This window comes from Bos indicus x Bos taurus, chromosome 16 (assembly GCF_003369695.1).
Source record: "Bos indicus x Bos taurus breed Angus x Brahman F1 hybrid chromosome 16, Bos_hybrid_MaternalHap_v2.0, whole genome shotgun sequence".
NCBI lineage: Eukaryota > Metazoa > Chordata > Mammalia > Artiodactyla > Bovidae > Bos > Bos indicus x Bos taurus.
The window spans coordinates 70,092,079-70,146,127 of record NC_040091.1 but is presented as its reverse complement, the minus strand read 5'-3'; the positions used below and the strand labels follow the sequence as shown (position 1 = coordinate 70,146,127).

At 45.2% G+C, this 54,049-nt stretch overlaps 1 protein-coding gene across 1 annotated transcript; it reads right to left on the bottom strand.

Moving 5' to 3' along the window:
- Nucleotides 1-20,513: 20,513 nt before the first annotated feature.
- Nucleotides 20,514-33,860, bottom strand: BATF3 (basic leucine zipper ATF-like transcription factor 3). Its single transcript, XM_027565649.1, has 3 exons — nucleotides 33,745-33,860; nucleotides 30,882-30,986; nucleotides 20,514-21,163 (listed from the first exon to the last, which is right to left on the bottom strand). Exons 1-3 carry the CDS (start codon nucleotides 33,820-33,822, stop codon nucleotides 20,978-20,980), a joined length of 369 nt encoding a protein of 122 aa, XP_027421450.1. The 5' UTR covers nucleotides 33,823-33,860; the 3' UTR covers nucleotides 20,514-20,977.
- Between the last annotated feature and the right edge of the window lie 20,189 nt (nucleotides 33,861-54,049).

Sequence of the window (54,049 nt, the reverse complement as noted above, 5' to 3'; positions counted from 1 at the left end):
GTAAGGGGCCTTAAAGGTCAGAGTTGGGGGAAAGACTGAGTTGTTACTGTGCAGGGTGTTTCTCAATTTTTTTGGTAAGCGTATACTACATATTCAATTCCCAAAGGATTACAGAGTCATTTAAAATGGTGATTATGAAAATTAATGGAGCATTTTGTGGGAAAATTTTATGATGTAATGTTAAGTGAAAAAAGCAATATTCAGAGTCATTATGTGCATTCTGATTTCAATCATGTTAAGGTAAGCAAATGAATAAAGAATTGACAGACATGAACAACATTTAAGTTAGTTTTGTTATGGCTTCTGGGATTTTCCAGACTTATAAAAATTAACTTTACTGAGGTATAGTTTACATACACAAGCACATCCATCTTAAGTATACACTTGGATGAATTTTGACAAATTTATACACTCATGTAATCAAGTTACGGAACACTTCCCTCATTCCCCGAAGTTTCCTTTTACTTCATCCTATTCAATCCTGGCCTGCAATCAAAAATGTCACTAGAAATTAGATCTGACTTCACCAGAGTTTCATACAAATAGGATCGTACAGTGTGTACTCTTTTTGTATCCTAGCTTTTTTGGCTCAGGGTAATGTTTGTATCCTTCTTCTTCTTTCTCAGTAAATCCTAGGCAAGCTAAAAGATTATACCTCCCACCCTTCCTGGCAACCAGTTGTCAGTTCAGTTCAGTCACTTAGTCATGTCTGACTCTTCGTGACCCCATGGACAGCAGCGCACCAGGCTTCCCTGTCCATCACCAACTCCCTCAGCTTGCTCAAACTCATGTCTGAGTCGGTGATGCCATCCAACCATCTCGTCCTCTGTCGTCTCCTTCTTCCGTCTTCAATCTTTCCCAGCATCAGGGTCTTTTCTAATGAGTCAGCTCTTTGCATCAGGTGCCCAAAGCATTGGAGCTTCAGCTTCAGGATCAGTCCTTCCAATAAATATTCAGGACTTATTTCCCTTAGGATGGACAGGTTGGATCTCCTTGCAGTCCAAGGGACTCTCAAGAGTTTCTCCAACACCACAGCTCAAAAGCATCAATTCTTCCATGCTCAGCTTTCTTTATGGTCCAACTCTCACATCCATACATGACTACTGGAAAAACCATAGCTTTAACTAGATGGACCTTTGTTGGCAAAGTAATGTCTCTGCTTTTTAATACGCTGTCTAGGTTTGTCATAGATTTTCTTCCAAGGAGCAAGCATCTTTTAATTTCATGGCTGCAGTCCCCCTCTGCAGTGATTTTGGAGCCCAAGAAAATAAAGTCTGTCACTGTTTCCACTGTTTCCCCATTTTTTGCCATGAAGTGATGGGACTGGCTGCCATGATCTTAGTTTTCTGAATGTTGAGTTTTAAGCCAGCTTTTTCACTCTCCTCTTTCACGTTCATCAAGAAGCTCTTTAGTCCTCTTCACTTTCTGCTGGAAGGGTTGTGTCATCTGCATATCAATGGCAACCCACTCCAGTACTCTTGCCTGGAAAATCCCATGGGCAGAGGAGCCTGGTGGGCGGCAGTCCATCGGGTTGCACAGAGTCGGACACGACTGAGCAACTTCACTTTCACTTTTCACTTTCATGCATTGGAGAAGGAAATGGCAACCCACTCCAGTGTTCTTGCCTGGAGAATCCCAGGGACGGGGGAGCCTAGTGGGCTACTGTCTATGGGGTCGCACAGAGTCGGACACGACTGAAGTGACTTAGCAGCAGCAGCAGCATCTGCATATCTGAAGTTGTTGATAATTCTCCTGGCAATCTTGATTCCAGTTTGTGCTTCATCCAGCACAGCATTCCTCATGATGTACTCTGCATGTAAGTTAAATAAGCAGGGTGACAATATACAGCCTTGATGTACTCCTTTCCCAATTTGGAACCAGTCCATTGTTCCACGTCTGGTTCTAACTGTTACTTCTTGACTTGCATACAGATTTCTCAGGAGGCAGGTAAGGTGGTCTGATATTCCCATCTCTTGAAGAATTTTCCACAGTTTGTTGTGATCCACATAGTCAAAGGCTTTGGCATAGTCAATAAAGCAGAAGTAGATATTTTTCTGGAATTCTCTTGCTTTTTCTATGCTCCAATGGATGTTGGCAATTTGATCTCTGGTTCCTCTACCTTTTCTAAATCCAGCTTGAACATCTGGAAGTTCTCGATTCACATACTGTTGAAGATTAGCTTGGAGAATTTTGAGCATTACTTTGCTAGCATGTGAGATGAGTGCAATTGTGTGGTATTTTGAGCATTCTTTGGCATTGCCTTTCTTTGGGATTGGAATGAAAACTGACCTTTTCCAGTCCTGTGGCCACTGCTGAGTTTTCCAAATTTGCTGGCATATTGAGTGCAGCACTTTCACAGCATCATCTTTTAGGATTTGAAATAGCTCAGCTGGAATTCCATCACCTCCACTAGCTCTGTTCGTAGTGATGCTTTCTAAGGCCCACTTAACTTCACATTCCAGGATGTCTTGCACTAGGTGAGTGATCACACCATCACAGTTATCTGGGTCATGAAGACCTTTTTGTACAGTTCTTCTGTGTATTGTTGCCACCTCTTCTTAATATCTTCTGCTTCTGTTAGGTCCATACCATTTCTGTCTTTTATTGTGCCCATCTTTGCATGAAATGTTCCCTTGGTATCTCTAATTTTCTTGAAGAAGTCTCTAGTCTTTCCCATTCTATTGTTTTCCTCTATTTCTTTGCACTGATAACTGAGGAAGGCTTTCTTATCTCTCTTTGCTATTCTTTGGAACTCTGCATTCAGATGGGTATATCTTTCCCTTTTTTCCTTTTCCTTTCACGTCTCTTCTTTTCTCAGCTATTTGTAAGGCCTTCTCAGACAACCATTTTACCTTTCTGCATTTCTTTTTCTTGGGGATGGTTTTGATCACAACCTCCCATACAATGTCACCGACCTCTGTCCATAGTTCTTCAGGCACTCTGCCCCTCAGATCTAATCCCTTGAATCTATTTGTCACTTCCACTGTATAATCGAGGACTTCCCTCATGGTTCAGATGGTGAAGCATCTGCCTACAATGCGGGAGACCTGGGATCGATCCCTGGGTTGGGAAGATTCCCTGGAGAAGGAAATGGCAACCCATTCCAGTATTCTTGCCTGGAAAATCCTATGGACAGAGGAGCCTGGTAGGCTACAGCCCTTAGGTTCACAAAGAGTTGGACATACCTGAGTGACTTCACTTCACTCACTTCACTGTATAATCATAAGGGATTTGATTTAGGTCATACCTGAGTGGTCTAGTGGTTTTCCCTATTTTCTTCATTTTAAGTCTGAATTTGGCAATAAGGAGCTCATGATCTGAGCCACAGTCAGCTCCCGGTCTTGTTTTTGCTGACTGTATAGAGCTTCTCCATCTTCCCCATCTTCTACAAAGAACACAAGAGACGACTCTACACGTGGACATCAGCAGATGGTCAATACCGAAATCAGATTGATTATGTTCTTTGCAGCCAGAAATAGAGAAGCTCTATAAGTCAGCGACTAGCTGTGGTCATATGATAAAATGATGGCCAAAGAATCATAAGTAGAAGGGTCATGTGGGACTTCTAGAAGGCTTTGTAAAAGTAAGAGACAGACAACCTTTTTCTTTTCTTCCCCTTTCTCTTGCTGATGGCCTGAAATATGGATATGATGAGTGGTGCCCCAGCAGCTACCTTGGAACATAAGGTGATGTTAAGAATAATCAAGAAAAGGAAATGAGCCTAGGTCTCTGATGACACAGTGGAAGTGTCATACCATGCCAGCTTGACTCCCTTCCTCTTATATTACTTGTAAATGAAACACAGGCACATACACACATACACACACATGTATTTCTTGCCTGGAAAATCCCATGGACAGAGGAGCTTGGAGGGCTACAGTCCATAGGGTCATGAAGAGTCAGACATAACTGAAGCACGAAATCTTGTTTAAGCACAAATATTTGGGGGTTTTCTGTTTGTAGTTGAAACTAATGCTACTTACTCCATAAGCCTTCTAGCACTATCTAATGTTTTAGAATTGTGTGTGTTTGACTAAAAAATAAATTTTGATTTAAAAATAAACTTTTATACCAAAATCTGGCAAAAACCATTCGAGAAAAACATCACAGACCAATATCTCTCATGAACATAGGAATAAAAATTCTTGACACAACTTTGGCAAATTGAATTCAGCAATTTGTAAAAAGAATAATGTACTATGACCAGATGGGGTTTATCCCAGGAATGAAAGGTCAACACAGCATTCAAAAATCAAAATCAATCAGTGTAACTGACCACAATAACAGAACAAAGGATTAAAAACCAAATAATCAGCTCAATAGATGCAGAAAAAGCATTTGAAAAAATCCAGTAATCCTTGACAGTAAAGTGCCAGCAATCTAAGAATAGAAGTGAATTTCTTAAACTTGATAAAGGGCAATTCTAAAATAAAACTATGGCTAACAACATACTTAATGGTGAAAGACTGAATGATTTCCCCTAAGAGAGAGAAAAATGAGAAGATAACTGTTCTTAACGCCTGTATTAAATACTATGCTAGAGCACTAGGCAAGAAAGTGAATTTTTCCTTTCCACAGTTTGGAAAGAAAAAGTAAAACTTTCTTTATTTACAGACAACATAATTACCTACATAGAAAATTCCAAGAAATCGTAAAAATAAGAATACCTACACAATAATTAGAACTAGTAAGTGAATTTAGCAAGGTGAAAATATATGAGAGCAATACACAAAAATCAATAAACCAGAACAAACACCTGGAAAATTATCATCTTACAAACCCCACTGACGCTGACATCAGCAAGCATCAAATATTTAGGGATAAATTTAAAGAAAGATGTGTAAGATGTCTACAGTGAATTTTTCTAATAGGTTATATAGGCTGAGAGATATTTAAAATACTTATTAATAAATAAAAGGCTAGATAGATACATCACCTGCATGGATTAGAAGATTCAAGATTATCAAGATGTCAATTTTTCTTCTTCTTCCCAAATTGATCTATACATTTAATGCAACCCTATTTGAAAACAACTGTGGTTTCTACACACTGACAAGGTAATTCTAAATTTATATGAAAATTTAAAAATAATACAGTGAAACTAAAATTGAATAAAAGATCAGTGCTATAACAGAGACACATATGAGGTTCTATAACAGCACAGAGGAAGGAAGAATAGTTCTGATTATTCCAGCTCTGACTAGGTAACTCAGGGGCTGCCTCTCAAAGGAGGTACCATTCGAACTGTGAGTTGGAAGATGGCTGAGGGCTTACCAGGTGGAGACTTTCATGAAGACTGTTGACTTACTTAGGCTTTACATATGAGAGTGGAGAGTGAGAGAAGCTGAGAGAAGAATTACACCCACAGGGAGCTCAGGAATTCAGTCCCACTGTGTCCAGTAGACAGAGAGCTGGCGATGGACTGACTCCAGTCAGCCTTTTAATTTTTCCTTCATGGGGCAGACCCTGCTGGCAAGAAACGTGTTCTTTGGCCATTAGTTAGTCAGACAGATGCTGAGTCTTAAGGCTCTGAGTGAGTGAGTACAAAGTAATTTTCTCCAAGCTTTTGGTGACGGTGGTGTTCCTTAGCACAGATTTGTTTGTTGCTAACCAACTGGTCTTTGGTTTATTTTGTTTTTAAAAATCATTGGGCACTGGTGACTTTTTTTTAATATTTATGTTTTGACTGTGCTGCATCTTCACTGCTTTGCCAGGACTTCCTCTAGTTGCCATAAGCGGGGGGCCACACGTCACTGCAGTGCGTGGGCTTCCCATTGCAGTGACATCTCTTGTTGCAGAGCACAGGCTCTAGGTGCGTGGGCTTCAGTAGTTGCGGCTCAAGGGCTCTAGAGCTCAGGCTCAGTAATTGTGGCACTTGAGCTTAGTTGCTCTGCGGTATGTGGGATCTTCCGCGACCAGGGATCGAAATTGTGTCCCCTGCATTGGCCCACGGATTCTTATCCAGTGTGCCATCAGGGAAGTCCTGGTCCTTGGTTTAGAATGCTGGACCAAGTTTGACCAACAGATCAATCAGGTGCCAAGATTCTACTCTATGGAAGAGCTTTTAGTGAAGGGACAATTTAGAGGGAGGTGGGCAGGATTCAGTTCAGTTCAGTTCAGTTCAGTCGCTCAGTCGTGTCCAACTCTTTGCGACCCCATGAATCCCAGCACGCCAGGCCTCCCTGTCCATCACCAACTCCCGGAGTTCACTCAGATTCACGTCCATCGAGTCAGTGATGCCATCCAGCCATCTCATCCTCTGTCGTCCCCTTCTCCTCCTGCCCCCAATCCCTCCCAGCATCAGAGTCTTTTCCAATGAGTCAACTCTTCACATGAGGTGGCCAAAGTACTGGAGTTTCAGCTTTAGCATCATTCCTTCCAAAGAACACCCAGGACTGATCTCCTTTAGGATGGACTGGTTGGATCTCCTTGCAGTCCAAGGGACTCTCAAGAGTCTTCTCCAACACCACAGTTCAAAAGCATCAATTCTTCAGTGCTCAGCTTTCTCCAACTCTCACATCCATACATGACTATTGGAAAAACCATAGCCTTGACTAGATGGACCTTTGTTGGCAAAGTAATGTCTCTGCTTTTCAATATGCTATCTAGGTTGGTCACAACTTTTCTTCCAAGGAGTAAGTATCTTTTAATTTCATGGCTGCAGTCATCATCTGCAGTGATTTTGGAGCCCCCAAAAATAAAATCTGACACTATTTCCACTGTTTTCCCATCTATTTGCCATAAAGGGATGGGACAGGATTAAGGGGACCTTTAGATGTTGAGGCACCGAAGGGGTACAAACAATGGATACAGACACATCTAGGCCTGACCAGGCAGAAGGAAAAGGTGGAACTCAGTGGAGGAGGGGGCTGTTGTTCCAGGGGTAGCTGTTGTCACAGAAGAACGTGACACTGTCAGATCTGAGGTTCCAGATCCGGGAGAGACAGGCAAGAAACATCCCAGCCCACCCGGTCCGCCTTTCCCCCTCCAGTCTCCTACCGGTGCTTCCCATTGGCTGATGTAAGTTAGAAACCAGCCAATGGGGCAGAAGGGGCTGGAAGACGGAGGGGTCAGCTTCCTGCACACAGAGTGAGGCAGATAAGGGTGAAAATGGCTCAGGGCCTCAAGCGAGATAACACCAGCACAACCACATCCTCCGACACGGCCTGTGCATGGCAGATGCGTGAGTCAATTCTGTGGAATGGCAGAAAAATGACACCCAAGATATGGAGATAGGAGGATTCCTGACAGTCCTGGCCCTGCCACCCACCATGCATCCCTAGCGGCATGTGGCTGGCCTCTGGGGCTTCCACTGTTTCAGCGGTCAAATGAGTAAGGTGGACCACGTGACCCTCAAAGCCCTCCAACACAGTGTCCCTTGATGAGGCTGTGAGTCGGCTGGCTCCCTCACCAGCACAGACTGGACTGTGCCCCACGGTCCCTGCCTCCCCGGGCTCCACTAGCTGCAGATACGATGCCAGGCACCCCCCCTCCCCCTCCCCCTCCCCCGCAAAGGGCAGCCCAGGGGATCCTGGGGCCAGCGGCCTCTGGGACTGCACTTGGTGCTCCTCTCTTCCAGTGAAACCCTGGGACGTGCAGAGTCGACCAGGGACTTTCTTTCACTGTGAAGAGGCACATTCATAAAGAAAGCAGAGTGTATTCATCCCCAGAGAGCAGCAGCTCCCCAGGCCTGTGTTGCAGCAGCTCCCGGCGTGGTGCCCCCCCTGCTCAGTTCCTGATAACTGAAGGTGAAACTTGAACAGCAAAAGGGAAGTCTCCCATCTCCTAGTGGGTATCAAATCCTGTTTCTAGACAGTTTCAGTTCTTACAGACACAGGATTCCATATTTTCTCACCAATAAGCTGGAAGGCAAAGAACCTTCGGTGACCACCAACCACACTGCCTGGCCCTGGGGTGAGATGCAAGTACACCGCAAAGCCTTTCTGAAATCCTGATTTGAAAGCGTGGTCCAGAGGTTTCTGAAATGCATCATCATCTTTCTCCTTATTAATGCAAAGAATTAGACTGGATAAGGGCACAGATTTGTTCAGTCTGCTCTGGGGCCCTGGAGTGCCTCTCGGGTGACTTTCTCTCTCCTAGCTTTCTGCAGACTGAGATGACTCAGACCAGGGCAGGCCATTGTGTCCTTGTGGAGGTGTGAAGATAATGCACTCCAGCTTCAGGGTCACGCCAAGAGTGACCACAGGGAGAAGCCCGCTCCTTTGTTGCACCCTTGAAGGTCTGGACAGCTGGAGAACAGCTTGCGGTGAAATGTGTTGGCTTGTACTCACCTTCAAAGCATTTGTTTGCAATGACAGGTTCTTAGTTTCCTGGACTCTGTAGCGAACTAAAGAGGATAGAGGAGGAAAAAAAGAATGCAAGAGGAAAATATCAATAGGAAAAATTGAAACAGGTGTAAGGGTTTTTTTTTTTTTTTTTTTTTGTATTGGGGTATAGCCAATTAACAAACAATGCTGTGATAGTGTGAACGGCCAAGGGACTCAGCCATACATATACAAGGGTAAGGGTTTTTAAGCACAAAGATATTTCAATACAAAATAAATTTTAAAAGGCAATGTGTCTGCTGAATATGAAGGAAGAGAGATATTTCCACAGAGATTCCGTTCATACCCGAGAAGTTTTCTCATGGAAGTTGGGCACCAGAATGGGTGGTTAGAAGGTGCTGAGAAGCCTCTCACATCAGGATCCATTCATTTGCGTATTCAGCTATTTAAATGAGCTATAACAAAGCATGGGGTGTATGCTGTGACTCAGTGTACCGTCAAGGGAAGCACAGAATAAGAGCATTCAATCCAATGCGTTGGGGATCTAGCAGGCTTCCAGGAAAAATGGCCTTTGGCCTGTCATGGAAAGGATGCTTTGGAACTGGAAGAAAAAAATGAGGAGGAGGAACAGCAAAATAGGAGGACCTGATTCAGGATAATGCAGCCCAAGACAGCAGAACCAGAGAAGGAGCCCGGGAGACTTTGCTCCTTGGAGGTGACATTAGTGTCAATATACTGCCTCTATCCGCATGGGGTGAACACCTCCAAACCAACAATACTAGGATCATTTGAACCTGTTTAAAAATAATTTAAAAAAAAACATAGCTCTTATTCGAATATAAAATGAACATGTATTAAAATTTTTAGGCACATTTAAGAGAAAGATTAAATTAGATCATAAAGAGTAATGATTATTAATCAACCGGGAAGCTGAGCAGTTATAACTAGTTCAGAAGAGAATGCAAAGGGTGGTCATATTTATAGATTTGGAATATTGGAATGATGGCGCAAATTCAGGCAAACTGGTTTTTGGAGGGAGAGGACGGGAGGAAAATGATCATCTTTTGGTATAATTTGCATGTCTATAGGTAAAAATTACTTTGCATTGCTCAGTTAGCTACAATTTATAGAACTGTAAACTAGCTCAAAGACTCTGAAAGACCGTAATTAGGTAACCTGAAGAGTGTTTTCTGGACAAGCTGAAGGGACACCTCATTTTATTGCTCTTTGCTTTACTAGGCTTTGAAGATGCTGTGTTTTTTTTTTTACAAATTGAAGGCTTGTGGCAACCTTGCATTGGGCAAGTCTATAGGTGCCATTTTTCCAAACAAATCTGTTCACTCCATATCTCTGCATCACATTTTGGTAGTAATTCTTGCAATATTTCAAAATTTCATTATGATATTTGTTATGGTGATCTGTGATTAGCGATCTTTGGTGCTACTATTGCAATTGTTTTGGGTCTCCATGAACTGTGCCCATAAAAATGGGAAACTTCATCAGTAAGTTGTATGTGTCCTGCTTCTCCACTGACAAGCTGTTCCCCCATCTCTGCCCCTTTCCTCATGCCTCCCCTATTCCCTGAGACACAATAATATTGAAATTAGGCCAATTAGTAACCTTACAATGGCCTCTAAGTGCTCAAGTGAAAGGAAGAGTTACACATCTCTCACTTTAAATCAAAGCTAGAAATGATTAAGCTGAGTGAGGACAGCATGTCAAAAGCCAGGATGGGCCAGAGCTAGGCAATAAACAGTTAACCAGTTTGCGGATGCAAAGGGAAAAGTTCTCAAAGGAAATTAAAAGTGCTGCTTCAGTGAATACGCAAATTGACAAGAAAGCAAAACAGCTTTATGCGGATATGGAGAAAGCTTTAGTGGTCTGGATAGAGGAGCAAATCAGCTACGACATTTCCTTTAGCCAAAGACTAATCCAGAACAAAGCCCTAACTCTCTCCAATTCTCTGAAGGTGGAGAGAGGTGAAGAAGCTGAGGAAGGTTTGAAGCTAGCAGAGGCTGGTTCATGAGGTTTCAGAAAATAAGTTGTCTCCATGATATAAAAGTGCAAGATGAAGCAGCAATTACTGACATAGAAGCTGCAGCAAGTTTCCCAGAAGTTTAGCTTAGATAATTAATGAAGGTGGCTATACACTAAACAACAGATTTTCAATGTAGATGAAACAGCCTCCTATTGGAAGAAGATGTCATCAGGGAATTTCATAGCTGGAGATAAGTCAATGTCTCGCTTCAAAGCTTTAAAGCACAAGCTGCCTCTCTTTTAGGGGCTGATGCAACTGGTGACTTGACGTTGAAGCCAGTGTTCATTTACCATTCTGAAAGTCCTAGAGCCTTTAAGAATTATGCTAAAACTACTCTGCCTGTACTCTATAAATGGAACAACAAAGGCTAGATGACAGTGTATCTATTTACAACATGGTTCAGTGAATATTTTAAGCCTACTGTTGCGACCTACTGCTCACGAAAAAAGACTTTCAAAATATTACTGCTCATTGACAATGCACCTGGTCACCCAAGAGCTCTGATGGAGATGTATGAGATTAATGTTGTTTCATGCCTGCTAACAGAACGTCCACTCTGTAGCCCATGGACCAAGGAGTAACTTCTACGTTCAAGTCTTATCAGTATGTAAGAGACATATTTCATGAGGCTATAGCTACCATAAGTAGTGATTCCTCTGATGGATCTGGGCAAAGTAAATTGAAAGCCTTCTGGAAAGGTTCCCCTTTCTAGATGCCATTAATATTCATGATTCATAGAAAGAGGTAGAAATGTAAACATTAACAGGAGTTTGGAAAAGGTTGATTCCAGTCCTCATGGATGACTTTGAGCAGGAAGACTTCACTGGAGGAAGTAATTGCAGATGTGGTAGAAACAGCAAGAGAACTAGAATTAAAAGTGGAGCTTGAAGACGTGACTGAATCACTGCAATCTTATGATAAAACTTTAACAGATGAGGAGTTGCTTCTTGAGAAAAAAAAAAAAAAAGGTTTCTTAAGATAGAATCTACTCGTGGTGAAGATGGTGTGAAGATTGCTAAAATGACAACATAGGATTTATAGTATTATATAAACTTAGTTGCTAAAGCAGTGATGAAACTGATCAGGACCCTGCGGCGGGGTCTTCCCAGAGACAGACCCCACCCCTTCCTTGTGTCCTCTACCTACGGTAGGCCTTCCCCAAGTTCCAAAAAACAAATTTAATCAGAGAAGTGAGAAAATACCGAAACAAAGGAAAGCAGTCAAGCAAGACAAAAGAATAGTAGTTTAGCCATAGAACAAAGGGAAGGACCTTTAGTTCCTCCTCAAGGTTATAGACCCTTGAGCATACCCTTGAGTTGTTTTGCAGATCCTAAAACCTCCACCAAGTAGAAAAAGTTAACTGTATGCTGACCATCAGAATGTAGACCCCAGGCCACTTAGAACCAGAAGGTTGATAATAGAGGTTCCAGAAACATCACCCTGTTCCCTCACCACCAAACCAATCAGAAGAGTGTACACAGATGGTCATGTACCCTGTCCATCTCCATCATCTTGCCTTTAAAAACCCTTTCCTGAAAACCATTGAGGAGTTTGGTCTTTTGAGCACGATCTGCCCATCCTTCTTGCCTGGCCCTGCAATAAGCTCTGACCTTTCCTTTGCCACAATCCGGTGTCAGTAGATCGACTTAACTGCGTATAGGGTGAGCACCCCCAAGTTTGCTTCAGTAGCAGTGGTAAGGATTGACTCCAGTTTTGAAAGAAGTTCCACTGGAGGTAAAAATGCTATTGAAAAGCATTCTATGCCACAAAGAAATTGCTTGTGAAGGTAAAGTCAATTGATTAGGCAAACTTCCTTGCTCTCTCTTTTTTTTTTTTCTTGCTCTCTTTTTTTAAGAAACCACCACAGCCAGCTTCAGCAACTGCCACTCTGATCAGATCAGTCATCAGCCATCATCATCCACCAGCAGCAAAACACCACTGGCCAAAAGATGATGACTCATTGAAGGCTCAGATGACAGCACTTTTTAGTAATAAAGAATTTTTAAATTAAGGTATGTACATTGGGTTTTAGATGTAATACTGCTGCATACTTTATTAATAGACTATAGTATAGTTATAGTAAACGTAACTTTCATATGTGCTGGGAAACCAAATAATTCATGTGACTTGCATCATTGCTATAATCCTTCTAAGGCGGGGGTCTGGAACTGAACCCAGACAAGCTCCTGGGGATGCCTGTGTTTTTTCCCCCCATGAAGTGAAGTGAAGTCATTCAGTTGTGTTGGACTCTTTGTGACCCCATGGACTGTAGCCCGCCAGGCTCCTCTGTCCATGGGATTTTCCAGGCCAGAATACTGGAGTGGGTTGCCACACCCTCCTCCAGGGGATCTTTCCAACCCAGGGATCGAACCCAGGTCCCCCGCATTTCAGCCGGATTCTTTACCAGCTGAGTCACAAGGGACGCATCCTGTTAAATTTCTTTTTTTTTCCTCTCTCTCTAGTTGAGGGTTATTGGTGATTTATGTATACCACTTCTCTGTGCACAGTGACAAGTTAAGTAATCCTAAATAAATATTAAAGGCTTAAATAGTAAGGATTGCAGGACAAATAAAATACAATTGTATCTCAGCTTTTAAACAAAATTGAAGGTGACACTTGAGATTTGTTCTCTGCGTGTAGTTCTGCCCCCTCCCCCATTCTCATCAACCCGCCTACTGTCCCTTTCAATGGTACTGTTACCAGGTCTTTAAAAAACAACTTCACTGTGGTTTATGGGAATCCCTAATTTACAACAGGCAGGCTGACCCAGATGATAAATTACAGGAACAAGAAAAGTAGCTTAGGTCCACACTCTTAAATGGGGAAATGACAATGGGAAATTCACATCACAAAGAGAGTAAGAGTAAGTTTTTTGGGGGGAGCTGGAATGAGGGTGAGGCCTTAATTGGGGTGAAGACTAGGAAAATCCATCCATCATACATCCTTCTCCATCCATCCTTCATCCTTCTCCATCCATCCTTCAAACAGGACTTTTTACTGCTAAGCAAATGTGCTGGTTACCGTGTTAGGCAACTAGGGATACATGAATAAATAAAACACATTTCTTGTCCTGTAGTTGCTTACATTTTAAAGAGAGGTATTCCCTGTTCCAACAAGATGGAGAAAATCATTACATTTCCTCCAGCTGACACGGGTCTGGAGGTAAGATTTCGGAAACTCTATGACGTGGTGGCCCTCTAAGGTATTTAGGGGCTTGGGGGGATTTTTCCTTGCTGGTCCTGCTCCCCACCCCCAACCCTGCCACATACACAATGGGGACTTAACTACTAATCGTTGGAACGATAATTAATTAGTGCTAAGTCACTTCAGTTGTGTCAACTCTTTGCCATCATATGGACTGTAGCCCACCAGGCTCTTCTGTCCATGGGGATTCTCCAGGCAAGGATACTGGAGTGGGTTACTGTGCCCTCTTCCAGGGGGTCTTCCCAACCCAGGGATCAAAACTGTCTCCTGCAACTCCTGCATTACAGGCAGATTCTTTATTGCTGAGCCACCAGGGAAGACTAAATTCATAATAGTAACTAGTTATTAATAATTCATTATTTTATTATGTTACAATAAAATTTTTATTGTTACTTCATAAATAAATGTATTGATATACTACAATAATGAATTATTTCATTTTATTAATAAATGTATTTGTTCACTCCAATAATTAAGATGAATTAAAAGTAATGCAATCAATTACTAATAAAGTTTCATAATGATTAATAATTTGCAAATGTGCTGCAACCACTCAAGAACTGCTGTGGGGAATGTTCGCTGGTTCTTTCCACCCTTTGGCCTCAGGATGCTGGCCACCAACCACTATTGGTTCTTGAACTCTCTTACTTTCTCAATTTCAAAAAGTCCTGCCTGGCAAACTGAGGGTTTGTCAGTCTGTCCCTTCTGTGGGTTTGTGACATTTTGGAAGGTACTTTCTGGCCTTGCTGCCAGCCTAGAGGAAAGACTGCAAAGAAGCTTGGTGAACCCGGGATGCTCTGGAAACAATCTGGCTTTCCAGACTCCAGCACCATCCAAGGAGTTTTCCTCTGGGATGTGGAACCACACAGGGTGGATGCTGAACAGAGTGCCGCCCTGTACAAGGCGACGGAGAACTCAAACCAGTTCATGAAGACCCTTGATTAATGGATGAATAGATAAGCGTCTGGGCTTCCCAAGTGAGGCAGTGGTAAAGAATTTGCCTGCCAATGCAGGAGATGTAGGAGACGTGGGCTCGATCCCTGGGTTCAGAAGATCCCCTGGTGAAGGGAATGGCCACCCACTCCGGTATTCTCACCTGGAGAATCCCGTGAACAGAGGAGCCTGGCAGGCTACAGATAGTCCATGAGGTCACAAAGAGTTGGACACGACTGAGCAACTAAGCAAGCACACAGATAAGCAGCAGGGTTATTAAGGGAAGTCAGGGAAGTTCCAGGTACACCTCAGGCCTTCCAGGACAGGGTCATAGAAAGCAGACCCTGGACTCTCCCTCGCACTTTCCCTCGAGGTCGTGGTTGGAATCCTGAGCTAGTGGCCTTTGGTCTGATCTGCAGTGACATTTCTGATCTTCTTAAGAACATCATACTAGAAAAGGTCATGCTAGAGCACCCAGAAGAGCAGGTGAGCTATCTCCAGGGACAGAATCTGCCCTGAACACAGCCCCAGACTGGGGCTCAAACTCGAGCACGCCACGTCACGGGTACCTACACCTGCTCACTGCAGACTTTCAGGGTGTGTCACATTGATGGTGATGATGTCTGTGGCGGCGGTAGTAACCACACGGATCTCCTTTGCCCCCAATAGTTGGGGAGGAACAGAGTCATCAAGGTGGTCAGTTTCTAAATGGGTGATCCAGGAAACTTCCCTTGCCTCCAAGTAGAGCGAGGTTTCCGGAAGCTGGCCTTCACCAGCTCCACTCTCACGCCTCAAGACGTGTGGTGTTGTTAGGGGCCTTCCAAGAGCCAGGCCTCCTGGGGCTTTCAGCATAACTTCCCCAGGAACAGGGATGGTTTAGGTTCAGAGCCCAAGGACTCCCATCACCCTCTCCCCTTTCTCCATCCATCTCTCCTTCCTCCCCCCTTCCTCCTCTCCATTCTTCCTTCTTTCTGCTGCCCCGGCTTTCGGGGGCAAGTCTTCCCGCTGTGGCTCGGGGGACTCTGCCAGATTTCCTTCACATCCCGGAGGGAAGACGAGTCAGTGAGCTCCGAGTCTGTCCCTTTTCCTCCAGCTCCTGCTAGAGCAGAACCCACAGCGCTGGGGAGGACACCCAGACTGTGGGAACCCCAGCACTGATGGGAAAGAGAGGGGCTTTCGGGGCTCTCACTTTCCTGTCCGTTAAGAGTCATCATTCTCAACCAAGGCTTGAGGCCCAAATTGGGGCCTGATTCAGTGATGGAAACCCCAGGTTTCAAGGCTCCGGTGGTGCAATACGGGGCAAGATTGCGGACAGGAAGTGGTGTGGCTGCATGGTGAGAAGGAAGGACTTCCTCCCTCGCTGACACTTTCTATTCTGAAGGCGCCTTTCTTAGCCTGCTTCCCTTCCTTTCAGCCCGACAAAGAGCCACTCGCAGATTTAATTCACACGCAGGGCCAAGCGTCTGGCACACGCAGCAGGGTGAACATAACCAATCAAATCCAGTCTCCAGAACAGGTCTACCTCCCCTGTCCCTCTTGGACTAATTTATACAGATTTTCTGCCTTTTCAGAGTAGGAGGTGGAGAGCTGAGACAGCCCCTAATGTTACTGGGATCTTGGCAGAGACGATCTTAGCAACCAGATGACTTAGCAACTTGACGACTCTTTGGTTTTCAGAATGCTCGTCACATCTCCAGTTATCTTGGAGGGAACTTGGCCCCGTCACTGTTGACTCCCTACCCTGGGCTACCCTAGTTTTTGGTTCCCTAACTCCAAATTGACTGTTGGCATCAAACATGGGTGCCTAACCCTCCTCAAATGTTTGCTCAAACTCAGTGAGCACCCAGCTTAGGGAGGAAGCCCCAGAGTTCATCAGATAATCTGAATAAAGCTCTTAATAAGCAGATAAGGCAGCTGGCACATTGGAGCCAAGTGGCCGGATCGGGGTAGTGGGGTAATTAGGAGACATAACCGAAGGACTTGGAGGAATCAAATATGATGTATAGGTTTCTGACCAGGTGGATGTTGGAGCCTTTAACAGACAGTTAAAAACAGACTGAGAAGCATATTTGAAGAGAAGATGATGAGACCAAGAGTGCAGCTTTGAACATGTTGAGGGGGAAACGCTTGTGAGAGGTCCTCTCAGAGACACAGGACAGGCAATTGAGCACACAGGTCTGCCCTCCGAAGAGACAGCTGGGCTGTGGGTACCGATGTGGGAGTTGTCAGTATAGAGACAGGTGGTGATCGAGGCTCCAAGAAGAGGAGACCCCTTTATACTGGCAACCAGCACAGAAGCTGGTATCGCAGGCCATTAGGAAGTAAAGGAAGATAAAGCCTGGGACATGCCCATTAGATTTGGCACAAAAGGAGCCTTCTGGGGACCTTTAAGGGGGCAGTTTCAGTGAGGTTTGGGGAGCAAAAGCTGGGTCTTTTTATGGCAGAGACTGCAGATATTCACCTAAACCTGTTCCTCCAGCTCCCAAGAACATGGCTGAATTTCATTTCCTAACCTCCCCTGCGGCTGAGTGAGGCCTGAGATCTGGCCCGTGAACTGTGGGTAGGAAAGGATGCCCTCTCATCTCCAGGATACAGCTCTTCCCCACTGTCCACCCTGGACCCTTCCTCCAAGTCTCCCAGTCAGGGGAGAGGACCTGAGGGACCCCAAGGCCTCGGGGGCACAGGGCACCTACATGGAAGGAGACTGGGCCTTGGGTTGTTACATGGAGCCAGGGGGCTCTGGCCAGTGGGGCTGGCAGGCTCAGACACCCCCAGGTCAGCAATGGAGTGGGTGATCAGCCAGCTGGACAGCAGTGACCGGAGCAGATCAGGATTCAGGACAGCTAGAGGGGTCTGCAAGCTGGAGCTTGGAAGTACTGCAGGGGCCAGGTGAGCCCCAGCCAGATGGTAAAATGCTCCCTTCAGGAATGCGCTGGAGTTGAAAGACAGCTGCGGCAAAATGCCTGCGGGTACAAGATGCACACTCCGTGTGTCCTGCTCTCAGCTACATCGGCCCCTGGGACCCTGGCTCTGAGTCCGTCCTTCACAGAAGGGCTGCTCGCCGGGACGGGGCAGCCTGGTGAGGTGCTGACAGGTGGTGACACCACACTTAGCCACTGGCTCGGCAGGACCCTGCCCGGAATCACCGCCTTGTGGCACGACAGCAGCCTGATTATCAGTTAGACTGGATCCGTGGTCAGGTCCACCGGGGTCACAGCCTGGCTCTGCTTCGCACCCACAGGTGACCGTGAGCAATCCCCTCCCCTTGCCACACCCCTCATCTGCAAAGTGAAGGGATAAGGCTGGATGATTTCAAAGTCTCTTGTGCTGGGAATTCCCTGGCGGTCCAGTTCTTAGGACTCTGTGCTTTTGCTGCCGAGAGCCCAGGTTCAATCCCTGCTCAGGGAACTAAGATCCCACAAGCTGTGAGGCTAGATAATGCCACCACCCCCTTGAAACAGCAGCATTCAGGATGCTTTGACCTGGTCCTGCCAGTAGGCATGTGCTATGTGCTAAGTTTCTTCAGTCGTGTTCAACCCCATGAGACTGCAGCCCGCCAGGCGCCTCTGTCCATGGGATTCTCCAGGCAAGAATACTGGAGTGGATTGCCATGCCCTCCTCCAGGGGGTCTTCCTGACTCAGGAATCAAACCCGCATCTCTTACGACTAACCTGCTTTGGCAGGCGGGTTCTTTACCACTAGCGCCAACTGAGAAGCCAGCAGGCACAGGCCCTGTTATCTAACAGCAGCCTTTCAGCACCTCTGAGCAGGCAAACCTTGCCACCATCAGCCTGTGTGAGTCACAAGACAGAGGCAAGACTCCAGCAAGCAGGAGAAGAAAAGGAGAAGAAAAAGAGGCTTGTGGGGAGCAGCCAAATGGGATCCTGGTATGAAAGCAACTATTTCTTCACCCCTGGAAGAGCTGCTTTCTATTTCTTTTCTTTCTTTTTTAACCAACTGCATTTACAGTTGGTTACATTTACACTTTCTTTTCTGTCCCTATTTCTTGTTCCCTTTATGTGGGCTGGCTCCACCTTCTACAACTCCTTTGTTCCAGGAATAAAAGATAATTGGGAGGGGGAAATTTTGCTTTACTCTCTGGGGCCTCCTTCAACTCGGCTTGCTTCTGATTTTTCTGAAAAAGTAGAGTTGACTGGGACCTTGGAAAGGAAATAGCCTCTCCTCTCCTCATCTACTCTAATATTTGTTTAAATAAGAGAAGTGCTACACTCAATATGTCAGCAAATTTGGAAAACTCAGAAGTGGTCACAGGACTGGAAAAGGTCAGCTTTCATTCCACTCCCAAAGACGGGCAATGCCAAAGAATGTTCAAGCTATCATACAATTGTACTCATTTCACATACTAGCAAGATTATGCTCAAAATCCTTCAAGCTAGGCTTCAGTAGTAAGTGAACTAACTTCCAGATGTACAAGCTGGATTTAGAAAAGGCAAAAGACCAGAGATCAAATAGCCAACATCCAATGGATCATACAAAAAGCAAGGAATTCCAGAAAAATATCTACTTCTGCTTCATGGACTACGCTAAAGCCTTTGACTGTGTGGTTCACAACAACTGTTGAAAATTCTTAAAGAGATGGAAATACAAGACCACCTTACCAGTCTCCTAAGAAACCTGTATGCTGGTCAAGAAGCAACAGTTCGAACCAGACATGGAAGAACAGACTGATTCAAAATTGGGAAAGGAGTACATCAAGGCTGTATATTGTCACTTTGCTTATTTAACTTACATGCAGAGTACATCATGAGAAATGCCAGGCTGGATGAATCACAAGCTAGAATCAAGATTGCTGTGAGAAATACCAACAACCTTAGATATGCAGATAATACCAGTCTAATGGCAGAAAGCAAAGAGGAACTAAAGAGCCTCTTGATGAGAGTGAAAGAGGAGAGTGAAAAACCTGGCTTAAAACTCAACACTCAAAAAATTAAGATCATGGTATCTGGTCCCATAATAGAAGGGGGAAAAGTGGAAACAGTGACAGATTTTATATTCTTGGGCTCCAAAATCACTGTGAATGGTGACTGCAGCCATGAAATTAAAAGATACTTGCTCCTTAGAAGGAAAGCTATGACAAACCTAGTCAGCATATTAAAAAGCAGAGACATCACTTTGCCAACAAAGGTCCATATAGACCAAGCTATGGTTTTTCCAGTAGTCACATACAGATGTGACAGCTGGTCCACAAAGAAGGCCGAGCGCCAAAGAATTGATGCTTTATTAAACTGTGCTGCTGGAGAAGACTCGAGAGTTCCTTGGACAGCAAGGAGATCAAACCAGCCAATATTACAAGAAATCAACCCTGAATAGTCACTGGAAGGACTGATGCTGAAGCTGAAGCTCCAATACTTTGGCCACCTGATGCAAGAGTCGACTAAATGAAAAAGATCTTGATGCTGGGAAAGACTGAGGGCAGAAGAAGGGGGCGACAGAGGATGAGATGGTTGGATAGCATCACCAACTCAACAGACCTGAGTTTGAGCAAATTCCTGGAGACAATGAAAGACAGGGAAGCCTAGTGTACTGCAGTCCATGGAGTCGAAAATAGTAGTACATGACTTAGCAACTGAACAACTCTCCCATTCAATAGTGATTCAGACTTCTATAAAAGGAAACTTGCTGCCTGATCCTATGAGTACTAACGGAATGGAAGGTGACCAACGCGTGTACAGAGAAAACAGTGTACAGTGCACAGATTCAGGAGAAAGTCAGCCTGGAATAGAAAATCTTCCATGACAGTCCAGCCTGGGTGGGAAGTTGACCAGGGTGGGAGGCCACGCAGAGCATATGACAAGCAGGAGTCAGGCGCAGCACCCCTCTGTGCCACCCTACTAGGGGAGGGCAGGGAGTCCCATCCCCGCCAGATGCCTCCCCACCTAGCTTGGATATGTCCTTGGGGGTGATGACCAGGAGGGGAAATCAGACCCAGGAGCTGCAAAACCACCTGAGGGAACAGGAGATGACCTCTTCAGAAAGAGGAAAGGTATTGCGTCTCTAAATTCCAAGAACTTGGCCGAAAGGAGAGAAGACAATGCCTTTTTTAATATTTTTATTTATGTGTTTGGCCGAGCTGGGTCTTAGCTGCAGCACGCAGGATCTTTCATTGTGGCATGTGGGATCTAGTTCTCTGACCAGGGATGGAACCAGGGGCATTGGGAGCTGGGAGTCTTAGCCACTGGACCACCAAGGAAGTCCCGACAATGCCTTTATTATGCATATGCTAGGGGAAATGATTCTGCAAGGGAAGGTACTAGCTGCCAAAGCAGAAGCACAGCGACTCCAGCCTGACTCAGGCCTGGCTTCGCTGGCGGACCTGAGTCGGGTTCCTGCGGGGAGGGGGAGCGTCACGCTGAGGCTGGGCCACCGAGGACCCAGCCCGGAGCTCCAAAGAGGTGACCCAGGCACCCGAATGTGGAGAGAAGCCTCCTCCTGGGCAGGGTGAAAGACACCCACTCGTCGGGCTCCTCGCTGGGCCAAGGGGGGCCGTCTCTGGGCTTCACCGGGGCAGGCAGCCGGCCACGGGGTCTGGCCGCGGCAAGGGCACAAAGTTCAGGGGGCACAGCAGCAGTGGGCACACCTTCTCGTGCTCCTTCAGCGTCTCGCTCAGGTGCTTCAGCTCCTCTGTCAGCTTGCCGATCTCCCTCCGCAGCACTGTGTTTTCTTGCTCCAGGCACTCATACTCCTGGGAAGACAGGAAAGGCGCAAAATCGGCCCTGAAACCTGTGCCCTTCCTCCATCCTCCCGCAGATCTAACTGTGGGCCACGAAGCTCACCTCCTTCCCTGGCAGTTTCTCCTTAACGGTGCCTGCCTCCACCCCTCGGATGTGTTTGTTCCTCTGGTTCATGTCTCTCCCCTCCCACCGGGATGAAAGGTTCTGTGAGCGCAAGTTCTATGAGGGCTTTGTTTTTTTGAATCATCTTTATTGAGGTGTGTGTGTGTGTGTGTGTGTGTGTGTGTGTGCTTACCTGCTCAGTCAGGTCCAACTCTTTGCAACCCCATGGACTGTAGCCCACCAGGCTCCTCTGTCCATGGGACTCTCCAGACAAGAATACTGGAATAGGTTGTCATGCCCTCCCCCAGGGGATCTTCCAGACCCAGGGATCGAACTGCCGTTTCCTGTGTCTCCTGTATTGAGGTGAATTCTTTCCCTGCTGAGCCAGGGGGGAAGCTGCTTACCGAGGTATGCTGCTGCTGCTGCTGCTGCTGCTGCTAAGTCGCTTCAGTCGTGTCCGACTCTGTGCGACCCCATAGATGGCAGCCCACCAGGCTCCCTCATCCCTGGGATTCTCCAGGCAAGAACACTGGAGTGGGTTACCATTTCCTTCTCCAATGCATGAAAGTGAAAAGTGAAAGTGAAGTCGCTCAGTCGTGTCTGGCTCTTCGCAACCCCATGGCCTGCAGCCTACCAGGCTCCTCCACCCATGGGATCTTCCAGGCAAGAGTACTAGAGTGGGGTGCCATTGCCTTCTCTGTACTGAGGTATAATTCATATAAAATAAAATGCACAGACTTTATGTGTTTAGTTCAATGAGTTTTGACAAGCATAAACAACTGGTTTGATCGAGACACAGAATGTCTCCATCCATCTGGAAGTTCCCTGATCTTGCTGTAGCCACACTTTCCAGGAAACAAACTCACTCAGAAGGACAATGCAGATCGTGGAGTGCAGTTTACTACACCGGCAGGCCCAAGGCAGAGTCTCCTCTTAGCCAAGGACCCCAACCAGTTTTTGGGAAAACCTTATATACTCCAAGTGTTCATGCCCAAATCCACGTCCCCAGATTCCCAGAAACTAGTCTGAACAAAGGAAAAGAAAGATACAGAGTTAACCTGTGATTCATATGCCTTAAGCCTAGGAAGTTAACAGTGGACAATTATCAATAGGCCTGTGGTCATACCCCAATAAGCATAATACAGTGTATGATTCTATTCAGTTACACAGATAATTAGGGTATTCTTTCAAGCAATGGAGAGTCTAGGTACAAGCCCTGGGGCTCTTCCTTCTAGGGGCCTGGTTTTCCAATTGGTATGTCATTTCCATAGATCCTGGGCATCTAGCTCAAAGTCCACAGTCTGGCTCAAGATGGAGTCCTGCTTTCAAGACGGAGCCTGTTCTGTTTCCTCCTTCAATCTCCCTCTGCAGCCAGCCGCCCCTGCCCCCTCGCTGCTGATCTGCTTCTGAAGGTCTGTGCTGGGTTCACTCTTCTAACCCCAGCACCCGGAAAAGTGTCTGGAACAGAACGCATGTTTGTTGAATGCTGAGTAAATGAGTGAAAAATACCTGTTGCTTTGGCTTTGCTTCAACACTCACCTAATAAGTTTCCACTATGTGAGAGTTTACAGAGGCTTAGAACTGGGGGCGGGGCGGGGGGCGGAATCAGAGAGCCCTTAGCCCAACCCACCCAGTGTTCCCTATGTAATCCCATCTCCCACATCCGACTCTCTCCTTCTTCCAAGGATACTTCCTTCTGACCGCTCTATTAGAAAGCTCCACTTTGTACTGATCTAAAATCCTTCTCCCCTTCACACCCACCTACTGGGCCTGGTTCCACCTATGGAACCACACAGAGTACGTGGGATACTTTCTCAACATCACAGTTCTTGAAATGTGAGATGGCCCCATACCACTTCCCCTTAGGTGTTCTCTGAGCTCAACTGCCTCAGGTCCTCCCGGCTCCTTGGGTTTTAGGACTTCTGCTTCCTCTGCCCTCCTGGAGGCCATTCCCGATGTATGTTCCATTTGCCAGGGGCTCTGAGCAAACTTCCCCTAATGCAGTGCAGTGCATGAGTCGGGAGGGACGGGCCATGCGGAGGGCAGCTGTCTAGAGGTAGTCTGCTCTGGGTGGGACCCACATTCAAAGCCAGCTGGCTCGAGAGATTCTTCTCCCTGAGCTTGCAGAGAAGTGCAGGATTTGCCTGCATCTGCTGCACCTCTGTCCTTGCTTGAATGACCGTTTTTTTATATTTTGGCTTAAGGGTGGGCTCTACATCCACTTCTACTGAATTTCACCCTGTTTCTTGGGCACCTTCCAGCCCAGCAAAATCATTTTGAATATTGATTGTGTCAGCTCCTGAACTGGTGATACCACACAGCTCTAAGTTTTCCCCTCATTTGATGAAGCAAGTCTTCTTTTTCTTCATTAGTAAGTCCTACAATACTCGGCCACTTGCAGAGCCTGACCTTCTTAAGGCTGACAGTCTCATTTGCATCTTGTTGAAAAGCTGTTTTCAACCATTTCTAGGTTGATTCATATGATTAGGCTTTGTCGTACCATGCATTTTCTGAGCTGGGGACCCAACCTTATTATCTTACCAGTAATGTTTGAGAAATATTACGGAAAAAGTCTGATCTTCTTACAAGTATGAAGACACATGCAAATTCTCAGCTCTCCCTCTTTGCTAAAGCTGTTCTCCTCAACAGAGCTATCTTCCTTTTTTCGAATGTAGGCCCAGCTCAAGTCCACCACCTCCAGGAAGGCTTCCCTGATTACAGCACCTAATGAAACCACATCTCTCATTATCTGTTCTCTTCAGTCTTGTATCATAGTTCAATCTTACTTATAGTAAATAAAGTCTCTCCCCAAAGATTAGAAACATATAGCAACCAGGAGCCTCTGCTACCTTCTCCTATAACCCTTCTGACCGGCCCCAGCGCCAACATCTACGACTCCTCAACATCAGTGACTCCTCAACTCTTGCCCTCGGTCTCCTCTTACCTTCTTTCCTCCCTGCCTCCCCCTTCTAGTCACCCTCCTCCCGCTCAGAACAAGGGCCCCAGAGGGGTTCCATGCAGAGGCCATTGAAGCTGTCCCTCTGCCCCCTGTCTTTCCAAGGCAGGCTCTCAGGGTGGCCTGGAATACTGTCCATGGCAGCAGGCCTCACCCACGTGCCCACAGGCTGTCCGGGGATGACTCTGGCTCCCCCAGGGAGCTGGCCACATCTGCCTGCAGCTCTCTCCCAGACCTACCACCCCCAGCTCCCCACACTCTCGTCTGGGCTTTGACCAGCTCTAGTTCTGGAGTCAGAAGTCAGTCTCCTAATGCAGTAAGAGGCCCTCCGTGGGCTGGAAGGGTCTGGATGGGAGGAGGGCATGGGGGCACAGGCACCACGGGGAGCCTGCCCACAGCAGAGGCTGAGAGAGACTATAGCTCTGGGTAGCTTGCACATGCATGTGTGCAAGCGTGCACAACACGTGCACACACACACACACACACACACTCCATCCTGCAACTGGAAATGCTCTTCACTCCAAGTAAAATGGAGAACACGTTTGAATGGTCCCATCCCTGGTGGCTCAGATGGTAAAGAATCCACCTGCAATGCAGGAGACCTGGGTTCGATCCCTGGGTGGGGAAGATCCCCTAGAGGAGGGTATGGCAACCCACTCCAGTACTCTTGCCTGGAGAGTCCTCATGGACAGAGAAGCTGGGTGGGCTACAGTCCATGGGGTAGCAAAGAGTCGGACACGACTGAGAAACTAAGGACAGCACAGTGAGCTAAGATTTTAACTGGATTCCAAAGAACAGACTCCTTCCTGTGGCAGAATATTCCAAATGCCTTTGTGTGGTTACTGAACTGTGTGGCAAGATGCTCGTGAATGTCTGAGCTTTCCCTCTGGAAGCCACAGGGGCCACACTGCCTAAGTCCTCTGCTTGCCCCAAACCCCCACTCAGAAAGGCCACAGAGTGGGCGCCCAGCAGGTCCCCTGGCTGCCTTCTCCCTGGGGACTTTCTCTTCTGGGACTTAAGTTTTATTCATAAATCTGCCAGAGGGGGCTTTTTATCGGGCTGAGGGCATAAAAAGAGAAGAAGTCAAAATCTTCTTCAGGCAAGACCAGTTTCACAAAATAAAAAAGGGGAGTGGGGAAGAGGAGGTGGGAACACTGAGTGGGTACAGAGAGGAATGAGGAAGACCCTCTTCAGCCTGGGGAAAATCACCTGGACTTAATGTGTGTGTAAGACAAGCCAAGAACGCTAGACCCTTTGTTATTTCCAAAGAGATGATCAGTCTAGCTCTGATCTTGCTGACTCTTGAGTCTCCTGCCCTGGGAGGGTTTGAGGTCACCAGGCTGCCTTCTCTGGGTATTTGCAGGACACAGTCACAGAGCAGAGACTAGAATGGGAGGTGGCGAAATCACTGCAAATCCAAGTTCTGCCTCGGAAATTAAGCTGTTTCGGGCAGTGATTCCCAACTGGGGCAATCTTGGCAGTCCCCAGGGGACACTGGGAGCGGCTGGAGACAGCCTGGGTGGTGACAGCTGCAAAGGGGGCACCACTGCCTCTGGAGGGTAGAGGGTTGAGCACAGATGCTGCTCAATGTCCTAGGGTACACAGGACACCCTCCCCAACCCAGTGAGGAAATAGCTGACCCCAAATGTCAATAGCACTGGGCTTGAGAAACCCTGGTTGAGCACCTAAGAGAGGCTGATTGAGGACTGAGGTGCTGTCTGGGTGGGGAGAGATTTGGAGTCTAAGATGCCTTTGACGCAAAGACTGGTATGTGGGAACCAGGGGCCAGAGATGATAACTAAGGCGGGAAGGGAATGAGGGGAAAGGAAAGGCCATCAGGAGGACACAGACCCTCTTTCACAAGTGAGGCAACCGAGGCTCAGAGGTACAGCGATGCTTCCGAGGTCATACATACTTGGGACCTGATCCCTAACCCCAAGATCAGCCGCAGCTCTCACGCAATGATAGAAATTCTGCTTTTGCTTGGCAGTGCCTGGGCCCAAATTTCCCCCATGGTGGTTACCAGCAGGAAAGGACTACTCGAACTCAGGATTTTACAATAAGTCTCTTCCCAAGCCTTAAGCTCATATGCTTCCCAGCAGAAAAATTGTGTCACCAGCCCAGGGCGGTACAAATTAGTGTCATCATCACTTTCTAAACCCACTGAGGACTGACATGAAGCATTCTCTTAGAACACGCAATATCTGAAAACACCAGGGCAATACACACCACAATCATATTGCCCAAGACAGTTGTCAGTTTGTGACATTTAGGGCTCCTGAGGATGGCACTGCTGCCTTCCTTTTCTGGCTCAAAATCCTTTCTCAGTCTGACATCTCCGGGTGCCTGGCTTGAACCAGTGTGATCCACTTCTGACACATTCGCAACAGGCCTTAGAGACCCGGACCGTCTTCTTGGGTTCCCATCTGTGAATGTGGACCCAGGTCGTGTGCCTAGTGTTCAGAGATGAATACGGGCTCAAAATCCCCAAGAGAAGGGTAAGTGGTTTGACTGGGTGACTTGAAAAGCCACAGTGAACAGTAAGGCACACAGATACATGCTAGGAACCGCTTCTGGTCACCACAGTGTGGCTTCCAGAAACACCCGCCCACGGGGGAACTCAGACAACCCTGAAGAGTGAGCCTGGCCTCTCCCTGGCTCTGCCTGCCCAGGCGCCCCTCCCAACCTGCCCTTGGGGGGGGGTCCTGCCTGATGGGATAGCTCCCCCATCTTTGGCGCTGGAGAGCTGGGGAAGGAGGAGGGCGCCTGACAGACTTGTAACAGCTGGGACTAGAGGAGACCTTTCTGCATGTTGGAGGGAAGAGAGGTTCAAGAACTGAGTGGGCAGGAGAGGATGGTGGGAATTTTTAAACACATCCTGCTCTAAATATTCCCCTTCACAGTGCTCAGGATAGGCAAATAAAGAGCTCGTGCTAAATGGAGATATTTAGCAATGGCAGCCCACAAGATGGGATAGAGGAATTTATGGGATAAAGGCTTTACTCAAGGGGACTTCCCTGGCGGTCTACTGGCTAAGATTCCATGCTTCCACTGCAGAGCAGTGTGGGTTCAAGTCCTGGTCCAGGAATTTAAAATTCCACAGGTTGCAGGTTTAGCCAAAAAAACCCCGCTTTACTTTACTCTTAGGACGGGTGGGCTCCTCTCCTCGGGGAATTACAGGGCAGTTGTGGCTGCCAGGTGGTGGTGGGTTTCATGGCCCCTCAATGTCTCCCAACGCGCTGGCCGCATTCCGAGTCTGAGGAGGAGGTTTCCAATCACCTCTTACTTCTCCCAACCTAGACGTGGCCCGGGAGCCCCAGGGAGCCCGTGGGGCTTTCAGCTGTGACCCACAGCAGTGTGCAAGGTCCCCTGCCCGCAACCCACTGGAGCACGAATTATTCATCACCACACACCTGAAGCAGACATCTCACTGTCAATGTGCAGATGTTCATCAAAGTTTGAAAACTAGTCACCAAGGTGGCTACTGCCACCAGCGACCAACGACACTTGTGTGCAGCTAGTGACGACAAAGGGCTTGTGTGGTCCGGATGGAACCACTGTCCTGGCCTCCTTGACACTGTGTTTCCCAACAAAACTCGCCATGGTGCGTGATCCTGATCCATCCTGGCAGCTCCCCAGAGAAAGAGGGGAGGCCGTGGTCTTCTGTGGAGGCCCTGGGTTTCAGAGCAATCAGCCCCGTTTCTGGAAAGGGCAGCTGGCATGGTTATTTCTATGGATAGCAGAACAAGCTATGAAGGGTCCTCCACCCACTGTTCTAAGAGGGATTAGGCAGGAGAAAATGTGACGAACCACCCTTAAGTTTCCCAGACGTCAAGTTCATTTGGTTATCAAATCCCACAATGACAGAAATTGAGAGAGACCCATCTCTTTTTTTTGAAGCTGTAGTATTCATGTTACCTTCCATGGTATACAGAATAAGTTCCAGGCTTTCTGAACTAATCAATACAATTAATAAAAATCCCCTAACTCAGCTGGGAAAGAATCCACCTGCAATGCGGGAGACCTGGGTTTGATCCCTGGGTTGGGAAGATCCCCTGGAGAAGGGAAAGGCTACCCACTCCACTATTCTGGCCTGGAGAATTCCATGGACTGTATAGTCCATGGGGTTGCAAAGAGTCGGACACAACTGAGCAACTTTCACTTCAGTTTCACTTTAAGACTCTTATACCTCCCCAGGACAGGAATGAGATCTGATTCCTCTCCTTGTGACCCAGTGGTAGTGCCTTGCTGGCAATGGTTCTTATTTAACATTTGTTGAGGGATTTCCCTGGGAATCCAGTGGCTAAGGCTTCGTGCTCTCAATACAGGGGGCCGGGGTTCCATCCCTGGTAAGGGAACTAGATCCAGTATGCTGCAACTAAGAGTTGGCATGCTGCAATGAAGATCAAAGATTCCAAATGCTGCAACTAAGATCTGGTATATCCAAATAAATAGATAAAAATAAAAATTTAAAAATATATATCTGTTGAATGAATCTACTTGACCTTGTTCCACAAAAGATCTTATCCAAGTCATTTAGTCACCTCTGCACACATAATCACAGAGGTCTTAAAACCGAGTATCCTCTGGTGCGTTTTGATATTAATATACCCATCTCCAACTAGAAGCTCTTCGAGAGGAAGGGCCCAGCTGTCAGGCTGGCGCATGTGCTCTGAACATAGGGCTGTGCACTGACTGAGCCACAAATCCCTTCTGGGGGTTGTTTGGTAACATGAGGCTAGAACCAGGCTTGCTTCAGGAGCAAGGGGAGGGAAGAAAGGAGGCAAAAGACATCCCAATTCTTCTGAGGAATTTTACAGAACAATCCAGTCTGGGACAGGCTTTCCCAGACCCTGGTTTGAAGGTCCTAATCTCTTTCTACAATGCAGGCTTCCTACTTTCAAGAAAGAATCTAGCATTTATAATGTATGGCCCTCTGTGAATTTACATCAGTGGGTCTCCTCTCTCTGGAGGCTGTGCATTCTAAATCTGTTCTCTGCTCACTGTGAAGGGGTTTTTAGAGGCAGTCATTTCCCACTCATAACACCCCAAAGTCTCCAATGCTGTCAACACCCTCAGACTGGCCGTGCTGAGACCATCTACAGCCAGAAAGATTGGCAGGAAACTGCTGAACCAAAACCCTTAATGATCACATCAATCCTGTGTAAAGATGAGCGCAGAGCTGCCGTCGATTCCTTGGACAGATCCTGGATGCCTTCTACATCACTTCCTGACATGGAGTGGTTCCCGCATCCTGGCTTCGAGATTATGTGGGATAATCCACAGGGACGGCAGGAAAGGAAAGAGTCTAGCATCACCCTCAGGTTCCTGATTGGGGTGATGGGTCGATGGTTCATTAGCTTCATATTACAATTTGAAGACAGCTGAGAAGAGGAAGTCTCAGGATGAGCAATCCCACTATTATGGCCAGGCTGCCACCAAGGAGCCTGAGGGGACCCATTTGGAGGCCTCGAAGCAGACCCTGGAGGTGTGGGGTTAGGGCCAGGACAGAGGTCTTATTGCAGTGATCACTGCCTACCTGAGGGTAAGCGATGCTGGGAGCTGACAGATCAACAGATTAAATCTCCCAGGTGAGAGGAAAAAAGGGTAGAGTCTGAAAGCATGGTCAGCACCAACATTTGAGAAAACAGACAAGTAGAAAGGTGAACAAAGAAACAGAAAAAAGCGGTTAAGAGGGTCAGGAGAAATAGGAAGCTAAAGACCTTGAGGGGGGACTTCCCTGGTGGCCCACTGGCTAAGACTGCACACTTCCAATGCAGGGGTCCCGGGTTCAATCCCTGGTCAGGGAACTAGATTCCACATGCTGCAACTATAAGATCCTGCATGCTGCAATGAAGACTGAAAAACCTGAGCGCTGCGACTGAGACCTGGCACAGCCAAAGGAATAAATGCAAATAAATACTCTTTTAAAGTTGTAAAAATAAAGAAGCTAAAGACCGTGAAAGAATGTTCCAAGAAGCTGTCAGAGGTCCCAGCAAGGTCAAGGATCAGGGGACTAGAAGGAGGTCCCTGGACCGGGCAGTGCCAGGACACTAGCGGACTCAGTGGAGCCGTTTCTGTAGGAAATTTGCATGTCTGTGTGTGTGTGTGTGTGTATGTGTGTGTCTGTGTGTGTTTGGGGAGCAGAAAGGATATCACAGTGGCCTGGGAAATAAATGGGAACTGGGGACATCGAGACAGCAGGTCTCTTTTCAAGAAGCAGGGAGGGACTTCCCTGGTGGTTGGGTGGTCCATGCTCCCAATGCAGGGGGCCCAGGTTCCACCCCTGGTCAGGGAACTAGATCCCACATACCATGAAAATAGATCCTGTCTGCCAAATAAATTCAATAATTTTTTTTTTAAGAAGCAGGTAAATAAAGGAGGGAAAGAAAGGACACGGGGCACTAGCTTGAAAGGGAGTTAGGATCAAAAGGAAGTTTCCTCGCTTTAAAATTAAAAGAGAACTGTGAGATACAACCAGTGAGGGAGCAATGAAGACACCGGAGAGGGAAGACTCGGAACGCTGGGCTGGAGGGAGGCAGTGGGATTAGACGTGCCCGTGGCCGAAGTGGCGATGACCAGGGCGCAGCCTCGTGGCCACCACCCTGCAGGGGCAGAGGACCACTCCCTGCCGTGGCCCTCACGTGGCTCAGCCCCAAACACCTGCTCACCTCGTGGAGTTTGTCAGCCTTCTGGGTCTGCTTCTTCCGACTTCTCTGAGCAGCAACTCGGTTTTTCTCCCTCCTCCGGACCTTCCTGTCATCATCCTCAGGGCTCTGGGGGAAAGGTCGTGGTCAGGTGGGATGCTGAGGCCCCTCGCCGCCCCTCCTCTGCCCGCTCTCTTCATCCAGCCCTGCTCGTGGAGCGTCACCGTGTTCGTTGCAGTCACAGCAGCGCTTGCTGCTCCATCAGCAGGGGAACAGTGGCCCCAGGTCGAGGGAGCACTAGCCATGAGCTATGGCTGGGTTAGCTGCTACCCCGCCCCTGCCACCCCCGAGACCTGTGTGGTGGGACTGCCATCTAAAAGATGAGGAATAAGAAACTCCGAGAGGTTGAGGAACTTGCTCCAGGTATCACAGCTAGTGGGGGGCCGAACGGGAAGTGGAACTCACGTCTGCTGGACTCCAAACCAACGTTCTCAAACCTTTCCCCCACCCCACGGGGTGTGTGCCTGGAAGAGGTGTGGTGCTGGTGTGCAACTGAGGACGGGAAAGGCAGAAGGCGGCTGCTATCTGGGACTTGCCGTGGGCCAGGCCTTCCGCCAACACACACAAACAGGTACTTTTGACACTGTGTGCAAATCACAACTACGCTGGTTACTGATTGTAATCATGCAACTCTCCTAACACACCAAGTGGTCCTAAATGCCACAGGCAGCTCATCCCTTTGAACAGTGTTTGACTGACATTTTATTTCACAGGTCAGAGCAATTTGAATCCTAAATTGATGATGTGTCTTGAAAGCTCTTAGCTATACATGAGATTTGTTTGTGGGGTCGCACAGGGTCGGACACGACTAAAGCGACTTAGCAGCAGCAGCAGCAGCAGTCAAGTCCTTCAAGAGTTATTCTGAAAAGGCAGGCAGAAAAATGCACCTACAATGGTAAAAAGCACTTCATCCAGTTATAGAAAACAGAGGAGGGGTATAGTATTTGCTTCCCAGAGACCTATGAGAAGATTCCATAGAAATACTACCTTTAAAGAGTTTCAAGATCAAGAAATCAGTGGGATACAAACACAGGAAAGCTACTCAGTTATTACTATTAATGGAAAGCAAATATTGATAACATGAAATAACAGATGTTTTCAGATATCATTTTATCTGGTCTAATATTCCAAATAATAAAGATACATATCTCCCCAAGTTACAGTGAGTAGAGAATTTTCAGCATATGCAAGAAAATAAAGCTATGAAAGGAAAAGAAGAAAGAATGTGACATAGAGAAGTGGCCTGAAGACAGTGTTTAAGGGACACAAGATGTTAAGATGCAGTCTTTAAGAGGCAAAGAAGTCTCGGTGGAGGTAATCAGAACACAACAGGGAGTCTGACAAACAGAACTTTAGCTTTAGAAATACAGGGTCTTGGTTTTGTCTCTTACTAGCAATATGGCCTTGGGTAAATGACTTACACTCTCTGATTTTTCGATTTTCTCATTTGTTGTAAGTGTGATTCATTCATTCTTTCAGTAAGTATTAACTGAGTACCTGCCATGTGCCAGGCACTGTCTTGGGCACTAGAGACGCATGCCCTGAACAAGTGGTCAGTAATCTCTGCCATGATCATCCTAACAGCCCAGTGCTTGGAGCTGCATAAGATAAAACTAGATTTTATCCCAAAGCGCCACATGGTGTGTCTTCAATAACCTCTGTTGAGACTGCTATTTTCTGCTGAGTCCCTTATAGCACTCATCACCAAATCATGCCTCTCTGGTCCTCATTGGAGATTCATAAGGCACAAGGGAGGAGCATGCATCCTGCCCTGTAAAAGTGGACACTCCAAACTGGATTTATCACCTACCACATGGTCGGACCTGACAACCAGCAGAAACATTTAATTAAGGCAGAAAGAGAGCAGCAAAATGTTGAGATATTCATATATTACTAACCATATCTCTATTAGTCCTCATAAAAATCACAAGAAGTTATATTATATTGATTTTTACATGTGGAGAAACTGAGGCTCAGAGAGGTGAAGCAGATTCCCCAAGGCTACTCAGCCTGTGTGTGGCAACGCTGAGGCCCAGACTCAGCTGTGTAACTCCCTAGCGTCACCCGATGACATTCTGTACCAGGCTCCTAACTGAGAAGCAGGGCATAACCCTGAAAAGACTCGGTCCTAACGTAGTTGAGTGAGAAGTTCTCGGTCTGCCGTCCCTACCGGCAACCTTGTGTGTTTCCCCGAGTAAGCGGCTGTAAACACGGTGGTGGACAGCGCAGAGGACCTGGCGCCCGCCGAGGGCTCTCCACCCGCCCTGAGGTTGGAGTCTGCCCACCTCGGGCCGCCACCTCGCGTCCCTGGGCCATTCGGGAGGCCGCCGGAGGAGAGTACATGCTGAGATTGCCTAGGCACGAGCCGCCCCTCGGAGCGGAATTTCCCCTCTCCACACCTTGGCCCCAGCTCGGCGCGGCGGGGAAGGACCACGCGCTCCGGCGATGGGGTGGCAGCCGGCGGCGGCGCACGGATGGCGACACCTAGGGAGGCCCGGACCCCACGTGCCGGGCAGCGTGGACAGTGCCCAGCCCTACCAGGCGTCGGCGCCCTCTGACCTCTGCTCCTCCCAGGCTCAGGAGCCCAGGCACCATCCCGGACGCTCCAGGCACCTGGCTTGCGCTCGGGGCGGCCGGGCAGAGGCGCACAGCTGGGTCCCCGCGCGCCTCCCACGCCGCTCGCGTCCGGCTCCCGCATTGCCCTCCACCCCTGCTCCCATCAGTCCCCAGCCGGGAGCCCCAGCACCCACCTCCTCGCGCCCCTCGTAGCGCGCCCACCACTCCCCCCAACCCGAGCATCCCCCCGAGCCTCTATCTAGCTCGCTACCTGTGGCCGCGCCTGGTTCCCGGGCGCCGAGACGCTCCTGTGCAGGACGCTGCCGGCCGCCGGGAGCCCTTGCGACATGCCGGGCGCTGCTCCGGCCCGGCCCGGCCCGCCGCGCAGCCTCGCGGACGAGCGGCCGCGCGGCCCGGCGCGCCCTGCACGCGGGGCGCTGCCTACCGGCTCCCTCGGGCCGCACGCATCCCTGCGCCCCCGCACCTGCGGGCCGCCGCCTCGGCCCCGCCCCCCGGGCTTCCCGCTCCCCCGGCTCCACCGCGCGGCGCCCGGGTTTCCCCACCCCCGGTCCCAGCGCGCAGTCCTTCCCGTCCCCGAGTCCGCCCCGCCCCGCCTTCTCCCACCCCCGCTCCGTTTCCTCCTCTCCCCGCCCTCTCGCCGCACCCCGGGGTCCCAAATCCCACCGCTGCCGCAGCTTTCCGCTGGGCCCCCCCGTCTTCGTGGAAGTCACGTGGTGGCTCCGAACCCAGAAGGGAGCGCGAAGCTCCCCCACCAGAAGCGAGGCTGGGACAGGTTGCGGTCGTGGAGGCGCGGCGCAGCCCTGGGGGGCGTCTCTCGGCCGCTCTCGGAGAACTCGGGCTGAGAAACTCCAGTGGGCGGTTTGGGGGGTCGGTGTTTTTTTTCCCGGTCCCATAGCGGCACCTTCCTGCGCATCCGCCCGCCTTTCCCCCTCACCCCCGCGCCCGGGCGCAGGGGTCACAGTCTCGGGGGACTTTCTCTGCGCTGCGGTCGGTCACGCTCCCTCCCTCCGGGGCCCCACCGGGGAGACGCAGGCCTGTGTACCCTGAGACCCACGGGGCACCCCGGGGCCTTTCTGAGGAGAGCACCTTCTCTCTCCTCTCGCCAGTTCCGCGGGGCAGTGGGAGGGAACCAGGCGGGGCGGCCCCGGAGGGTGAATTCCCTTGGGGAGGATGGCGAGGAAGATTGTCCTGGAGATTTCACAGTGGCTGGGCTTCCCCGGAGCCTGGCTGGCACGGGGGGACGTCCCTGGTACACAGGATCGGGGATCTGGACCCTGCGCGCTAACGTGAAATGGACCCGATGCTTTTTCTCTCCCAAGGTTCAAGTGGCGGATGCTCTGCCCACCAGGTTAAGATGCGGGACTTCGTGCTAGACAGAGGCCGAGGCTTTCTCCCTCCACCTGCCTGCCAGTTAAAAGATGCAAAGTCAAGCGATGTTGTACGTGGTCCCAGCAAAGGGAAAAAAAAAAAAAAAGGTGGTTATGGGTTTGTGGTCTGCATACTGTGAGCACCGGGAAGGAAAGATAACCGCGAACCTGGGCCGGCGGGTGGGAACCAGAATCAGGAGGTCAGACGTGCCTTCCTAGTGTGGTCGCTTAAGCTTTCAGGCTCCAGGTTCGTGGGCAGCCGTGGGGATGAAGGCGGGGTAGGTGGGGTGAGGGGTCGGGCACTTGTGACTCCCAGTCTAGTGCACGTGGCTCTCCGCGCCAGGTTTAAGACTCTTGCAAAAGTTTTGAGATGCAGCTGGCTAGAGGGCAGGGAAGCAAGTGGTGATTCTTGTCTGTGTGTAGAGGCTTGGACCAGCTGAGAGGAGGGTGGAGGTGCACGCGGGCCGCGGGAGGACAGAGGGTGGGCGCCCCCCACGATTAAGGCTGCACAGCGGCGGAGCCCTTTCTCCGTCCACCTGGATTTCTCTTTTCATCTCCTTTTATCCTTTTCTTTGCTCAGCAGAACTCATGGTTGCCCTGGGGCTATTATTCTGCCTCTCATCCAGGTACACACGACGTGCTGTGCGTAGAAAAGGCTCCAAACACGATCAGTGTATGTATTGTTGTAGGTCAACTGAGAGGGGCTCCTTCTTGGAAAACTCGGCACGGCTCCAATAAAGACAGGGAAATCTCCGGGTCAAGTGGTCTTTAATGTTTAGAAACACTTTCATCCCCCAGTGTCGTTTCTGACCGAAGAGCAAGGTGAAAACGCAAGGACATTTAGGTGCACTCCCACACTTCGTTCGAGATATTGCTCCTTTTCTGGTCTCGCTGAACCCATCGCGTTTTAAGTCCTTTGGGTTCTACCTTCCTCCTCTTCCCCCAGGGAGGCTGGAACCCTGCCCCAGTACACAAGAACTCTTCACACAGGGATGGACCTACAGTTTCAGTTACTCAGGGCTTTCCTCAAATATATTAAAAGGAAGAGTCCTGGTTAATTAGTGAGAACTTACAGAACGCATTAATTTGACCTACATGTACATCAAAAGGAATGAAAGAAATAATGATAGGAAATAAAATCAGGAAGATAAAGCAGAATTAAATCTTTTATCAAAGCCCTGGGGATAAGACAAAGTGGAGAGAATTTTCTAAGATGAAGGTGATAGGAAAAACCACATTGATAGATCTGAACAGTGTAACAGTGTTAAATTGCCTCAGATGACAGTATAACTAGACATTTTAAACCAGCAGATGGGGAAAAATATTCACAGTAAATCTGACAGTGTTAAAAATCTTTATTATATATACAGCACATGAAAAAAAATAAGAAAAATATTGAGACAACCTCCTAAAGGTAAATAGCAACTGACACAAACTGGCATTCTCCAACAGAGAAAACAATCAAGGAAAATAGATGTAGGAAAAATACATGTTAAAGTAATATGACTTCTAAATTAAAATATTAATATCAAAAGAAAAAGTTGTGAAAGTGTGGTGAAATTGGTGCTCTCATATTGCACTGGTATCCTTGTAAACTGGTAGAAAGCATTGGAAAGCAGTTCTATTGTAATTTTCAAGAATCGTGCAAGACATCACTTTTGACTTAGTTTCCCTAGGAAACTTCTAGAAAAGCATTCAAGAAGATCAGCGAAAATATTAAAGAGAAAAATACTATACTAACTAAAAATTCATAATAATATTGTAAGAGTGAAAAATTGTAAACACCATAAATGTCCCATTATAGATGAACAGCTAAATAAAGTATGTTCTAACCACGGGATAGAATGTTATGCATCTTTAAAATTACAAGCATGTAGACAGATTTGCTACATGGACGATTTATTTGATATGAGGCAAACTGAGGGGAAAAAATCAGGATACGAAAGATGTAACAGTAACATGTATATAAAAATATATGCATAACACTACTGTACTGTACACTTAAAAATGGCTAAGATGGTAAATTTTATGTTGTATTTTTTTTTTACCACAATGAAAAAGTGTATGCATATGAGAAAAATCAGAAGGGAATATACAAAAGTTCTAGTTTTTCTATTGTGGTGGTAGGATTATAAATACTTTCACTTGTCTTTTTTATACATTTTGGAAAATGTTTTATTACATTGACAACTTAAAATGTTCTATATTTACAAGTGATATTATCTCTTCTAGTCCTGAGCTCATTTGTTACACCAGAATGTCAACACCTCTCTGATCAAGTGGGATGCTCTAATGACAGCCTGTATTTGCTGCTTTTCTGTGCTATTTTCTAGTTCATTTTATTTGAAATCAGAAGGAGAAATAAAAGTGAAAAGGAAGAAAAGATAAACAAGAACAGATATTTCAAGTGTCTGCTTTGCTTCTTCCTCCTTTTCATTTGTATTTTTTCCTTTGAACTGGGAAGATTATATGATTTGGCAATTTCCTATTACTACCACAGTGACTCTGGATTGCATTTTTGGGGACAAAGGAAGGAGATGCAAGAGGTTTATAGCTCAGTGATCAAATCCTCTGGTGATTCACTTCACAAGAAAACATTTCATTATAAAACAAAGTTGCTCAAATGCTAGAAAATCCTGCCACTGTGTTACCTTTGCTCTTCTCTTTTAGGGAAACAGGACTTCCAGTAACTACTTTCACTGCTGTTTCTCAGAAGGTGGTCCTGTGGGCTGCTGGTGGGGCTAGAGAAAGGTCCATTAAAGGCAGAGACCCCTGTGTTTACTTGAAATCGGTCATGTTCCAGGAAATGGGCACAACTGTGCCCACAAAGATCCATACCTCATGGAGCTCAGTTCTAGAGTGGGGAGAGGGACGGAAAGCAGAACATCTGTTTAGATGGTGATACAGCCTATGGAGAAACAAAGCGGGGACAAGAAATAGGGACTGGTGAAGGGAGGTCAGGATTCCCGGGTGGCTCAGCGGTAAAGAACCCTCCTGCCAATGCAGGAGACACAGGAGACGTGGGTTCGATCCCTGGGTCAGGAAGATTTCCCGGAGGAGGAAATGGCAACCCACTCAAGTGGGAAAATCGCATGGACAGAGGAGTCTGGCGGCCACAGTCCGTGGGGTCGCAGAGTCAGACGGAACTGAGTGACTGAGCATGCACCCACGCATGCACGAGGGTAGGTCAAGCAAGGGTTTTCTGGGAAGAGTTGTCCAGACTGCATTAACAGCAAGTCCGGGAGCCTCATGGGACTGTGCCCCGTCATTACAGAAACTGTAGCTGACTGGAGTGGACTGAGAAAGGGCTGGATCCCACGAGGCGAGGTCAGAAAAGCAAAGAGCCAGGCCACACAGGGCCACTTGGACTACTGGCTTTTATGGAAGTGAAATGGGAAAACATCGGAATCTTTTGAGCAGAAGTGTGACATGATCTGACTGTCAGTTTTTACAGGACCACGTTGGCCACGGCATTAAGAACAGATTGAAATGGGCAAGGAAGACAAAAAGAGTCGATGGCAACAAACCAGGAGAGTGGGGGTGAGGGTTTGGAAGTTGTTGAGAGTGGAGGAGCCTGAGGCCAATTTGCCAGGAAGTCAAAGGGCATCAGCTTCAAGGCCTCTCACTTGGACCAGAATGGGCCCTGGCAATGTGTCCATATGGTTGGTGACAGGGCATAATAAAATTTGGACAACTGGGATATTTCAGCCACAGATGGTTCAAACCACTGTCTCTTTTCCACCCCCAAATTCCGCTCAGTCCCTTCAAGTCTGGTGGTGTTGAAGTGGCTGTGGGCATTTGGGGGAAGGTTTAATCAGAGATATATTTATATACTGGGATACAGGGTTGTGGTTTGCAGTCTCTTCTGTCAAGTCCTATTACTGCTACCTGTATGGCTCCCAGGAATATTCCTGCTGCCCTCTGTACTAACTCACCTGACAAGGTAGGTTGTACTGAGACGTGAATATTCCTGCACCGCCAGATGCCACACTGATGTCAGTGGTGGAGGAGAAACAAGGTTTGAAATGTACAGCCCCAGAAGCTAATTTGAAAATTCTTAGATTGTCACACGTGTATGGTTCTAGTCGAAATTCTCTCCTTCCATGAATGAAATCGACCACACAGCTTATACAATAATAAATGTAACATAAGGAATTTTTTTCTTTGTTAATGGGAGTGATTTATTTGGTGAAGCTTGATTATGACCCTTTAACTGCTATTTGGAAATATGTCCTGGAACATTTTCAATAAAAGAGAGTACAGACTTCTGATTTTTTCATATAGGGAGGACAACATTCTTTCTTCAGATTCATTTATGTGTAGGGTAAGGAGTTAGATGAAATAGGTAAAGGGAATAAGAGGTGCAAACTTCCAATTATAAAGTTGATAAGTCACAGGGAGGTAATTTACAGCATGAGAAACATATACAATAATACTCTAGTAACTTTGTGTGGTATCAGATGGTCACTAGACTTATGACAATCATTCTACAATGTATTTAAGTGGCAAATCACTATGTTGTACATCGAAACTCACCCAATATTGTACATCAATTATATTTTAATTACAATAAATAAAAAATTTGAAAATCAATTCATTTATGTATTAAGGAACTGAGAGAAAATTCCCTGGTGGTCCGATGGGTTAGGACTCTGTGCTTCCACTGCAGGAGCCCTGGGTTTAATCCCTGGTTGGGGAAAGAAGATCCCTCAAGCTTCATGGCACTGCCAAAAAAAAAAAAAAAAAAACCAACTGAGAGGAAAAGACACATAAAATTAGGGAAATGTAAAAGATAAGCAATTAAAATCAGTAGAAAATTTTTGACAAAAATAAGCAAATTATAACAACACGTTTCAGCTTACAATGAAGCAGTAATTCATTTAGAGGAAAATACAGCGTCAAATGGAACCAGTGAACAAGCTCTTGGATTGTCTGATGACCCACTCATGAGGTAGAGTGCATTATACAAACACAATGGAAAAGCATTTACAAGTCTTGCTGCTCTTATCTGAAATATTGACATTGATAAGGAAACGATACCAGTACAATGAGGACATTGGTCACAAATTGGTTGATGAAGGTCATCAGTTCTAAGAAGGTTTAAGATGAATCACTGGAAAATAAAACGTGAAATGTCCTAAAATATTACAACTCACACATTACACATTGAAAAATTTAGAGAATTTTTTCACTGGAAAATAAAACGTGAAATGTCCTAAAATATTACAACTCACACATTACATATTGAAAAATTTAGAGAATTTTTTCAAATCTGACAATTCTAAAAAATTATATGTCATTACCAGTAATTTGTTGAGAGGCTGAAAGAAATGACATAAATATTTTTAATCAAATTTTTATCCTTTAATTGGAAAAAAAATGAATTATCCTTCTGGTCTCTCTATAGAAAGTGAAATTACAGAAGCATTGTCTTATGGAAAGGAGAAACAGCCTCACAGACGAAGAGGTTTCGGGTATATATATGTGTATAATACCTCCTATTGGTTCTGTTTCTCTGGAGAACACTGACATACACATATATTACTTTTCCACATGTTTAAATGCAAGCTTATATTGATATACATGTGTATGTGTATACATGAAGTCATACTCTAACATTCCTTTTCACTTGAAAAAAGTGAGTGAAAGTCACTCAGTCTTGTCTGGGTCTTTGCGACCCCGTGGAATAGTTCATGGAATTCTCCAGGCCAGAATATTGGAGTGGGTAGCCGTTCCCATCTCCAGGGGATCTTTCCAATCCAGGAATCAAACCCAGGTTTCCCACATGGCAGATGGATTCTTTACAAGCTGAGCCACCAGGGAAGCCCAAGAATCCTGGAGTGGGTATCCTATCCCTTCTCCAGTGGATCTCCCCGACCCAGGAATCAAACTGGGGTCTCCTGCATTGCAGGTGGATTCATTACCATCTGAGCTACCAGGGAAGCCCATCTATTACTCTGTTTTCAATCTTTCTGTATGCAAAAAAAGAAAAATTGATTACTCTGTTGTTTTTAATTTTTCCATATGTGTAAACAACTTTGTTATAAATATCATTGTATTAGTCAACTCTGGTTGCCATAACAAAATAACACAGTCTGGGTGGCTTGAACAACAAAAACATATTTCCCACAATTCTAGAGGCTGGAAAGTCCAAGATCAAGATGCTAGCCAGCTATGTTTCCTGTAAAGATTCTTCTTGGCTTATAGAGGCTGTCTTCTCACTGTGCCCTCACATGGCAGGAAGAGAGAGAGGAAAAGACTTGTCTCTATCTTCCTCTTCTTTTAAGGCCACAGTCCATTGGACCTCGGGCCCCATCCTTATCACCTCACTTAAACTATTACCTTATAAAGATCCTATCTCCAGTTATAGTCACTCTGGGGTTCATATATGAATTTAGGGAGGGCATATAATAAAGCTTATAGCAATCATGGTATAAACATATTTTTGCATTTATCTGATTATGGCCTTAAAGTTTAATTCCTAGGAAAAGAATTGCTAATCAAAAGGAAATAACATATTTTCAAGGTATTTGACTCATATTACAAGATGGTCTTGCAATTTGATAGTCTTGTCAGCAGTGTATGAATATCCTACTAGTTAATTAGGTAACTGAGAACTTCCAGATGTACAAGCTGGATTTAGAATAGGCAGAGGAACCAGAAATCAAATCACCAACATCCGTCGGATCATACAAAAAGCAAGGGAATTCCAGAAAAACATCTACTTCTGCTTCATTGACTATGCTAAAGCCTCTGACTGTGTGGATCATGACAAACTATGGAAAATTCTTAAAGAGATGGGAATATCAGACCACCTTACCTGCCTACTGAGAAACCTGTATGCAGGTCTAGAAGCAACGGTTAGAACTAAACATGGACTGGTTCAAAATTGGGAAAGGAGTATGTCAAGGCTGTGTATCGTCACTTGGCTTATTAATTTCTATGCAGTGAGAAATGCCAGGCTGGAAGAACCACAAGCTGAAATCAAGATATCCAGGAGAAATATCAATAATCTCAGATATGCAGATGATACCACTCTAATGACAGAAAGTAAAGAGGAACTAAGGAGTCTCTTGATGAGGGTGAAAGAGGAGAGTGAAAGAGCAGGCTTAAAATTCAACATTCAAACATCTAAGATCATGGCATCTGGTCCCATGACTTCATGGCAAATAGAAGGAGAAAAAGTGGAAACAGTGACAGATTTTATCTTCTTGGGCTCTAAAATCACTGAGGACAGGGACTGCAGCCACGAAATTAAAAGACGCTTGCTCCTTGGAAGAAAAGCTATGACAAAACTGACAGCTTGTTAAAAAGCGGAGACATCACTTTGCCGACAAAGGTCCATATAGTCCAAGCTATGGTTTTTCCAGTAGTCATGTACGGATGTGAGAGTTGATCCATAAGGAAGGCTGAACACTGAAGAACTGATGCTTTCCAACTCTGGAAAGAATCTGGAGAAGACTCTTGAGTGTCCCTTGGACTGCAGGAGATAAAGCCAGTCAATCCTAAAGGAAATCAGTCCCGAATATTCATTGGAAGGACTGATGCTGAAGCTGAAGCTCCACTACTTTGGCTACCTGATACAAAGAGGTAACTCAATTGAAGAACAACAACAAAAAGGGTTGTTTTTAGCAACTTTCCTTCTGTTGCTCCTTCTATATCCACTCCTCAGAACTGCCTGCCCAGAATTCCTCGAGGGGCAGGCTATGCAGGCTACAGGCCAATGCTCTGCAGCCTGATTCAAAACCCATCACCACATTTTCTTCACCCAGTCTTCCCACCCTTCAGGTTTTTCTCTCCCTTAGCTCTCAGACCAGAAAGACAAAGACAGCAAGTCAAACCTAAGGGTTCATATTACCTCTACTAAAGATACTTGCATTTTATTAATAAAATGAAAAAGTACTGAAGATGCATCTACACAGAGGACAAATACCACATGGTGAAATTTTAGGCTCCATGGTCCTAAAAGTGGGGAAGAGATTTGGGGAGAATCCTTAATCTCAGTATGTTAGCTTGTTATCTTCTTGTTTCTGCAAGTAGAATTGGCCCTTCCAAAGCAAAGAGGAAAAAAGAAAAAGGCCAAAGGAGAAAACAGGATGGGGGGAAGGAGACAAAAAAAGAAAAGAAGTTATTGGTGGTGGGATGCCAGTGTTTGGCCCAGATGTCAAAGAAAGTTCTGGAATAGTGGCTGGAGAATTTAAGCGACTGGGTTTATATCCTTGTTCTGTCTCTCTGTGTATCCATCTGCCTTTGTCTGTCTCTCTCATCTCTGCAGCTCTGGCTGCCTCTGATCATGGCTGCCCTGAGCTCTACCCTCCATCCCTGGCCCAGCTCCTCACATTCTCATTCATTTCCAGTTTGTCTTTCTGCACCAAGACCTCCCTCCTAGGCCTCTCTCTTGGGATATCCCACAGACACCTCAGCCTCACAAGATCCACACTAAGTCTATCATCCACCCAAGCATGCTCCTCTCTGTGTCCTGGCCCACAGTCTGGTGCCAATAGCTGCCCAGCCGCCCAGCAGAAATCATTGGACATCTTCCACACCTTCCACCCGACCAATCAGGGCTCGTCCTTGGCTCCCCTTTGTCACTAGGATGAAGCCCAGCAATCCTATTTGGCCTCACAGGGCTCTCTCCACCTCTCCAACCTTCTCTGCCCCCTCGACCCACCTCACCCCTTTATGCACATGCAGTAGCATGCTTGCAGGCTTCCAGGCCACAAGGACCTGTGGCTCCTGTCCTTCTGCTCCCCTCTTCCTTTTTCCATACACACCCCCTCCCCGCCCCTAAATCAGCTGACCCGATGGACATCTACTCCTTTTTCTAAAAGTAGCTGAATCATCTCTTCCTCCATGAAGACTTTCCTTAATGATCAGAATTAACTACAGGATTTCCCTGGTGGTCCAGTGGTTAAGAATCCACCAGCCAACGCAGGGGACACGCTGTGATTCCGGGTCTGGGACAGTTCCACATGCTGAAGGGCCCCAACTACTGAGCTCACTGTCTCTAAAGCCCTGTGCTCTGCAGCAAGAGAAAGCACTGCAATGAGAAGCCCACATCCAGGAATGAAGAGCAGCCCCCGCCTGCCAAACTAGAGGAAGTGTGAGAGCAGCAGCAAAGGCCCAGCGCAGCCAGAAAAACCAAGAATTAACTACACATCCCTTTTCTCTCCAGTACTCAACTCCTTTAGGAAGCTTTTTAAAAAATATTCATTTACAAAAGAAATACATGAATGCACTCTCTCTTTAAGAAGAAGGGATTCAACTAGTATAGATAAATGAAAAGTCATCATCACTTCCAGTTCCCCCAGCAGTCTGATGTGTCTTTCCAGTTTTTGTTGTTGTTTAGTTGCTAAGTCAAGTCTGACTCTTTGCGACCTCATGGACTGCAGCACACCAGACTTCCCTGTCCTTCACTATCTCCTGGAGTTTGCTCAAATTCATGTCCATTGAGTCAGTGATGCTATCTAACCATGTCATCCTCTGTTGTCCCCTTCTCCTCCTGCCTTCAACCTTTCCCAGCATCAGGGTCTTTTCCAATGAGTTGGCTCTTCACATCAGGTGTCCAAAGTATTGGAGCATCAACTTCAGCCCTTCCAATGAATATTCTTATTCATATATTAGTGCCCTACTGTCTTCCCCTACTAGATTAAAAGTTCCATGAAGGCAAAAGCAATGTCTCCTGTACCCCTCAGCCCTCCTCCCCAACTCAGTGCCTCATTGTAGGAATAACCAGCACTAGAAATGAGGGCATTGAGGCACAGAGAGCTTAAGAAATTTTCCCAGATTACCAAGAAAAAGATGGCAGAGTTAGCATTCAAACTCAGGCAGAGCATGTACTTACTAAGTCTTTAATTGATTAATACATAAAGAACATTTGCACTGGGACGTCTAGCATTTGGATTAGAAGAGTTGCCCCCAAAGAAGGTCCAGCACAGACCATCAAGGCAGATATGGGTGTGCTTAATGAGTTTCAGAAGCATCATGTTAGCATATATCACAGAAAAATTAAGTAACTGATTTTTCTCTTTTTTTCCCCCTGCACTTCTGTTTCCCACAGAAAGACATCTAGTAGAATAATGTGTTAACAGGTTGTGAAATACTAGTATTTAACTTATATGCAGAGTACATCATGAGAAACGCTGGGCTGGAAGAAACACAAGCTGGAATCAAGATTGCTGGGAGAAATATCAATCACCTCAGATATGCAGATAACACCACCCTTATGGCAGAAAGTGAAGAGGAACTAAAAAGCCTCTTGCTGAAAGTGAAAGAGGAGACTGAAAAAGTTGGTTTAAAGCTCAACATTCAGAAAACTAAGATCATGGCATCTGGTCCCATCACTTCATGGGAAATAGATGGGGAAACAATGGAAACAGTGTCAGACTTTATTATTTTGGGGCTCCAAAATCACTGCAGATGGTGATTGCAGCCATGAAATTAAAAGGTGCTTACTCCTTGGAAGGAAAGTTATGACCGACCTAGATAGCATATTCAAAAGCAGAGACATTACTTTGCCAACAAAGGTCCATCTAGTCAAGGCTATGGTTTTTCCACTGGTCACGTATAGATGTGAAAGTTGGACTGTGAAGAAAGCTGAGTGCCGAAGAATTGACGCTTTTGAACTGTGGTGTTGGAGAAGACTCTTGAGAGTCCCTTGGACTCCAAGGAGATCCAACTGCAAGGAGTTCTTTGGAAGGAATGATGCTAAAGCTGAAACTCCAGTACTTTGGCCACCTCATGCAAGGAGTTGACTCATTGGAAAAGACTCTGATGCTGGGAGGGATTGGGGGCAGGAGGAGAAGGGGACGACAGAGGATGAGATGGCTGGATGGCATTACCAACTCTATGGATATGAGTTTGGGTGAACTCCAGGAGTTGGTGATGGACAGGGAGGCCTGGCATGCTGCGATTCATGGGGTCGCAGAGTTGGACACGACTGAGCGACTGAACTGAACTGAACTAAAGGCAACCCCAAATTATGGCATACCATAGGAATGATAATAGCCTGGTGTCTGAAGAGATTGCTCATTATTCTCTTTAAAACAATGAATAAGACATTCATGACTCACTTAAAAAAATAATTTCACTCATTTCCTATAGAAGTGACCACTTTCCACAACTACTTTGTAATTTCCTTGAAGGCATCTCCAGCTTCTTGCTGTGCCAACACGCACTGGTCGCATAGCCGCTGAATGAATAAACTATGAATGACTTTCCACCAGCAAGCAGCACACTTCATTAGAAAGAGGATAATACCTTTGGTATTTCCCCAAACTCTCAAAACGGGTGTTTGTGGCTGTTTCAAGGAATCCCTTTTCCCTCTTAACAACTGCCCTTGCTGTTGACTTGTTTATGGCAGAAAGAGCCTCTGGTATGTGTAAGAAAGCTGCCAAAAGTCTGCTTCTCATAAGGAACAGAGCTCATTTGTTACTTCCCCCCACTAGACCTCAGGTACACAAAGTTGGATCAACCTTGATTCTTGGTACCTTTTACCCTGTCATCATTGGTTCATGACTTCTTTTAATTATTTGTCACTTAGTTATATATTAATAATACAGTGCACTAAGTCTCTTCAGCTGTGTCCAACTCTTTGTGACCCCGTGGACTGTAGCCCACCAGGCTTCTCTGTCCATGAGATTCTCCAGGCAAGAATACTGGAGTGGGTTGCCATGCCCTCCTCCAGGGAATGTTTCAGACTCAGGGATGGAACTTGAGTCTCCTGCAGCTCTCGCACTACAGGCAAAATCTTTACCACTGAGCCATCAGAGAAGAGCCCAATAATATAGCAAACACTTCTAAACCCATCATCTAATCAAAAAACCAAAGCACTGACAATCCCTTTCATTTACTTTGAATTCATCCCTACTCCATCTACCTCCTTACCTTAAATACCATAAGTTTTATCATTTTGTTGCCTTTTTTGGTTAAACTTTAAAATTTTGAGATATTTGTAGATTTGCCTTTTTTTGGCCACGTCATGCAGCAGAAAGGACCTTAATCCCCAGCCAAGCAGAGTCATAACCACTGGGCCTCCAGGGAAGTCTGAGACGCCATGTGCCATTTACCCAGTTCCTCCTAGAATCTTGTAAACTTTAGTAAAATATTGCAAGCAGATATTGACACTGATACAGTCAAGATACAGAACATTTCTAGCACCACAAGGATCACCCATAGCTTTTGGTATAGAAATCTCTATTTCTATAACTTTTTCATTTCAAGAGTTTTATATAAACGTAGTCAGGCAGTATATAATCTTTTGAGATTCACTTTTTTTCACTCAGCATAATTCTCTGGAGATTCATCCAAGTTGTTACCTGGATCAGCAGTAGTTCATTGTTGCAGTTGTTGTGGCTGAGTAGTATTTTATGGTATTCTACGTATTTTTATATATTTTATATTTAGTAGTATTTTATGGTACCACAGTTTATTTAACCACTAACGCATACAGGTACCTGGGTTGCTTCCAGTTCTTGGATATGAAAAATAAAGCTACTACAAACATTTGTTTACAGGATTTTGTGTGAACATAAATCTTTACTCTTCAGGGAAAATGCCCAAGAGTGAGACCGTTGAACTAGACATACAGTTGAATGTCTAGTTTTTAAAGAACTGATGAAGTGTTTTCCAGAACAGCTGAACCATTTTAAATTCCTACCAGCAATGCATGAGTGATATTATTTCTCAGCATGTTCTCCAGCACATGTTGTTGTAACTAATTTTTATTTTAACCATTCCCATAAATGTGTAATGATAGCTCACTGTGGTTTTTAATTTGTGCTTCCCTAATGGCTAATGATGTTGAATATCTTTTCATGTATTTATTTGCCATCCCTATACGTTCTTCAGTAAATTCTCTCTTTACATCTTTTGTCCATTGTATAATTGGGTTGTTGGTTTGCTATTGATGTTTGAGAGCTCTACATATATACTAGATACTAGTCCTTATTCAGATATGTGGTTTGCAACTATTTTCTCCTACTCTGAATCTTGTCTTTTCATTTTTTATCAAGTTCTTTTGCAGAATATAATTGTTAATTTTTATTAAGGCAAATTTATCAATTTTTCTTTTTTGTGGATCACACTATTGGTATTGAGTCTAAGAACTCTTTATCCCTAGATCCTAAGGATTCTCTCTTATTTTTTTCTTAAATGTTGCGTGGTTTTATGTTTCATACCTAAGTGTATGATCCACATTAATTTTTCTGTTAGGTGAAGTCTTAGGTTGATGTTCATTTTTTCTTTTTATCTATAGATGTACAGTTGCTCCAGCGCCACTGTTGGAAAGCCAGTCTTCTTCCACCATATTGCTCTTGCATCACTATCAGAAATCAGCTGGCCAAGGGGCTTCCCTGGTGGTCCAGTGGTTAAGAATCTGTCTTGCAACACAGGGGACACAGTTTTGATCCCTGGTCAGGGAACTAAGATCCCACATACCTTAGAGCAACTGTAACTAGAGAACCTGTGTTCTGTGTTCAAGATACCACATGATGCAACGAAGATCACATGTGCTGCACCTAAGACTCAAAGCGGCCAAATAAATAAATAAACATAATGCTGAAAAACTTAGAAAATCAGCCGGCTGTGTTTGTATGAGTCTATTTCTGGGTTCTCGGTTCTACTTACATATGTATCTATTTCTCTGCCAATACCACCGTCTTGATTACTATCTCTATATATCAATAATAAGTCTTGAAATTTGATAAATTGATTCCTCCTACTTTCTCCTTCTTTTTCAAGATTATTTTAGCTATTCTAGTTTCTTTGTCATCCCATACAAATTTTAGAACAATCTTGTATATATCCACCAAAAAATCTTGCTGGGATCTTGACAGGAATTGCATTATACCTATATATAAATTTGGGGAGAATTGATATCTTTACTAGGTTGAGTTTTCCAATCCATGAGCACAGTATGTCTCTCCATTTATTTAGATTTTTTATTTCTTTCATCATCATTTTATAACTTTTAGCTACAAGTTCTCTACATGTTTTGTTAGATTAACACGTATTTCTCTTTTTTTCTTTGAGTGGTTATGCTGCTGCTGCTGCTAAGTCGCTTCAGTCGTGTCCGACTCTGTGCGACCCCATAGACAGCAGCCCACCAGGTTCCCCCGTCCCTGGGATTCTCCAGGCAAGAACACTGGAGTGGGTTGCCATTTCCTTCTCCAATGCGTGAAAGTGAAAAGTGAAAGTGAAGTCGCTCAGTCATGTCCGACTCTTAGCTACCCCATGGACTGCAGCCTACCAGGCTCCTCTGTCCACGGGATTTTCCAGGCAAGAGTACCGGAGTGGGGTGCCATTGCCTTCTCCCTTGAGTGGTTATAAAAGGTATTATATTTTTAACTTCAGTGTCCATGTGTTTATTTGCTCTTTCTAGATTTATCTTGTGTCCTATGAACTTGCTGAACTTACCTATTGGTTTAGGAATTTTTTGCAGATTCTTTGGGATTTTCTATGTAAACAATCATGTCATCTCCAATAATGGTAGTTTCATTTCTTCCTTTCTGATCTGCTTTTTTTTTTCTTATCTTATTTGCACTGACAAAAATTTCCAGTTAATAAAAGTTAATAAAATGTTAATAAAAGCTGTGAGAGCAAACCTTCTTACTTTGTCCCAGATCCTAGAGGGTAAAGCTTTTGGTCTTTCATCATGTTAATTGTAATGTTAGCTGTAGTTTTTTTTTTTGTAGATATTCTTTATCAAATTGAGGAAGTCCCCCTAGGCTGGGAAGATCCCCTGGAGGAGGGCATGGCAACGCACTGCAGTATTCTTGCCTGGAGAATCCCATGGACAGGGGAGCCTGGCAGGGCACAGTCCATAGGGTGCCAAAGAGATGGACACAACTGAAGCAACTTAATATGCATGCATGCACGCCCTTTATTCCTAATTTTTCTGGGAGTTTTTATCATGAATTGTTGAATTTTGTCAAGTACTTTTTCTGCATCAAATGATATAATCATGAGATTTTTCTTTTTCAGTCTATTAAAACGGTGGATTATACCAATTAATCTTCAAGTACTGAAACTACCTTGTCTCTCTGGAACAAACTCTGTTTAGTCATGGTGTGTAATTCATTTTTATGTATTGCTGATTTCTACTTGCTAATATTTTGGTTTTTTTCTGTATACATGGAGGATATTGGTCTGTATTTTTCTTTATTTTGTATGGACTTTGTCTGGTTTTGGTATTAGTATTACTAGCTTCGTAAGATAAAATGGAAAATGTCCCCCTCTTCTGTTTTCTTGAAGAGACTGTATAGAATTGGTATTAATTTTGCCTTAATCCTGGGCATTTATCAGAAGAAAACCATAATTCAAAAAGATCCATGTACCTCAATGTTCATTGCAGCACTGTTTCCAATAGCCCAGACTTGGAAGCAACCTAAATGTCCATCAACAGAAGAATGGATAAAGAAATGTGGTACAGGAAATTCCCTGGCAGCCCATTTGCTAGGACTCCAAGCTTTCACTGCTGATGCCCGAATTCAGTTCCTGGTGGGGTAACTAAAATCCCGCAAGCTGCTCAGCATGGCAAAAAAAAGTGTGGTACACATATATATATATATAATGGAATGCTACTCAGCCATAAAAAAGAGTGAAATAATGCCATTTGTAGCACCATGGATAGACTTAGAGATTATCATACTAAGTGAAGGAAGTCAAAGACAAAGACAAATGCCATATGATATCACTTATATGTGGAATCTAAAAAAATGATAAAATGAACTTATTTATAAAGAGAAATAGACCCACAAACCTAGAAAAAAACTTACAATTACCAAAGGAGAAATGTGGAGTGAGGAATAAATTAGGAATTTGGGAGTAACATATGCACACTCTTACATATAAAATAGATAACCAACAAGGACCTACTGTAAGCATAGGGAACCATACTAATTATTTTGTAATAACCTATATGGAAAAAGGGCTTCCCTGGTGGCTCAGCAGTGAAAAATCTGCCTATAGTGCAGGAGATGCAATTAGATATGGGTTTGACCCCTGGGTTGGGAAGAGCCCCTGGAGAAGGAAATGGCAACTCACTCCAGTATTTTTGGTGGGAAATTCCATTGACAGAGGAGTGTGGCAGGCTACAGCCCATAGGGTCACAAAGAGGCCGTCATGACTAAGTATAACACAGCACATGTGGGAAAAGAATATTAAAAATAGAACATATGTATGTAGAAAGCCTATTATATACATGTAAAAAGAATACATATGTATGTAACTGATCACTTTACTGTATACCTGAAACTAATATAACATTGTATATCAACTATATTTCAACAAAAAATAAATTTTAAAAATTGTTTTAAAAAATTTTTCTAAAATTCTGTCTTAAATGTTTAATAGAATTCTCTGGTGAAACCATCCATATATGGAGGTTCCTTTTCATAAGTTTTAGAATTATGAAGCCAATTCCTTCAATAGTTATAAGGCTATTAAAATTATCTCTTGCTTATTGAGTTGTGGTAGTTCATATTTTTTGAGGAACGAGTCTATTTCACCCAAGTTGTCAAATCTTTGTATATGTTATTGTTCATAATATTCCTTTATTATTCTTTTGAGCCTGGAGGTTCTCAGGTAATGTTCCCTGTTTCATTCCTGACATTGGTCATCTGTATTTTCTCTTTTTTTTCCTTCTTGGTCAGTCTTGCTAGAGATTTGTCAATTTTGTTCATCTTTCCAAAGAATCGTCTTTTTGTTTTTGTGGTTTTCTCTATCACTTTTCTGTTTTTAACTTTTCCCTTCTCTCTGCTTGATGGGACTTATTTTGCTCTTTTCTAGGTCCTTTAGTTCAAAGTTTGACACATTTACTGCATAAATTTCCCTCTTGGCATCATTTTAGTTATGTCAAGCAAATTTTGATATATCATATTTTCATTTCCATTTAGTTCAAGGAATTTTAAAAATTTCCCTTGCAATTTCCTATTTGACTCATGAATTATTTAGAATAGTGTTTACTCCAAGTGGTTGAAGATTTTCCTGTTATCTTTCTGCTATTGCTTTCTAGTTTGATTCCAATGTAGTCAGAGAATATACTCTCTATAGTTAAAATTCTCTTTAATTTGCAGAGGTTTGTTTTATGACCCAGGATATAGTCTAACCTGGTGTATGTTTCATGGGCATTTGAAATGAATGTGCATTCTGCAGCTGTTGGGTAGGGTGTTCTATAAATACCGCTTTGACCTGTTGCTTGAGTTCTATATCCTCGTTGACTTTTGTTTAGTTGTTCTATTAGTCATCAGATACCTAAATCTTTGCCTGTCTAGGAGGTGGGAAATGCTGTTGTCTTGCGGTCTTGATCTGCATTTCCCAGAGTTATATAGTAAGACTGAGGATCAAATTAAATATTTTCCTTCCTCTCAAATTGTACCCTTTAAAACATGTTGAGATTTACCGATTATTCAAACCTATTGCTTTTTCTACTCATTTGTTTTTTTGTTTTTGTTTTCACACATGAAGTGAACCCTGCCAATGCCTCTGAATAGAGCAGCCAGGAATACGTTTCTGGATAGATCTCCTTGTATGTCTCCATCTAGCAGAGTGCCACAAGCAATTATACACATACTTAGGTCATAAACCTCTAAAACCTCCCCACTTTCTGACAAATACCATCCTAAACCTTAACCCAACTTTTAAAGCTCATGGCACATTTCTGATGTAACAAATCCAGCTATGTCAATGGCTCGGTATTATCCTAGTCTGTCCCAGCTAAGATGGTCCCTGCCAGCACATCTCATCTTCGCCCATGCCATTGCTTCTGCCTAGAATGTACTTTGTCAACCAAATCCTACTTACATTTAAAGTGTGGCTCAGGGACTTTCCTGGTGACCCAATGGTTGAGTCCACCCGCCAATGTAAGGGATATGGGTTCGATCCCTGGTCCAAGAAGATCCCACATGCTGTGGGGCAGCTAAGCCCGCAAGCCTAGAGCTGGTGCTCTGCAACAGGCGAAGTCACTGCAATGAGCAACTTGCATATCGCAACTAGAGAAAACCCAGGCACAGCAAAGACCCAGCACAGTCATAAGTAAATAAATAAATGAAATGTGGCTCAAATGCATCCTCTGTGGAGACGTTCTCAATCATTCCAAGTGGAAGTGATGGCCCTCTTCCATCGTGCTCTAACACGTGTCAGATGATGGGTGGCTTGGTATCGAACTGCACGCATCTGGGAAACGAGTGACGGGCTCTCCCGTTAGTGATTCAGACCAGGACTGTCTGGTCGTTTCTTTATGCCTGTGTCTTGGCTGGTAGGCGATGTGCCTCTCCTGCAGTAACATTCTAGCTCACATAGTGAACATTTGTTAAAATTCCATCTTGAACAACCAAATTCATCAAAAGTGGTACATTAGAAAAACTTCCAATTCGTTGAGCAGAAATATCTCCTACACAAGATTGGAAGGATGAATTATTCAGAATACTGATAAACTCGTGCTACAAAGTGATTTCTGCATCAGTGACACATGAAATATCCCCACAGTAGCAAAACAGCTGAGAAGTGTATTTTTAAAATCCTGATGCATTTTCTAATGCATGGAAACGGACAACTCTCCACTAAGTTTCAAACATTTACTTCTTACACCTTAAACTTATACAGTGCTGTATTTCAATTATACTTCAAGAAAACTGGAAGGAAAAAAAACCTTTCACTTTTTCAGGCAAAGTGGAAGTTTCAGGAAACTGTATAATACAAAAGAACTTTAAAAAATATCTACTATGTTATTTAGTATATAGTATTTAGTAAATAGGAAGTTCCAGGCAAGTTTCAGACACTTACCTACATAAAAGTAACTGAAGTTTTATATTTCCTGTGTGTGCAATTTCACACACCAAGCAATTCCAGTTTTTATTAAAAATTGAGCTATAAATATTTAAGTCACAGAAGATCAGAATTTTAATAAAATTTTAATAAAAATTCTTATCTCATTACAAAAATGAAACAATTATCATAGAATATTAGAAAATAACAATGGCAATACTCACTGATAATCAATAACAAACTATTATATATTTAATTAATAATTAAAATAATTTATTGTAATCAATTTGCCCATAATCCCTTTACTCAATAAGAACTGCTGATAGCATTGAAGGACCTTGGCAAGATTGTTCTAGATCCTTTCTGATTCCTGTTTAGACAAAGTATACCTGATAGATTTCTTTTGTTTTTAATGAAGAGTCT

What these genes read in the sequence shown, in the direction of transcription:
- BATF3 (XM_027565649.1), bottom strand. Translation starts at nt 33,822, where the DNA reads ATGTCGCAAGGGCTCCCGGCGGCCGGCAGCGTCCTGCACAGGAGCGTC. An exon ending in GGAACCAGGCGCGGCCACAG is followed by an intron (nt 30,987 to 33,744) that starts GTAGCGAGCTAG and finishes CCTTTCCCCCAG; the next exon opens with AGCCCTGAGGATGATGACAG. An exon ending in AGGCTGACAAACTCCACGAG is followed by an intron (nt 21,164 to 30,881) that starts GTGAGCAGGTGT and finishes CTGTCTTCCCAG; the next exon opens with GAGTATGAGTGCCTGGAGCA.